The 72,089-nt window shown below is 43.1% G+C and overlaps 1 protein-coding gene across 2 annotated transcripts; it reads left to right on the top strand.

Annotated features, from left to right (window-relative positions):
- The first annotated feature begins 32,999 nt into the window (after positions 1-32,999).
- Positions 33,000-52,124, top strand: YPEL5 (yippee like 5). 2 transcript variants are annotated; one of them, XM_080685162.1, is made up of 3 exons: positions 33,000-33,295; positions 48,612-48,777; positions 50,248-52,124. In XM_080685162.1, exons 2-3 carry the CDS (start codon positions 48,637-48,639, stop codon positions 50,470-50,472), a joined length of 366 nt encoding a protein of 121 aa, XP_080541288.1. In that variant the 5' UTR covers positions 33,000-33,295; positions 48,612-48,636; the 3' UTR covers positions 50,473-52,124. The 2 variants fall into 2 exon arrangements, with proteins under 2 accessions (XP_080541288.1, XP_080541289.1); XM_080685163.1 differs by lacking the exon at positions 33,000-33,295 and adding an exon at positions 34,194-34,368.
- The last annotated feature ends 19,965 nt before the right edge of the window (positions 52,125-72,089 follow it).

Below are 72,089 nucleotides of genomic sequence, written 5' to 3'. Positions count from 1 at the left end.
CAGATATCCCCACACTTGCTCACTGCACACCACAACCTCTAAAAGACACTATAGTCGTTTGAGGGTAGAAGAAAGGCAAGGAGAGTGTAGGGAGGAGAGCCATTCACTCAGCAAGTAACAGGATAAGAAAAACTTTTTTTTATCAGGTACTTGGAGTTAGGATGAGCCTAAGAGAAGAGCGTTTTCTATCTAGATTTCTGCCTCTATTCCCATTTCCTTTATCCCTTCACTTCCTAAAGTTAAGCTACCTAGGGATTATCCAATCAATTAGCATATGCTTTAATTAATGGCATTGCTCAAGTTACTCTGTGTTCTTTCAAGTCTCCAAAGACAACCTTATGCATAAAGTGGGGGATTGAGGACTCAGGGATTGCAGTCTCCTTCCTGTCAGTCAACTCCGGGTCCTTGTGGCTTAGGACATCATCTGGGACACAATGTCAAGACAGGCTTTCAAGGCTGGCTTTAGCCCCAGAGACCACCTGGTCCAGCAGCAACAAACTCAAAACTTCAAAAGAACTGTGGCAGGGTATTAGGCAGTAGATATTCAGTGGCTTGTATAAGAATCAAACATAACAAACACTGCCTAGTAACTTTGCTTTCTTAACTTCATGTGGAACTTCTGGTTAAACATGGCATATTAAGCTCATGCATTCCTTCAACCCTAGTAAAATGACAGTTAAAGGATTTTTTTTTTTTTTTTTAGTGTGAATCCATAAGGACAAAAAGGAGAGAGAGAGGATAAAGCAGACAATGATATCAACAAGACTTTGGAAAATAGGAGTGATAGCCAACTTAATACAGAGAGAGCTAAAAACTAAACATGGAGAGAAGTTATCAAGAAGCAAGCCAATCTGTACCTCAGAAACACAGAAAAGCTCTGAATTTGGAAAAATCAGAAAACTCAAGCATGTGAGGTAAAGGATAGGGCTGAAAAGGAAAGGACTTGAAAGCAGCTACCAGCCCCACTCTTAGGTAACCACGTGACTACACCTCCCTACTTTGGGAGAAAACTGAAGGTATTACCATTAGTGTAACAGAACTAGAGAGGCTCTCTCTTACCAGAAAACAAGGGTCAGGTACCTCAGTGAAAACAGTGATAATAAATGAAATTCTACATACTGAAGAGGTAGATCAAACATAAAGGTTTTGCATGTCTTTCTTTAAACTTATACAAAGTATATATTTGATGTTTTTTATATTATTCCAAATAGTATTTTTAATTTCCACTTTCTAATTGTTTGTTTCTATTGACCACAGACCTTGTATCCAATGACCTTACCAATTTCACCTAATTCTGGAATCACATATCTATGGAAACTTATGAACTTTTTGAGTTTACAGTTGTGTCATCTGCAAATAATGAGAGTTTTATTTCTTTCCATTCATTTTGCCTTTTTTTCCCCCTTGACTTATTTCCCGGTTAGGATTTCCATTACAACGTTAGAGAGAAGTGGCATTAGGAGTATCATTGGTCTCCTTCCTGATTTTATCAGGAAATTTTTCAAAATTTCACATATGTTTATTGTAAATTTTTATTAATTTTTGCAAATTCTTATTATCTGAATAAGAAAGTTTCCTTTTATTCCTAGGTAGCTGAGAGGTGCGTGTGTGTGTTTTTTTAATCATGAATGGATATAAACCCTTATCAAATGCTGTACTTCATCTAATGAGCTGATCATATGACTTTTCTCCATTATTGTGTTAATTTGGTCAAAATTGCATGTTAAACCAACTTAATTTCCTACATAAATCCAATTTGGTCATGATATAATATATTTTCTATATATTTCTGGACCAATTTGCTAATATTTTGTTATTATTGAAGAGAGATTTACCTGTAATTTCTTGTGATGGTCCTTAATAGGTTTGGGTACGTTACTCAGTATCTGTGAGCTTCTACTTCCTTTTATTTTTTAATCTTTATTGTTCAGATTATTACAGATGTTCCTCTTTTTTCCCCCCATAGCTCCCCTCCACCCGGTTCCCACCCCACTCCAGGCCGTCCCACACCACCCCCCACCCCCCGACCTCATCCATAGGTGTAAGCTCTTTGTCCAATCTCTTCCCACACCCCACACATCCCCTTCCCCACAAGAATTGTCAGTCTGCTCCCTTTCCATGCCCCTGATTCTATTACATTCACCAGTTTGTTCTGTTCATCAGGTTTTTTATTCATTTGATTTTTAGATTCATTTGTTGATAGATATGTATTTGTTGTTTTTTATCTTTACCTTTTTCTTCTTCTTCCTCTTCTTAGAGAATACACTTCAGCATTTCATATAATACTGGTTTGATGGTGATGAACTCCTTTAGCTTTTTCTTGTCTGTGGAGCCCTTTATCTGATCTTCAGTTCTAAATGATAGCTTTGCTGGGTAGAGTAATCTTGGTTGTAGGTTCTTACTATTCATCACTTTGTATATTTCTTGCCACTCCCTTCTGGCCTGCATAGTTTCTGTTGAGAAATCAGCTGACAGTTGTATGGGTGCTCCCTTGTAGGTAACTAACTGTTTTTCTCTTGCTGCTTTTAAGATTCTCTTTGTCTTTTGCCCTTGGCATTTTAATTATGATGTGTCTTGGTGTGGTGTGGTCCTCTTTGGATTCCTTTTGTTTGGGGTTCTGTGTGCTTCCTGGACTTGTAAGTCTATTTCTTTCACCAGGTAGAAGTTTTCGGTCATTATTTCTTCAAATAGGTTTTCAATATCTTGCTCTCTCTCTTCTTCTGGCACCCCTATAATTCAGATGCTGGTATGCTTTAGGTTGTCCCAGGGGCTCCTTACACTATCTTCATATTTTTGGATTCTTTTTTCTTTTTGCTTTTCCGACTGGGTGTTTTTTGCTTCTTCATATTTCAAATCTTTGACTTGATTCTTGGGATCCTCTAGTCTGCTGTTGAATCTCTGTAAATTATTCTTTATTTCAGTCAGTGTATGCTTAATTTGTGATCGGTCCTTTTCCATATCCTTGAAGGTCTCACTAAATTTCTCGGAGGTTTCTAGAAGATTCTTGAGTAACCTTATAACCGTGGTTTTGAACTCTATATCCAGTAGTTTGCTTTCCTCCATTTCTTTCATTTGTGACTTGTTTCTTTGTCTCCGCATTTTGGCTGCTTCCCTGTGTTGATAGAGTGGCTTTGTGTGCTAGGTGTCCTATAGGGCCCAGTGGCTCAGCCTCCCTAATTACCTGAGGTGGACACTCTTGTTGCACCCCTTTGTGGGCTTTGTGCACAGTCTTGTAGTTAACCCTTGATTGCTGTTGGTACACTGGGAGGAATTGACCTCCAGGCCAATTGGCTGTGAGGACCAGCTGTGTCTACACTGGAAGATCTGTTGTGCAGGAGACACCCTTATGGGGTAGGACTTGCTTCAGTGGGGCCTTGGTGCTCACTGATCTGCCCCCTGAGTGTGTCTCTTATGGATGTAAAGAGTTATAATTCGGTATGGTCTCACACTGACCACTGAGTACACTGGCTCTTGGATCTCCAAGGAGGTGCAAGGTCAGCCACCGTCTGGGGCCACCCAGCAGGAGCTACAGAGGGATCTTCAGATTCCTCCTCTTTGTATAGGGTTTGGAAGTGCCTAGATGAGGCCCAGCTGTGAAGCAAGGCCAGCTGCCGGGCCTTGGGCCTTCTTTTGGAAGCTCTGGGGCTCTCTGACCCAGTTGCAGTTTGACAGGTTTTAGGTGGAGAAAGGACAGGCCATTCATATGCAAAAGCCAATGTGTACAGCTTGGATGAGGTTGTAAATTGGGTGGGGCGGGGTCTCTGGGAATCACCAGGGCAGAGCAAACAGCAATGGCTGCCCATCAGCCCTGCCCCAAAGAGGCCCCTGGGTCTCTGTGTCCCGCGCCCCTGTGCAGGAATAATGATCACTGCAAGCGCCTCTGAGAGAGAGCCACCCTCGTGTTCCTGCCCCGATGCCAGACAGTCCAGTTTCTCCCCGTATGTGTCTGGGTCCCCCAGAGTCTTGCCCGGAACTGGAGTTCAGAGAAAGCAGGAGCTTGTATCTCCCTCCCAATTAAAAGAGCAGCACATCCAGGTGCCAGCACTTTCTGCGCCTCCACACCTCCTACCAGTCTCAATGCACTTTCTTCACCTCTCTAGTTGCGGAACTTCCAGTCAGCCAGCTTTCCCGCGGTTCTGAGTGGTAGTTGTTCCGCCTTTCAGTTGTAATTTTGATGTGGTTGTGAGAGGCAACAAGTATAGGTGTTTACCTATGATGCCATCTTGGTTCTTCTACTTCCATTTTTGTATAATGGAGACAATTTGCCATAATATATAGGGTTGTTTGGTGGGTTAAATAAGAAAAAATATATGAAATCACTTAGTGCATTTCCTGGTACATACTAAAATACTAGACTGGACTCTAGCTCTACTCAGTTAAAATTTGAGAATAAAATTGTATACAAAACAACCCCAATAAGAAATCAATGAAAATAAAACATGTTTCATTTCTAAAATTAGTGAGTAGGATTTGACACCCAACAATCTAATTTGTAGAGCCTCAGATGATGTTCAGACCCTTACTTAATATCTAGAGCAAACTCCAGACCAGGAAGAATAGGAGGGAATAAGATCCCCACCATGCCCAATTTTTCACTCCCCAGCAATAATCCCCAATTGCACCATTTCTGTTAAAAGCCTGAGCTGGTATCCAGGAGACTGTCCTTTATTAGTGCTATGACCTTTCACAAATCACCTAACCTTTCTTGGCTGCAGTTTCCTCCTCCATCAAAAGAGCAACAATAATTCCCATACTGCCTATTTCATAGTGTTGTTATAAGAATGAAATGGAAGCACTGTTAAAAAGTTGAAAACCAGCTACATGCAAATATAAGCTGTTATTACTACCTTATCATTACTAATAATAGGCTAAGTGCTTTCTATTGATATCAGTTAATACTTAAGTAAGCCCATGAGGTAGGAACAGACCTAAGACACAGGATGATTAAGCAAATTGCCCAAGGTCCTAGCTTTTAAATGGTACAGCCAAGATTTGAATCCAGTGTAAGGCCAGGGCCTGTGCTCTTAACCTCTAGGCTTTATAGACTAAGAAAAAGCTGATCTTCCACTCAAAACAAAAACTTTCCTGTTTCATATTGTGATAGGTTCATAATCTATATACATAAAAGGCTAATATGCTAAGTGTCCCTCCACCCGTCTGACCAGTTGCTATGATATGTGATATGCACTGACCACCAGGGGGCAGACACTCAGCACAGGTGCTGCTGAGCCGCAGTTACTTGGCAGCGGTGGTTCTCAGGTGACCCACCCTGAAACCAAAGAGGAGGGAGCCCAATTCCTTGCGGGGCCGTGCCATTCCACCTTCGGCCGTGGGTTATATTGTTGCTGGGGCACTGTTGGCCCGAATCTGGTTTACTGCACATTTGCATTTGCATCCCACACCCTGTATGACAGCAACTACCCCTCAGAGGATGTTGGAGAGCTGGTTTTGGCCTAGCCGAGGGACCCCACTTGCAAGAGGGATCCCACTCACTCCGCCGCAGCGCTACCCCAGGTGCGGCTGGCTGGGGAGGGACTCTGGGAGGTTGGCTCCAGGGTGTGTCTGGCCCATCTCACCCAGTCACGCCCCACTGGGCACCTTTTATTTTCCTTTCAATGTGCACGAATCCGTGCACCATGTCACTAGTATAAAGATTCAACATGATTTAACATAACATCTATTAAAGAGGGGAAAGAAAAAATTCCTCCTTTTATACTATCCCTCACCCCTTTGAGAATCATTTCTTCTCTCTTTCATTAAAAAGATAAAAAGCACTGTCACAGGAAATGTTTCATCTCATAAAGCTCGGCTAATCAAAAGTTTCCTTGGCCAATTGCCCCAGATGTGCAACTGGAAGACATTAAGACTTTAGGGAACTCGCAGTTCTCCTCTTAATCTTGTATTAAATTGTTCTAACATTTCATTGACTCAAAGATTGCTCTCCAACCTACAGTAGCTTCTGCCTCTCGACATTCTTTGTCAGGTCTCTCTTGTCTCATTGGACTTTGCAAATAGCCACAGGTCTTCTCAGGCACATCATTTCTAAACACACCTGATATTGGCAACTCAGCTGAAAGTCTCAGCTTAGAAACAGAAGCTGTAAAAGAAAGTTCCAGTTCTGTGGCATGAGTAAGCCTCCCATTCCTCATTGGTTCAATGGGATTCATCACATCAACTCCATCTTCCTGGGGTTAGTGTACAGATTTAATGAGACAATGCTTGAAAAAGTAATGTGAAAACTGAAAAACACAATTCACAGTAAGAAAATACATTTGTGACCTATCCACTTGTGTGAGGTTGTCAAAAGGACACTGGGACTCCATAGTGTTACTCTCATGCGGAAATTTTTAAATGTATACTTCTCTCAGTTTCACTTTTGCCATAGTTTAGGCTCTTTTTCCCTCTTAACGTTTCCTCACTTAAAATCTTTTTTAACTTATTTATTTATACATGGAAAAGTTGACCCCTCTCCCCAGACCTTTCACTGCCAGAACCTGAGATCCAGACATTTGAATGTGCTTTCCCATACTCAGTCCCCTTGGATTCTCCTCCAGGATTTCCACCCTTATTCTTCTTCTCCTTTCACAACAGGCAGATATACCTATGATGTGGGCCAGATAAAACAGGGTATTTGTTTTCCACACCGGTCTTTCTGATCCTCACCCCTACCTCCTCATGAAATTCTAGATCTCTCTATTCTCCCTTAATCATTCAGCATACATTCATTAGATGCCACCTGTGTGCCTGGCCCTGTTCTAGGAACAGAGGATACAAAGTCAAACAGAACAAAAACCCTCAAGGAACACAGAGTCTAGTGGGAGAGACAGATTACTAACTTAACAAATAGACTGCTACAATCTGATATGATTTATGATAACTGTGATGATGGAGAGGACACTTTGGAGGAACACCTAACCCAGGACAGGGCTGTGGCTAGGGAAGACACTGCAGAAAAAGAGTCCCTAAGTGTTAGCCCTTAAAGAATGAGTTCCACTTAGCTAGGTGAAGAAGAAAAGAACATCCTACATCAAGGGAACAGCAGGTGCAAAGGCATGAAGGCATGAGCGAGCATAGCCCTTGTAAGAAAATCACAAATAACAGCTGAGCACAGGCTTAATTTGATAAAGTACTGGAAAGTAAAATATAGAGATTTAGGCAGAAATATATCAAAGCATGGAGGGTGGCATTTGCTAAGCTAAGAAGCCATGGGAAGCCAATGAAGTAAAAAGGTGGTAAAATAAGATTTCTGTTTTAGAAGTTCACACTGGTGGTTGCGAGATGAACAGATTGAAAGATCCTGGATGGAGGCATGATGACCAGTTAGGAGAGGAAATAAGTAAATAAATGAAACCTCAATTAAGTCAGCACCCTTGAAAATAAAGGGAAGGGTGCTGTCAGAGATATAGAAGAAAAAGAAGCTCTAGAACTTCCTGATGGGGATGGGGGAAGAGGTGAATGAGAGGAGAGGGCCTCAGTAGGATGACACCCAGGTTTCTGGCTTTGCTATCAGGATGTATAGAGCAGCTATCACAAGAGCAGCTTAAAACAAGAGATGAGCTTGGTTTTTGCACATGTCACAAGTGATGATTAGATTAGGTCAGGGGTCGGCAAACTGCGGCTCGCGAGCCACATGCGGCTCTTTGGCCCCTTGAGTGTGGCTCTTCCACAAAATACCATGTGCGGATGTGCACATACAGTGTGATTGAAACTTCGTGGCCCATGCGCAGAAGTCGGTTTTCGGCTCTCAAAAGAAATTTCAATCATTGTACTGTTGATATTTGGCTCTGTTGACTAATGAGTTTGCTGACCACTGGTAAGTGAAAGATGTCAAACACAATAGACTATATACCATTTGATTCTATTTTCATAATTTCTTGAGCAGGCAAAGCAACATAGTGACAGAAAGCAGAGCAGTGGTTGTCAGGAGCTAATGGTCAAGGCAGGTGGCCACTGCAAAGGGCCAAAGGGAAACTTTTTAGGGTGGAGGGATACTGAGAACCAAGACTAAAATGTGAAAAGAAATTTTACAGAATGGGAAATAGTACACTTTTCTAAGACCATCTTCATTGAGGTGGCAGTCACTGAAATTTATGAAACTATACACCTAGAATGAATTAATTTTAGTGTATAAAAATTACTCGATTAAAGCTACTTTTTTTGTTAATCCTCACCTAAGAATATTTTTTCAATTGATTTCTAGAGAGATGGAAGAGAGAGATTAAGATTGACTGGTTGTCTCCCACAAGGGCCCCAAATTGGGCTGGGTATCGAACTTGCAGCCCAGGTATGTGACTGGGAATTGAACCCACACAGACCGACACCCTAACTACTGGCCAGGGCTCCAGTCAAGCTACTTTTTAAAGTAATGGCCTTCAAGACACCCCGATGGAGATGACAATAGTCAGAAGTCTGCCTTTGAAACCAAAGAGTGGATAAAGTAGAAAACAAAAGCCAAAGACAGTCCACACACACACCTCCCCCCTCCTTCCCCTACCCCTCCCGAAACAGGGAGAAGGAAGAGAAGCCCAGAAAGACAGGTGAGAAGAAACAACTAGAAAATCAGAAAGTATATAAGGAGAAAATTGTGAACAATAGTTGAGGGAGAGTTTTTAAAGGGGGAGAGTAATCAACAGAGAGCTCCAGAAAGATAAAAGCTAAACTAGAGAGTCCTTTGGCTTTGTTCATCTGGAAGACCTCGGTGAAGGTAAAATCAGAGGTTTCCCTCCCTTGTCCTGCCTTTACAATACTTAGCACTGAGGCAGCAGACTTTTAACATGTTTTTAACAGCAATAACCTGAGGAAGAAAACAGTATAATGTGTTGACTTATAAAAATTTAGTAATTTTTAGCCTTGAAATCTAATTTATGAACATTTTGGCCATAGGTATACCTTTTTTGATCATGTGTTGTAGGTAAAAATTAAAAATAATTTGGAATTGCACACTCTTTTTTTCAAATATATTTTATTGATTTTTTACAGAGAGGAAGGGAGAGGGATAGAGAGAAACATCGATGAGATGAGAGAGAAACCTCGATCAGCTGCCTCCTGCACACTCCCCACTGGGGATGTGCCCGCAACCAAGGTACACGCCCTTGACCGGAATCAAACCTGGGACCCTTCAGTCCGCAGGCCAACGCTCTATCCACTGAGCCAAACTGGTTAGGGCGGAATTGCACACTCTTTACCTGAAAGCAAAGACCTAAATGTGGTGGTGAGGGCTCGACATGTTGATGCCAGGAATTTAAAAACTGTAAGGAACACATACTGGAAATATACGACACATTTGAGCCTTGCCATGCTCAATGCCCAGAACCAAAGGGGACGGACAGGAAGAGGAAAATTTACAGGATAGGAGATGATAATACATTATTTTAGGGCCAAGAGTGACACCCAGTGGTCATAGAGATCACTCCAGGCTCTCAACAACTTCCCCCTTTTGTTCAGGGCACAGAAGACAACATCCAGCCAGAGCTGCCTCTGGCTTCCCAGGTCAGGAGGGCAAATCAGGCTGAGAGGTGGTTAGAGTTAAGTGATAGTAGGTGAATTAGCTATTCCCTGAGAACACAAAGTGACCATCTTTTCCTTTCCCATGATGAGACCCGTAAAGAGAGAGCTTGACAGTCTCTAAAGCACTTTTGCATTTATTGTCTCATTTGATTCTCACTCAACTTTATGAGGCAGATAAAGCAAGTTGTCACAACCCCATTTTATGAAAAGAAGACTAAACCACATTTATCTACAAACATAGGTCTTCTGGTCCTAAGGCAAGTGCTCCTTCCTTAATACCACAGCATCAGGACTTAGCCAGGAGTAATGCCCACTGGGCCAAGTCAAGGGCAGAAGCAGAGCATGGCCCTGGCAGTGCACAGTTCTGGAAAAGTCTGCACACATCACAAAAGGAAACCAGCAAACATTAACTTGAGTAAGGAAGGGATGTGACATCTCAGAACTCATTAGGCACCACCAAGGAACAGGAGAAGCAGGAAAACATTTTTACACAAAACTAGCTGTCTAGGTAAGGGCAGGTAGTAAACAGCTCTGCCACATCTGATCCAAAACAGCCAAAAAGAAGTAAATGCCAAAATTCTACCCAAAGAAACCTGTGACAATGCAGGATTTTATGATAAGTAAGCAAACCTGCTGCTCACTCCAAAAATTGGAATATGGAAAATGGAAAACATGATATATACTGTCTGCAGAAAGGCAGAACATGGTCTGTGATAAAGTATTTTGAGGACTTGTGCTTCAGCTAAAAAGATGACCAGATACTGCAGAGAAGCAACTAGGAGGTAGGGATGTGGAGTTCATGCTATAAATATCTAAAAGTGAAATGGATATGTTTTAATGTATAGCTAAGCTCATAGGAAAGGAAGGGAATCCTCAAAGTCAAAAAACGAAGGGGGGACTGAAAGGAGATTGATGAGAGAGCCTCAGGCTGCCCTGGCTTCTGTCCACAACCTCAAAGCCGTGTTTTAAGAGTCCCATGGAAGATCCAAGAGCAAGCACTGTGGAGGCTGAAAGTGAGACATCTTCGGAATCCAGGATCTTTGAAGGGCTACACCCTTGGAAAGGGGTGAACTAGAGGAAAATGTCAAATGGGAGCTGACAGGCAAATTTGTGTGTCTCGGGCCCAGCTTAAGGTTGAAAAAAAAAAGACTTAGGAATTTATAAGCATAAGCCTTCCCTCCCATAGGAGGAGTCTGAAAATACAGTATCTATGTGGAGGAAACACCAAAGGGGAAATTAATTTCAAGTGCCACTCAGTCAAAATCACCCTGGGTACCAGACAGATACAAATGTAAAATTGTTCAAACCCCTCAAGATTCCCAAAGTCAGCAAAATATGATCAAATCAAAATTTACCAAAAACACAAAAGCAAAACAACAGGAAAGATGAACAAAAAAAACAAAAAAGAAAGCAAAGATTCCAAATGACTCAGATATTAAAATTATCAGATAGAGAATATAAAATAAATGAAAATAGAAGAAGACATATTTCAACAAAAACACTTGTCCAAGGATTTTCACGGCAGCTCTATTTATAATGGCCAGGTTAGAGGAAGGTAAGGATTAAAGTCCTACAATCACAATTAAGCACACCTTATTAAAAACATAGAAATTTCTAAATGAACCAAATATCCTAGATCAAAATTATATAGTTTTGAGAATTTGCTGCCAAAACACAGTATTTTAAAAAGTTTGAGCACAAACCAAGAATTTTGTATCCTTGTACATATCAACCAATGGCATTCTAAAAATGAATGAATACTTTTGGTAAGAACTTGCCTAGAAAATGTTTGCAAAATCTAATCTTACTATCTGCAACTATCTTACTATTAATTTTGTGGAAGGCTTTGCATTTGTGCCATGTCTCCACTTTAGTGATTTGTAAACAGTTCTAAATTTACTGAATTGCCCTTAATCCTCTCATGCATGGTTTCTCCCTTGAGTCTTTTCTATTTTGGGTTGTTATATAAAACTTGATTTTATTTACTATTGATGTCAGTAATTCAATTGCTGCAAAATCATGATTTTTATACTATACTCTAGTAGCTCATTTCTTTGCTCTCTGATTGTTCCAGTTAGTAAGCTAAAGTTTCTATACTTTTCTCTGTGAAGCTATCGGCTGAGACTCCCTAAAACCACATTTCTGCCCTACCAGATGGTTCCCTCTGCAAACAGGTGGTGTCAGAGGCAGAGTGCAAGGATGGAGGAGGAAAAGACTTTCTCCTGTTGACAACCTGTCTGCTTCCTATTTCCGTGAATATCTTCTTCAACCAAGCAGGAGTGCTTGCTTTCCCATGGCAGCAGCTGAATTCAACTTTAGCAGAACAAGCCTCATTTCATACCCTCAGAGATACCAGCATAGCCAGCTGGGACCCCTCCTCAGAGAGCTGGATCCCAGACCCATAGGCCCTTCCTCTCAGCTTACTAACACCAGCACCAGATAAGCAGTACCCCTCCCTAAAGGTCTACATTTCAGCTTCCTGAGGCTCTCCCAGCTTTAGGAATGGTATCTGCACTTCCTGCCTCTCTAACACTTGAGGGTCCTTTGTGTTGGTCTGTTTTCAGAAACCTACTCAACAAATTTATATCTGGTTAACAATTTTGCATATTAAATTATCTCTGTTAAAATAACTGGTATATCTCTCCAATCAATTATATCTTCTTTGATTTCTCTCTTCACTGTTTTGTAGTTTATAGTATAGAACTCTGGCACATACTTTAATTTAGGTCTAATCTTTTCATTTATGCTATTTTAAATGGTACTTTTAAAATGAGTTAAAGGATTGAAAGACTCATTATGTTAAGATGTCAATTCTTCCCAAATTCACCAATAGATTCAATACAATCCAAACAAAATCCTACTAGGTGTTGTTTTTTTTCAGATATTGATAAACTAATCCTAAAATTATATAGAAAGGCAAAGGGAATCAAATTAACCAAAACAATTTTTAAGCAGAAGAACAAAGTTGGAGGACCCACACTACCGTATTTCAAAATTTAATATAAAGCTTAATAATCAAAATAGTTTGTTACATCTTAGTGAAAGGACAGACATACAGATGAGTGGAACAGAACAGAGACATAACAGACCCTCACATATATGATCAATTGATTTTTAACAAAGCTGTCAAAGAAAAAAGATATCCTTTTCAATAAATGGTGCTAAAGCAATTAGACATCCATATACAAAAACAAACACACAAAATAAACCCAACCCATATTTCATATCGTATATACTTTCAGATAAATAAATACTAAGAGTTTTTATCATCAGCTGTCTTCACCTAAAATATGACATAGACTATAAAAGATTGAGAATATACCATGCCTACATTAACTGACAGAATTGATAGCTCTACTATATCATCCTATATAATAAAAGCCTAATATGCAAATTGTCCCCTCGACCGGGAGTTCAACCACTCGCTATGATATGCACTGACCACCAGGGAGTGGCACCGAAACATGGCGAGCGCCAGCAACCTGGCGCTGGCAGCGGGCAGCAGTGGAGGCATTGCCGGCCCCGATGGGCCCCAATGAGAGTGGGACCATGGTGGGATGGTGGAGCAGGTGAGCAGACGGCACCAGGCCAAGGCGGGTGCGAGTGGGGCCTGATCACCCCCAATCACCCCTCAGATAGCAACCAGCATCCATTACAGAAAAAGGGCAAATAGCAATATTAAAATATTTCTTCTAATTATTTTCCTTTCAATGTGCACGAAACTGTGCACCAGGCCACTAGTACAAAATGTAATTTAACAGAAAACATTATTATAAACTAGAGGCCCAGTGCATGAAAATTCATGCACTGAAGGGGGGGGGTCCCTCAGCCCAGCCTGCCCCCTCTCACAGTCCAGGAGCCCTCAGGGGCAGGAGGCAACCCAGCAATCAGGGGAAGGCAACACCCCCATCACACCTCTGCTGCTGCCACTGCCAGCAGCACAAGCCTCAGCCGGCCCTGGTTACCTGAGCCTTGGGTGGCCCTGGGCAGCTGGGCAGCCACCATCCGAGGCTTGCCTGTGCCTCAGGCCAACCCTGGGCAGCTGGGGGGCTGAGGGCGGGTCCGGCCGCACCACACGCCTGCCGCCCCCCGCCCTCCCCCCCCCGGCTGGGCTGAAAGGACTGGGGGACTCTGGTGGGGCTGAGGGGACTGGGCACTACCATCTTTGTGATGGCATGATGGTCAATTTGCATATTCCCTCTTTATTAGATAGACTAATGGAGGTCACTGTCTAGTGATAAAAGTTTCAATCCTTGAGAAGATATAACAATTCTATATTTGTATGCAACTAATAATCTATCTTGAAAGTATACCAAGCAAAAATTGACTGAATTAATAAATTTGACATCATAGTGAAATCTTTTAACCCACCTTTCTCAGTTATCGAAAAAAATCAAATACTCAAATAATAGTAAAGTTACAGAAGATTTGAGAAATATCTTAACAAGCTTGATCTAACAGTTATAGAACCCTTCCTCCAACAATTAGAGAATATGCATTCTTCTCAACTCCATGTTGAGGTATTACAAAAATTGACCACATATAAGGAAGGCCATAAAGCAAGAACCTATAAAGTTCAAAGAATATACTATACTAGAGGCCCAATGCAGGAAATTCACGTAAGGGGCTCGGCCCTCGCAACCCGCCCCCGCCCCACCCGCCACTGGTCCTTCTGGAAGGTGGTTCTGGAAGGTCGTTCAATTAGTTCAATTAGGATATTAGCTCTTTATTAGACAGGATATGAAATAGTTCACCTTTTCTGGTCACAATACAATTAATTCAAAAACACCCAAAGCAAACAAACAAAAACACTTTTTAAATGCACATTACCAAATAGAGTAGCTGATATTCCCAGTGGAACTAAAGCTTAGAGGCAAAAATAACTAGACACCTGAGAGTTATAACCACCTCAAAAGAAAATCAACAAACTGAAGACACATATGCCCAGCTGAAGTAGGAATATTTTTAAAAGTTTGAGCACAAGTCAATAATTTTGTATCCTTGTACATATCAACCAATGGCATCCTAAAAAGGAATGAATACTTTTGGTAAGAACTTGCCTAGAAAATGTTTGCAAAATCTAATCTTACTAAAATATTGAAGCTGTCATTAATTGAGATACAGAAGACTGAAAGTAAAGCAGGTTTTAGGGCAGGAGAATTATTTGCGGCATGTTAAATATAAAATGTCTATTAGAAATCCAAGAAGAGATACTTTGTCCCCGTTTAGATATATCAATATGCAGTTCAGGGGACATGTCCCCATTGCTGGCCCGAGCCCCGGAGGCAGCCCATCAATGATTCTCTCCCATCATTGATGTTTCTGTCTCTCTCTCTCCCCCTCTCCTTTCCTCTCTGAAATAAAAATATTTTAAAAAAATAAACTGAGACTAACATGGAGGATGAGGGAGCACAAGGAGGATGCATGAGGTGATGGGTATTGATGGAAGTTCTCTTCTGCTTGTTTCAATTGTCTCCTAGGCATAGGCAGCAAGGGCTTCAGAGGAGTGTACAAATGGCCTATGGCCGGTTACCAAAGAACTAAAGATAATAGGAGAGGTCGCCGGCTGAGCAGAGCGCTATGGCCGTCTCCAGGCCCAGCCCCAACCCAGGTCCAGCCCAGGCCCAGCCCTGGTGGACCTGGAGCTGCGTGAAGGTAGCATCACTCTTGAGCAGGCTGTCCTAAACTACGGCTCGCGGGCCACATGCGGCCCGCCAAGGACATTTACCCAGCCTGCTGGGTGCCGCCGCCTGTCCTGCTTAGCAGCCAACTCAACCCGGGCCGCAGTGCGCATAGGAATTTGTTCATAGTTGGTTTTTTTTAAACTATAGTCCGGCCCTCCAACGGTCTGAGGGACAGTGAACTGGCCTCCTGTTTAAAAAGTTTGAGGACCGGGAGAGAAACCAAGATGGCGGCATAGGTAAACACCTAAACTGCTGCCTCACACAACAATTTCAAAACTACAACTAAAAGTCAGAACGGACACCGTCCAGAACCACAGGAAAGCAGGCTGAGTGAAAATTCTACAACTAGAAGGAAGGAGAAAAGCTCACAGAGAATTGGAGGTACGGCAAAGGGGCTTTGTGCGCGCAGAGAGGAAGGGCGGCTGAGAGCTTGGCTGACTTCCTCTGGCGGAAGGGGGAAGGAAGCCACGGACCGCGAGCTGGGAAAGGCAGAAGTCTGAAGGCGCACACGGGCCAGTGCGCACAAAGGCTGCGGAGGTAGCCATAGGCTTTCCCTAGTGAAAGGGAGTCAGAGGATCCTGACTGCACCGAGCCCCAGTTCTGACTGCAGTGAACCCCAGTTCCAGGCGAGCCCCTGGGGACCCACGCTCTTGTGGGGGGAGTCTGGACTCTCAGGCGGAGACTCGAGCTGGGGAAGGCGGAGGACTGAAAGCGCACATGCGCACAGGGGCGGGGCTGACAGGAAGCCAAGGCTGAGACTCCACCCCATCCAAGCTGAGCACAGAGGCTATTGCAATTTGGCAAGTCTAATCCTATAAGGCTGTCTCCAGCACCGAACTTCTCCCAGCATAGACACAGCTGATCCTTACAGCCAACTGGCCCGGAGGTCAATTCTTCCCAGTGATACCAACAACAATAAAGACTTAATTACAACAAGGCTGTACACACAGTCCACAAAGGGGTGCACCAAGAGTGTCCACCTCAGGTTAACTGGGGAAGCAGACCCACTGGGCCATATTGGAAACCTAGCACAAATATCTACCTTACCAACTCAGGGATTCAGTGAAAATGCGGGGTCAAAGAATCAGATCACAAACGAAAGAAATGGAGGAAAACAAACGACTGGATATAGAATTCAAAACCACCGTTATAAGACTTTTTAAGAATATCCTAGAAAAGGCCGATAAATATAACGAGACCCTTGAAGATATGAAAAAGGACCAACTAGAAATTAAACATACACTGACTGAAATAAAAAATATTATACAGAGACCCAGAAACAGAATAGAGGAACACAAGAATCAAGTCAAAGAAGTGAAATACAAAGAAGCAAAAAACACTCAACCGAAAAAGCAAAAAGCAAAAAAAAAATCCAAAAAGTTGAAGATAATGTGAGAAGACTCTGGGACAACTTCAAGCGTACCAACATCAGAATTATGGGGGTGCCAGAAGAAGAGAGAGAGCAAGATACTGAAAACCTATTTGAAGAAATAATGACCGAAAACTTCCCCCACCTGGTGAAAGAAATAGACTTACAAGTCCAGGAAGCACACAGAACCCCAAACAAAAGGAATCCAAAGAGGACCACACCAAGACACATCATAATTAAAATGCCAAGGGCAAAAGACAAAGAGAGAATATTAAAAGCAGCAAGAGAAAAACAGTTAATTACCTACAAAGGAGCACCCATACAACTGTCAGCTGACTTCTCAACAGAAACTATGCAGGCCAGACGGGAATGGCAAGAAATTTTCAATGTGATGAATAGCAAGAACCTACAACCAAGATTACTCTACCCAGCAAAGCTATCATTCAGAATTGAAGGGCAGATAAAGAGCTTCACAGATAAGAAAAAGCTGAAGGAGTTCATCACCACCAAACCAGTATTATATGAAATGCTGAAAGGTATTCTTAAAGAAGAGGAAGAAGAAAAAAGTAAAGAGAAAAAATTATGAACAACAAATACATATCTATCAACAAGCCAACCTAAAAATCAAGTGAATTAAAAACCTGAGGAACAGAATAATCTGGTGAATATAATAGAATCAGGGGCATAGAAAGGGAGTGGGCTGATAATTCTCAGGGGGAAAGGGGTATGGGGGGTTCATGAAGAGAATGGACAAAAATCATACACCTATGGATGAGGACAGTGGGGGGGAGGTAAGGGCAGACGGTGGGGTGGGAAAGGGGTGGAGGGGAGCTATGGGGGGAAAAAGGAGAAATAATTGTAATAATCTGAATAAAGATTTATTTAAAAAAAAAATTAAAAAAAAAATAAAAAGTTTGAGGACCGGCCAAAACCGGTTTGGCTCAGTGGATAGAGAGTCGGTGGTGGACTGAAAGGTCCCAGGTTCGGTTCAGGTCAAGGGCATGTAACTTGGTTGCGGGCACATCCCCAGTAGAGGGTGTGCAGGGGCCAGCTGATCGATGTTTCTCTCTCATCAATGTTTCTAGCTCTCTATCCCTCTCCCTTCCTCTCTGTGAAAAATCAATAAAATATATTTAAAAAAAAAAAAAAGAGTCCCCTGGGCAGGGGCGGCCACACTCTTAAAAAAAAAAAAGTTTGAGGACCCCTGCTCTTGAGGATGTGAAAAGGAAAAGGCGGAGCTGCTGGCACGCTGCCTACCACTTCTCCAAGGCGTAGACCCACCCCTGCGAGCCCGGAACAGGGCCGCGGGCCTGGCCTCCCAAACCGCGGCCTCGGCGCCCAGACCGTAGAAGAACCACGGCTTTGCGTCAAAAGTTCACCGCGAACCGCGCAGGCACCATTGGCCAAATACAAACAGAGGAAGACGCTCTGCCTTCGAAAGTCCTCGCACATTCATCTGAGGAAACCGGGGCTCCTTCGACACATCGGCCACCAAGAGGCTGAGGGCTCTGTGTGCTGCGCCAGGGACCCACCTGTGCTTGGCTCCCAGCCTCCCACGTCGTCGTCGAAGGGTCACTCAGGTTCCACCAGCGGGTCCCTCGGGGGTGGTGCACCTCATCCCCAGACCTTGGAGGAGTGCGCCCGGCCTTCCCCTCCGGCCTGTCTGGGACCTGGGGCCGTTCGCACCGTGCGCACACGCAGCGCCTGCGTGAGAGGCGTTCCGGACGCCAGCCGCGCATCCCGGCTCACTACGTCCAAGAGTGAGCATACCCAGCACGCAGGTAGTGAGCAGTCTCCCTGCCCTTTTCAAACAAAGGTCTCTCCTCAGATATTGGACATCGCTTTAGGGTATTGGCACACCTGAGCCAGTCACCACTTATAATCCTTCACTGTGCACCGTGAACGTCATTACAGAAAGCATCGTGGGCAGAAATCATCAGAACTATCTCTGGCATTGGTCAAATGGGGAACCGGGAGAGTACCGAGGAGAAAACCTCCGAGTTTTAATTGAATGCAAAGGAGTTTGGACCTAGGAAATGGTAGAAAAATTAGAAACCATGGGAAGTTTATTTGGACTCGATGGGGCCTAAAGGAGCAGGTCTTACTGTAGAGTGCACATCCGCGCCTGTGACACAGCAGTCCCCAGCCCTTTCCATCCTCAGCAGGCTGTAAAATGGGTGCAATAGCAATCATGGTTTCCCAAGTGCAGGCCCAGAGATGTTAGCATGGCTTTCATAGTGTCTTCGTTTATGCCATTTCCTTTTGAAACAGTTTTTAGTGTCTCTAGTCAAAATCATGTCAAGTTTTCTTTCCAATGTACTGGATTTACTAGTAAACTACAGAAAATTTCAGAGGACCTCAGAGCTAAGACTTAAATGTGTATTTTGATTCTCCTAAGGCTAAGCAATAGGTCAAATTTTGTGGAGGTCTTTCAGCTGTTTGTCCAGATTCAAAAGAAAGATACTGAGTCAACATGAAACAGGTTTTATATTGGTTAGACAGATTTTTAAAATTTGATTGATTATTCTCTGTTTTCGGAAAAAAAAATAGTAAGAGCTTAGTTGAGGTATAATTGACATGTAACCAATCAACTTCACATATTTAAAGAGTATACGTTTATAAATTTAAAGATCTGTGCACACTCATGAAATAGTGAGCATATCCAGCACTCATGTAAAATATGAATGAAAATGTTACATATATCACCTCTAGGTGGCAGCATTAAACAATCGGTGCAAAATTCTTCCTACTTCCCTTGCCCCTGGCAACCAGGGCTGCTCTGAAAGGTCAAACCTCCATTCACCTTGGCCCTGAGTGAGGTCACATGAAACAGAAGCCCCACCAACCTCAATGCACAAGTAGCAAAAACAAGAAATAAACAGATTTATTTATTTTTACCAAGGCACAACCCACCCTATCCAAGCAGGTATTGAGATGGCTGAGAGCACTCATGTCTTGTTAGCAATTTGGGGTGTGATGCTTTCTGGTTAAATTCAGCATTGCATATGAGGCAGTAGTGCTTTCATGTGATCGCCCATACAGGTACAGAATAATGGCACCTCTGGGAAAGCAGTGCTCTCTTAGCAATACTCGGGCTTCTTAGAACTTGACAGGATGGTAAGCTTCCCCTCTGAGAGTTAAAGTATAAACCAACACATAATAAATAGGAGCAGAAATAAGCAGTCACCTTAAAGACAGAATGGCTCTTGAAACAGAAAAACTAGGATTATTATTTGTTTTATTCCATTAACATGTCTAAGGAAAGAATGTAAATTGAAAAGGCAATATTCAGAAAGGGGAGCATAGAAAGGAGAGTCAGAGGCAAACTCATTCCACAAACATTTATTAAGCACTTGGGAACAGAAATGACACAGGGCACAGCAAAGCTTTAAGTCCTTTCACAGTCTCTCTTGACTCCTGCTGGGTGCCACTGGCAGAATAATCTTTCCCAGGGATCATTTTCATCACGGGCACTTGCTCTCCCATTTCCTGTGGTCCCATATGACTTTCAGGGACAAATAATAGCCATCTTTTCTCCTCTCCAACTTTTCTCCTCTATAGTCTGGTCTCACTGGCCCACTGGCTGCTCTCCCAGATGTCTCTAGCTCTGCTCAGGTTATATGGTTCCTTTCCACCCCAGGCTGTCCTTGCCCCCTCTCCCCCAGCATCCAAGCCCTGCCCTCCCTTAAAATTAGTCCCAGTTTAATTTTACATCCTCTGCAAATCTTTTCTTGGCTTCACCACCAGATGATCATTTATCTTTCCTTTCATTAAAAACCTATCTATAGAGATTATATTTCTGAAGCCAAAATTGGGACATGTGGATACAGAATTTTGTACTTTTGACAGATGTGAAAAACAGCCTGGGAAATGTTGCTAAATGCTCAAAAAATTGGACTTTGGAGGACATCTTGATAGTGCATGGAGCCTGGGAACAAAATATTTGAAATGGTGATGATAGAGGGCACCCAGAATGCATGGGCCTGTCCTGGCTTTTAGTATGAGCCACACACACTGCATTATTAAGTTTTTTTATTAATAGCATTTTCCCAAAGCTAAACTTTAATACTTGTGGACAGGAATGGTGTCAATACCTAGATATACTCCCAACACCTAAGCAGGGTCCAGAAAATACTATATAGAAATGCTTGTGAATGAACAATTTCAAATCCATAACCTCTGTGGGGAAATGACTCCCATACAGTGTCCTCATCATCCACACATCCTTATTCATCCCCCTTTTAACAGCACCCCACACCTGGGATGCAACTCATATGTGTGATCCAGTAGATGAGGCAGAGTCAGAAGTTGACCTTCAGAATCTTGTGTCATTGCCTCATCCTCTAGACTCTTAAGTATAATAATCAAGAAGTGTTCATAGAGTTCAGATGTATAAATGGCTACAAAACATCTGGAAGGGACTTTCTCAGAAATATATATGTGTTATGGAATGAATGTTTGTGTCCCCCCCCAAATTCATATCCTATATAATAAAGAGGTAATATGCAAATTGACCCTCACACCCTCGCATCACAAGATGGCCGTCCCCACGTCATCACAAGATGGCCACTCCTATGTCGTCACAAGATGGCCACCCCCACGTCATCACAAGATAGCCACTACAAGATGGCCTCCCCCATGTTGTCACAAGATGGCCATCCCCACGTCACCACAAGATGGCCGCCCCCACATTGTCACAAGATGGCTGGCAGGGGAGGACAGTTGGGGGCGACCAGGCCTGCAGGGGAGGGCAGTTGGGGAGGACCAGGCCTGCACGGGAAGGCAGTTGGGGGTGATCAGGCCGTCAAGGGAGGGCAGTTGGGGGGACCAGGCCTTCCGGGGGGGACAGTTGGGGGGACCAGGCCTGCAGGGGAGGGCAGTTGGGGGTGATCGGGCCAGCAGGGGAGCAGTTAGGTATCAATCAGGCAGGTAGGGGAGTAGTTAGGGGGCTATCAGGCTGGCAGGCAGAGAGGTTAGGGGCAATCAGGCAGCCAGGCAAGTGAGTGGTTAGGAGCCAGCAGTTCCGGATTGTGAGAGGGATGTCCGACTGCCGGTTTAGGCCCAATCCCTAAACCGGCAGTCGGACATCCCCCAAGGGGGGATTGGAGAGGGTCCCAGATTGGAGAGGGTGCAGGCTGGGCTGAGGGACACCCCCCCCCAGTACGAATTTCGTGCACTGGGCCTTTAGTGTTGACATCTAATCCCTAATGTGATGGTATTAGGAGGTGGGGCCTTTGTGAATAATTAGATCATGAGAGAAGAACCCTCATGAATGGGATTAGTGCCCTTATAAGAAGAGACCAAAGAGCTAGCTCCCTCTCTTTCCACCATGCAAAGATACAATGAAAAGTCAGCAGTCTGCAACCCAGAAGAGGGTTCACACCAAAACTCAACCCTCATCTGAGACTTCCAGCCTTCAGGACTATGAGAAATAAAAGTTTGTTGTAAGCCATCCTGTCTATGTTATAGCAGCTGAACTGACGATGAGACAATTGCAACAAAAAAGACCAATCAAAGAGAAAGTATGGTTAGGTGTTGGGCCAGTGAGAAGAGTTCTGGTGGGCCTGGTCTTCAAACTTGTATTTTTAATAAGGAATTTTTTTCAAAACAATTTTTCCCAGAACCCATAACAAAAGAGATAAAAGTGGTAACAGTTTTCTTGGATATTTTTAAATTATTCTCTATGCAGCACCAAATGCATCGCTGTTTAAGGATATCCTAGATCCATGGTCGGCAAACTGTGGCTCGCGAGCCACATGCGGCTCTTTGGCCCCTTGAGTGTGGCTCTTCCACAAAATACCACGGCCTAGGCGAGTCTATTTTGAAAAAGTGGCGTTAGAAGAAGTTTAAAAAATTTGGCTCTCAAAAGAAATTTCAATCGTTGTACTGTTGATATTTGGCTCTGGTGACTAATGAGTTTGCCGACCACTGTCCTAGAGTAACTCTGGATAACTAGGGTTCTCCAGCAGTTTGAGAAGCCCTTGGACCACTGGGCTGCTGAGAGCCCATCCAGCTCCACCATTCTCCGGGTTAATGAGTATAGTTTGTGACAGGCAGTATGTTAATCTTTACTTCAAGTTTTTCAAAGAGGGTGGTCAATAGTATAATTTGTGGGCTTTGTACATTCAATGTTAATTTTTACTGAGATTTAAGAAGGGGGCAGGTGCTTAAAGAGAAAACTAGAGTTGATCATATACTACTTTCTCCATGAAAAATCCTTTGGGCTTCCTCACAAAACCTGTATAATGTGAATTCATTTAAAACGAAATGGGACCCACCCCTTCCCCATCTCCTCCCTGCTCCCTCCTGCCAGCTTCCGCACCATGGGATTCTTTTCTCAGAATATAAATTTAGCTCCTCAAGGAGGTTGAGCAAAGCTCATGGCAACTGTGCTCCCTGCAGGTGGTATGAGTCATTCAGCCTCCAGAGGGACCTGTCCTCCCAAGCTTGTCAGCCTGTCTTCAGCCAGTCAGCAGGGCCTGGTTAAACACACCTGAACGGATGCATTGCACTATTCACTCACCCAGGGAACCAAAGCTGTAATTAAATCACTCCGCAAGGTATTCTGTTCCCTGCATTGGGCTTCTCTGACTCCAGTTAGCTTTTTTCCTCCTTTATATAATTTATTCACAATGGACATGTTATTTGGATGAGATGGTGAAAGTAGACAGACTGCAGTGAAATAACACACCTTTCTTCCCACCCTAAATTCGAAATGCTTGAAGGGTTTTAAGCTGAATATAATTCTTTTTGCTTTGCCCTTGCCACTTCACATTAATATTCTTATTCCTGTCTTTCCCATAAACTTATATGTTCCACTTCTCTCCCTCTCAATCTGCTGGCTCATGGTTTTCCCAAAAGGCCCCTTAAGTGATATTCCCAGTTTTATTTAAACAGGGGGTCAGAGGCTGCCATCTAGTGTCCAAAAGGGGACTTGCAGGAATAAAAGAATCAACTGCAAAAGCATTGTTCCTAATCTGTCCATTTCTGGGAATGATAATGAAAGTTTGTCACACAGACAGGCTGTATACATTAAGAGCTAAAGAGAAAAAATATTCCCCTACCCTCTTCTGGTGTAGTTTACTTGGGACTCAATGGGGACCTAGGACAGAGGACTTTCAGTACTAAAACCAGGAAGGTCCTGGAGAAAGAGCCGATCAAGCAAGAGAGTACATTTCTTCCCAGCAACTCAGTCTAGTGAGGGAGAGGATTGGAGGATGGGGCCCTGCCTGCCCCCAACCCCCAGATGGTGAGGGCTAGTGGGAGCTAGCAGCAAGCCAGCTGTAGTGCCTACACATGCCTCCTTTTTAAGAAATAGCTAAATTTATTGCTAGGTTTTACTATTGGCCAACATGTCCAGCTTATTCTAACCCTGTGTTTTTCTTAAATCCATTATCTTCTGCATCAGTTGATCTGTCATGGTTTATGGGAAATGGCCTCAGTGCTTTAGGGTGTGGGTGGATGGAAGGGTTGGAGGTGTGGAGAAGTTAGATATAAAACAGAGTCTTCATTCCAGTCTTCCCAGAGCCTAAAATCTTGTAAAGAGGAGGGGGGAATGAACTCAGTAGGAGGGAAGGACAATGACAACCTCTGTTGTTCATGAGTGGGGAAACTGAGGCTGGGAACACAGGAAGCTGTTTGCTCAAGATTGGGATGGAATTAGTGCCCGGCCAAGGCTGGAACCCACTAGATCACCCTGGCTGTTGCTCACACTAAAGCCTCTGGGAAGAGCCCACTCTCTGGGAGGCCAAAATCAAGTTAGGGGCCAAACTTTTAGCTGCCACTGTCCTTACAACAGCCCCCACTCCAGTCATATAGACCTTCTTTTGGTTCCTCAAATAAACCAAGTCCATTCCTGCTATTTCAGGAAGTTTGCTCTGATGGTTCCCTCTCACTAGAATGTTCTATTCATGCCCCAGTCATTACTGGCTTCCTCCTCCAGGTACAGTGCAAATACCACCTTCTCAGAAAGGACCCTGGGAAGACCCCTACAGAAGTAAATCCACACCCACACACCAGTGAGTCTCTCTGCCCTAGCATCGTGCTTGTCATCTTTATTGTACTTAGCCACCATCTGACAATATCCTGTTCAGTTCTCTCTCCTACACCTCAGCCCCTGGCCACAGTCTGTAAACTCCAAGGGACTAGGATCATGTCTGTTTCATTCACTGCTGTGTTCCCCCAACTCGAGGGATGAGGCCTGGCACATAGTAAAGGCTTAATAGCTTTGGAATGAATTAATAAAGTACTTTATAAACACACTTACTTCAAATAGACATGGAAATTATTTGTAAGTAACTAAATTCAAAGCTGGTACAATGGAAAGAAGACCAGGTTGAGCAGTCATAAGACATGAATTTAAGCCCTAGATGGATTTTTTTTTTTCTCTCCCTAGCATTTGATGGTCATTGTACTGAAAATTCTGGATTTTGGGCTGGTTCAATGCTTGGAAAAGAAATAAAGCAATGCCTTGAACATTGATTATGGGAGGGTCAAACTAGAGAGTACATATTAAAATGCTTGGTATACTGTAAAGTGCAAATAAATGTATTATTATAACTTTACATGGGGAATTAATACAATATTTATTGATGTCAGTATTTTTCTTAACCTATTCAGAAACTCATCTAATACATAAACGGACCCATTTCTACAAATGAGGGCAGCGTATATAAATTCTGTCTATTCTTGGACTCTGTTGTGTGTGTTTTTTTCACACTTTGCCCACTGATCGCTGACTTCACTTTTGAACAATGTTTTTGTCTATTTTCTTTTTAAAAATATTTTCTTTTTGTCTGACTGTTTCTTTTTTAAAATATCTTCTTTTTTCCTATTTATACATGTGATATGTGTTCTTGTAACATTTTAGTAAATGCTGAAAAGTATGGGGAAAAAACAAAATTACCTGTAACACTAACAAATCTAGAAATAACCAAAGTAAGTATTTTGAAAAATTTTCTCCCAAATTCTTTTTCAAAACTGAAATTGCATGTGAGTCTCATTTTGTGCACAGCATAGAGTGAATGTGCTACATAACAATGGCTCCGGGAAGCTGCCTGAGACGCTAGAGGACAGGAGGCAGACGGCACAGTACGATGGTGAGAGCACAGGAGTTCGCTTCTGACTCTGCTTCTTGGAATCTTGGGCAACTTAGTTAATTTCTCTGGGCCTCAGTTTCCTCCTCTGTACAATGAGAAATAGTAATTCCTACGACATAGAATGGTTGTGAGCACTCAATAAAATAAAATACGTAAACTGACAGAAACATAGTGGTGTGCAATAAATCATAGTCATTACTAGAACTGTTAACTCATGTATTTAAAGGTGGTGGCTCAGTCTTGAAGCAACAGAGTTAAAACTGATGCAAAGTTGGCTGGATCTAGACACCATGGAATAAGACAGAATAAGAATCCTGCTCTCATTGCTAGAATCTAGCCTTGTGTCGCCAGAGAATACATCCCATATCCAAAGCTTACTCCTTCCTTGAAAATAGTAATCAAGAACATGGAAAATCAATGGAAACCAAACAACCCCCCAGGTCAGGCGACAACTTACAGATAGCAATCAGAGCACTCTATCATCAGCCCACTACAGAAAGTTAAGTGTGACAAAAGCTGTGATGTGTCACCCAGAGCACCCTCAGGATGATAGCCTTCTTCCCCAACTGCTAGAAGCACCACTGGCAGACCACCCCATGACCTCAGTGAAGAAAACTGCCTTGCCAAAGGTCGCATCCCTTTACTGGGTGACCCACATCTTATGACTAATGATGAGGGAGTGTATAAAGTCAGAGGAATTGTCTTAAAATGCAAAATGAAGTTTAAACAACTGCACAGACTTTCCATTATACTTGGAATCAAATCCACCCCCTTTGGCCCTTTGTGATCTCCCCATTTTAAACCCCTTCCTTTCACTCCCTATGCCCCAGGCTCACTAGCCTCTCTAGGCTACTTGGAGCGCCTTCCATGCAGAAACCTTTAATTTCCTGTCCCTTCTGTCTGGGACACTCTTCTCCAGCATCTGCACATGATGCTCCTTCTCAAGTAGCCCCTCCTACGCAACCTCAAATACCATCCCTACCCTAGATGCTGCTTAGTTTCTTTCCAGGTGCTCCCAATAATTACAAGTATTTAATTGTTCACTTTTTCTTTCACTAGAGTCCATCACCCATGAGTGATGGATTTGCTCTTACTCAGCTCTGCATCCTCCTTTCTAAAACAGTGCTTGGTACATAGTAAGTGCTCGGTCTATATTTATTGAATGAAAGAATAAAAACATACAGACACAGCCAGGATTTTTAAAATAATGGTTTCATGATATATATATTCTTTTCAACTTGTTCATTTCACTTAAATATTACATAGACAACAGTCTATGTCAATACATCTAAACACTATGTCAATACTTCCCAACACAAGGTAATTAGGTCATGAGGGTGGAGCCCTTATGAATGGGATTAGTGCCTTTAAAAGAAGAGGCCAGAGAGCTAGCTCACTCTCTGCCATGTGAGGATACAAGATGTTGGCAGTCTGCAAGTCACAGAGGGCTGTCACCAGCACCTGACCATGGTGGCACTCCAATCTTGGACTTCCAGCCTCCAGAGCTGTGAGAAACAAGTTTCCGTTTATAAGCCACCTAGACTATGGGACTTTATTATAGTGGCCCATATTGACTAAGACAGCCATTTTCCTAATTCCAACCTTTTGGTACTGAAAAGGTCTGGGGGCTGTCAATCATAAGACTCCACACATCTGGCCATGGTGACTGGTCAAGGAAGTGTAAGAAGTCAACTTGCAAAGAAAAACAGAAGCGGAAACAGAATTGGCCAATCTTGGCTGCTTCTAAGTTCCCTAAGGCCAGATCAAACCTCTCATCTTGTTCCGTGGTGATGTGAGCTACTGGATTTCTGCTACTCACAATCTATCCATGTTGACTGATACTAGTAGTTTTGCAGAAGATTCTTCACATGAACATTTTTTTTGTATCAGTCCTCAATAAAAGATGAGAACTAAACTTTAAAATGCTTGTGGTACTAAAGTTTATCTTTATCAGTTTCCTTACAGCTAAAGTTAAATGTATGCATTGTAAAATATGTTTATAAAAACTAGAACAGTGTAAAAAATGAGTATTTCAGATTTTTGTCAATACATATAATGATCTTATTTTACAAAAACTAGATCAGATTATGCATAGAATCCTACAGCTTGCATTTTCCACTTAATAATATATTTTGGATATCATGATATATCAGTTCATATAGATCTGCTTGGTAGTGTTTTAAATGTTTATTTTATGTTCAAAGTGTGTCCTCCTAAAAGCTTATCCTTAGTAATGGTGGGAGTGTATTATCTCATTGATAAGAATCTAGCTTAGTGCCCAGAGATCATTACTATTGACTTTTTGTGTGCAGACAGGTTTTGAAAGAAGTTGACTGGCTCATCTTTCACCTCCATGATATAAATCATGTCCAAGTATTGACAGTATTTCAAGTTCTCTCCCTATTCATGGTTGAATCACACAAAAGAGCTATCCGTCATTTGTCTGACAGCCTGTGAGGTGACCTTAACATTCTGTAATGTGGACAGTTAGGAGAAACAGCAGAACTGCTCACTTTTGACTCAGCTTCATAATCAAGAGCCATGGAAATAATAACAAGAACTAATACAACAGTAACTTTTATTGAGCACTTGATAAGTGCCCGGGATATGGGCTAAGCACTTGACATCAGTTATTTATTTTTTTTTTTATTTAAAATATATTTTTATTGATTTCATAGAGGAAGGGAGAGGGAGAGATAGAAGCATCAATGATGAAAGAGAATCATTGATCAGCTGCCTCCTGCATGCCCCCTACTGGGGATCGAGCCCACAACCCGGGCATGTGCCCTTGACCAGAAACGAGCCTAGGACCCTTCAGTCCACAGGTTGACGCACTATCCACTGAGCCAAACCAGCAAGGGCATCAGTTATATTATTTAATCCCATAATAACCCTAAGATCATCACTATTTTTAGTAATTAAATTGAAGCTCTCAATCATGATCAGTCAGATGGCTAAGAAGTAGCAGTGCTGGAATTTGACCACAGACTAAACAACTCTAAAGCCCATGCTCCTTACCACCATTTATTCTGCTCTCCAACTTGCCCCCCCTGACTTGGGACATTTATCTATCCTCACCTCAGGACTCAGATTTTGAGATACAAAAGTTTTTATTGTTGGGGAAGTTTGTGGAAAATATTACTAAAGCTTTTGCTGTTGGTTTTAAAATAAGTTTAGGGTAGGATATTACAAAATCTTGGTTGGTGTCCTTGATGCAGGTAACGGTTAGGGGTTTGTGGGCTGAGGATCTGTTCCCTGGCCACTTTAATATTTGCTGAGTCAGACATGTAAAAATAATATCATTAGAAAGAATGTAGTTATGCGTGGTAACAAAATTAAAATTATATACAGCACCAAGTAATTAATAAGAAAACCCAATATACAATATGACTTTAGGAAAATGTACAATTTTCTGTTGATACTGTAACTGTTAATTACCATGGTTTAAAACAAAAAATAAAAAAATTGTCATCTTACAAATCTGGAGGTCGCAAGTCCAAAATGGGTGTTATGAGGCTAAAACCAAGGTGTTGGCAGGGTCGCATTCCTTTTGGAGGCTCTAGGGGAGATTCTGTGTCCTTGTCTTTCCCAGCTCCCAGAGGCTGCCTGCATTCCTGGCTCGTGGCCCTGCATCACTCCAGTCTCTGCTTCCATCATCACATCTTCTCTCTGACTTTGACTCTCCTACCTCTTTTTATTTGTTGTTGTTAGAAAACCTAGTTTATTTTTAATTGTGGTAAAATATACAAAAAAATTACCATCTTAGCCATTTTGGAGGGTACAGTTCAATATTAAATATATTTATTGCTCTGCAAGTCAATTTCCAGAACTTTTGCATCTTGCAGAACTGTGTGTTGGTTTATTATGTTTCTAACTTTATACACTTAAAGAATGTCAGAGTTAGTACATGTCAAGGGATGAAGGAGTTTTTATCCCCAAAATTCAAAGCTGATTTAATGTAGAATACCTATTATTTATAAAGAAAGAGAAACCCTACCAAATATAATAAAGTCTGGGAACTTTTTGACGGGAATTTTTTGACAGAAATTAGTCACACGTGTACTCAAAGATATACATACAAGGATACGTAAGCAGAAATAAAAGGCAAATAACTGGGAAGAAGTAGGCAAACTTATGATCATTTTCAGACAGAAGAATTTCATAGCCAATAAATAAATTACATAATTATTATCATACCTACAAAATAACAAGTAACCAACTAGCTTTATAATAGACTAGAGGCCCAGTGCATGAAATTCGTGCACTGGAGGGGTGTCCCTCAGCCCAGAGGCAGTTGGACATCCCTCTCACAATCTGAGACTGCTGGCTCCTAACCACTCACCTGCCTGCCTGCCTGATTGCCCCAACCGCTTCTGCCTGCCAGCCTGATCGCCCCCTAACCGCTCCCCTGCCGGCATGATTGACACCTAACTGCTTCCCTGCTGGTCCGATTGTCCCCAACTGCCCTCCCCTGCCGGCCATCTTGTGACAACGTGGGGGCAGCCATCTTGTGATGACATAGGGGTGGCCATCTTGCAGCAGCCATCTTGTGATGACATAGGGCAGCCATCTTGTGATGACATGGGGGTGGCCATCTTGTGACATGAGGGCATGAGGGTCAATTTGCATATTACCTCTTTATTACATAGGATAGTGGGAGAAGTTCTCATTTACTAATACAGTAATCCCTGTATTAGTTTCCAGAGGCTGACAGAACAAATTGATACCACAGATTGAGTGGCTTAACCAACACATTTATTTTTCAATTCTAGGAACTAGAAGTCCAAGATCAAGATGTCAGCAGGTTTGGTTTCTACTGAGGCCTCACTTCTTGGCTTGCAGGTGTCCTCACATGGTCTTTTTAAGTGCACACACATTCCTAGTGTTCCTTTGTGTGTTCTAACCTCTTCTGTTTATAAGGACACCAGTCTGATTGTTTTAGGGCCCACTCTAATGACCTCACTTTAATTTAATCACCTCTTTAAAGGACCTGTCTTAAAATACAGTCACATTCTGAAGTACTGGGTTATGATTACAACATATGAATTTGGGTCGCGGGGGACACAATTCAGCCCATAATATTCCCAGAAAATCTACATTACCTAAATATGATTCTAAAAAGATATGTGAACAACCTAAAGGAAGGAGCTGTACCATGAAATTTTACTGAAAGACATAAAAGAACACTTGAACAAATGGGAAAATAAACCACATTCTTGGTGGGGAAGTGTCAGTATTATAAAGTGCCAATTTGTTCCTAATTAAGCTAATAGATATAACACAACTATAACCAAAAGCCCAACAAGATATTTTTCTAATCTCTCACCCTTTTTCATTTCTTTTTCATGTCTGTTATATTCTTTACTAGAGGCCCAATGCACAAAATCATGCCAGGGGCTTGACCCTCACAGCCCCGGCTTCCTCCAGAAGGTCATCCGATGGTCTTTCTGCTGTTCAGTCTAATTAGCAGATTAGCTCTTTATTATATAGGATTTCTGCTGGGTATGTCACCATCAGCTCATATCCGCCATCTTGCAGCCAAAATCAATCTTCTCAGCCACCCTATATCTAGCAATGGGTAATCATCACCCTACCAATCATCTAGGATAGTCTCTGGTTTATCTTTGAAAATACTATCTTCTTTGTCTACCTATGCAGCCATTCTTGGCAAAGTTAAACCTGCCTCTTCAGTTCCATTCCTATCTGCCCTCCTTACCTCATATTTGGATTCTAACTCTGCACATTATCACATTGTCATCATTTAGGTTAATCTTTCTAAAATATGATTTTCATCACTCTCTTCCAAGTGTACAAATTTTGTGTTCAATAACTCTACTGTGTGACCTTGGACAATTTAATCAGTTTGCCTCAGTTTACTCATCTATAAAATGCGGGTAATAGTGTAAGCAAAGGACAAATGTCTCTGTTTAGAATGAGGCTGAGTGACCTTCCTACAATGAACAAGTGTTACTTTTATAATTAAAGCTAAATAAAAAGGATAATGACATCAGTAGTCTTATTTGTCCAAAAAAGGACCACATCCATGGCCGACTGACAAACTTTTAAAAGTTTAAAAGTTCCTTTTCTCTTGGAAAGTTCACTTATCAAAAAATAGTCCTTTTGCCTTTGATGTTCAGGTGAAAATAATGGTAAATTAGGGTTTGATGAGGAGCAAATGCTGGGATTTGCTTCAAAACCTCTATCCCACGGCCTACACTGAAGAGTCCTGGGTTCTATTCTGGTCAAGGGCATGTACCTTGGTTGTGGGCTGATCCCCAGTGAGGGCGAGCAGGAGCCAGCTGATCAGTGTTTCTCTCTGATCTACGTTTCTAACTCTCTATCCCTCTCCCTTACTCTCTGTAAAAAATCAATAAAAATATATTTTAAAAAAACATTAATGATGATGGAGAATCATTGATTGGCTGCCTCCTGTAGGGCTTGATCCTACCCTGGGGATCAAGTCCTGCAACCGATAGGGAATTGAACCGTGACCTCCTGGTTCATAGGTCCACGTTCAACTGCTGAGTCACTCCAGCTGGGCTCAAATGTTAGTTTTTTTTTTTTAACCTGAGAAATATACACCATCAACTATTTATGCTTTATCCTGAAAGTCAGCCAAAGATCATTAAGGAAATTACCTGAGAAATTCTAACGGAATGGAGAAGGAAAACATTCCATCTTAAGCATTGATTAGGGTTAAGGGAACAGCTACCCTTTTCAATAAACAAATTTCAGACTCTAAAAAAATCCATACAGAGACTCAATAGTCTCATCTTTTTTATAATCACGTTCACCACAAAGCAAAAACTCAAGGAGTTGTAAATAAATCTGTGCACACTTGAAAAATAATTTTTCCCCATATTTACTCTTCAGGAATTCCTCAAAGAGATTGGGGTTTGTATATTTAAAAAATGGCCCTCCATAAGGAGTGGCAAGAGTAAACAATCTCAAAGAAATTACATATGGTGCATGTTAACTACCTAGGTACCTCCTTTGCCTAGAAAACAGCCTGTTTTCATTCGTCATCACTGGACCTCAGGAAGCCAGGCCTCAGCCAGCACCTGGTGACGCTGATGACACCCCAGGTCTCACAGCTGCGGCAATTAGAAAGCCTGAGCCTTCTCCTTTAAGGAGCTGACTCACGTGGACGCTGTGTTGTGTGCTCTCAGCTGGGAAGGGGAGGTGGATCCTAAATCTCTTCACATTGGACACCTCTGGAGAGGGGGCAGAGTTATCCTCTTTGATTGGCTGTACCAGTCCAAGGTGTCGGGTCAGGGGCGGGGCGAGCTGCCCGGAGCTTGCCCTGAGTCTGCAGCTTCTAGGAGGGGTTGGCATCGACGCGGAGGGGAGCTGGAGAAGGGTGTTGGGTGAACCAGAGAAGGGGCGTGGCCCAGCGGAAGAGGCAGGGTACTAGGGAGGAGGCGGCGCCTATAAATGAAGGACGTTCTGGGCCAATCGAAACAACTGACTGCTTAAGGGGCGGAGTTACTCCGGGTGATTGACACCGAGGCCCAACCAGGGAGAGGCGGGGCCAAGGCCCGGGCCTGACTAAACCTAGAGACTAGGGAGGCCGAGGGGCTTCATCCCAGCTGAAGAGGAAGAGCCGCAGGCAGCCGCGGATCTCACAGCCGCTCGGGGTAAGACGGGCGGGGGCTGGGCTCGGAACCCTCTGGGGAACCACCTAGGTCGGCGGCTTCGAATCAGTCCGGGACGGGGGCCCAGGCAGGAAGTGCCTCTTCCTCGTCGCGCTACCCCCAGGGTCCCAGCGAGCCGCCCCCGGCCCCTTAAGGGCGGACCCCGGCCAACGGGACTGCGGGCCGGCGAACTGAGCTGTTTCTTCTTTGTGAGGCCCGGGCGCGGCAGCTGCCGTCGGCCCGCCCCCGCCGCGCAGCCGGGACGACCAGCGCGACCGCCACGGCCGCGACCCTCAGCTCGGCGTCCGCCCTCCCGTTCCAGGCATTTCCCCCTCCCACCCCCCCAGCGCCGCCTCGGAGTCCCCGCCAGTTGAGGCCTAGGCCTCCCGCGTCTCCTCCTGGGCAGTTTAGCTGGCGATTTCTGCCCCCCTCGGCTGCCCCGCCCCCACGGGCCGCGACCCCGCCGCAGTATCGGGGGCGCGCCCCGAGCTCAGCGCCGCGGTGGTAGGCAGGAGGCCTGCTGCCTCGCCGCGCCCCTGTTCCCGAAGTGAAGTGCGAACTCGGCTCCGAGTTGTGGGGCCGTGATTACGCCAGGCGAGGCCTGTCCTTAGAAAGGACCACATCCGTGGCCGACTGGTATTGCCGCGGGCTGAGGGCGGCGTTGGCTTTTGTTTCCTGCCCCGCGGGGTGAACGTTTGCCACCTAGCGAGCCCAGGGGAGAAGCCCCCGCAGGCGCGGTGTGGCTGTGGGATAGCCGAGGGGCGCGACTGGGGTCCCGCGCCGCTGCCGCCCGCTCAGCTGTTTGCATCGGTGTTTGTTGTTCCGCGCAAGGCCCCACTGCGCCGCGCCCGGCCCCTCCCTATTGGCCGGCGGCGTCACGTGCCCGCAATCAGCTGGGCCCAGCCGGGGCTGCGGGCTTCGGGCTGCGGGCTTCGCTGGCGGGGCCTGGGCGACTACGGGCCTTAAGAACTCGGCGTCCGCGTCCAGGTCCCGCGGCCGCCCCGCGCGTCCTTCCTCCTCGCTGGTAGGAGGTCGGTGCGCTCTTGCAACCCCTCTGTTCTACACTCCTGTGTTAGGTAGGTGGGACAAGGAGGATTATGAGCAGAAGGAGTAGGAAACTGAACTACTACAAAGATCTGTCTAAGCCTGACGCCACCTATTAATCCTCCCTACGAGGGAGAGGCTGGAAAGTGTACAGCTCATTTATTTTTAATTTGTTTTCTGTTTACACAACCCTGTTGGTAATCTGAGGATTTTTATTCCAGGTCTCCTTGACAGATGGAAAACCTGAAGTAACCTCAGGCTAACCTTGGTGTTTTTAGAAAATTAGACTTGCTGTTGAAGTAACGGGGTAATAGGATATTGGCTATTTTTGCACAACCACATATGAAGTGTTTTAGCTGCTTTCCAACACAGACGGGTCAAAATGCATGAAGTGTTTCCAGGGTACATATTTATGCCAGATGTGAAGTGTCTTGGTGTATTCTTTTCCTAAAAGTTTATTGCATACTTGTACTATGTTAGGTAAGAAGGAAATTGCAAAAAATTTGGAATTGTTTCTCTTAAAGCTAGCAGTTGAGTGAAGAGTCGTAAGCAAATGACAGTAACAATGCAAAGTTAAATATTAGTAAGTTAAGAAATGATTGTTATGAGAGATCAAAAATAGGGCAGTGAGAGTTGAAGTAAGGTGAATTTGGAAGCATTCTGAAATGGATTGGTATTGATTAGGCCTAGAAGATGAAGAGGCTTTGGGTTGCTATTAGGCAAACAGAGGCCTAGGAGCAAAAACAAAGGCTTAGAGCATGTACAAAGCGCGAGAAGGTGGAGCTTGTGCAATTTGGCACACAAAATATTTTCCAAATATCCCATTATCTTAATGGGTATACACTGGAACATCAGGTAGACTATAGCTCCTTGGAAACGATTGATGTCTACCTTTTTAGAGGGTGTCCTCACCCAGCTCAGTGCCCAATACAGGCCTACTAGTTGACTTTTTGTTTTTTAATGATTATCTCTAGGAACCATCTTATCTATAGGATGGGAGATGACAAAATGTGCTCAAGTAAATTATTTAACTCTATACAAGGGAACTGAAGTGAATTAGATTTTAACAACTTTCCTAAAAAGATTAGTAAAATCTATGTGGGTTTTACTAAAATAATACCTGGTTAGATCATTGAGGACTTATCCCTAGACTTATTTGCCTTTTCTTTTGCTCTGCTTAAGTGGTAGAAGAGAAAAAAACAAAAACGTTTAGAAGCAATAAAAGGGAAAAGGAAATAAGGCCAAAATTAAAACGAAAAGAAGAGCTTTAGCTATCAGCCTCCAAAAAACGAGTCCATGAGACATGAAGCTAGTCCTAAATGTAATCATGAGTTGTGAAGATAGTCCTAAGTATATTTGTGCCCAGAATGCCATTTCCAGTTATAAAGTATCTAAGTGACTATGTAAATCAATTCCAGTTTCTCTGGTAATCCTGTGTAGTAATGTCTGGGTAAAGTAGGAACTGATCTTAGCTATGACATGAACTTGCTACTTGACACCTGTATCAGGAAACCAGGTAGTTAAATTATACTCCAGTCTATTCAGTTTGAGACTGTTTTGACTCATGGTATTGCATCTCAACAAATGAGAGATTCTGAATTTGTCTTGGCAAAAGACTGAGGAGGTTACCAACTTGGATTGTTTAGATGACTCACTGAGTTACATGACTAGTCTTATTTTCTAGTGATGACTAAACAAAGTGTTATAGAAATACAGTAAACTTGAAAAACATTTAACAACAACAAATACATTATTTGAGGATACAGAACAAAAATATAAAAGTTACAGTTAAATGGAGACCTGATTCCACAACCAGAAAATCATTTGACATAGCAAAAGAAACTGGTCAGGTATTGCAAAAGAATTAACAAAAAAGAAAGCACAGCTTTCTTGTGTAACTGAAACCTTGGCTTGGTGAATATTTTGTACAAAAATTGGTTTTGTGGATAAAACTGAATTTGTCATTTTCCTTTGTAGCTTTTCAATAGAATTCAGTCACAAATCACTATGAAAATAATTAATGAGATTACAATAACATTAAATGTTAATTATAGTAATCAACCCAACACTGTTAAAAGTTCCTTGGGTTTTGTTCCTTTCTTTGTTTTGGAGAGACTCAAAACCAGAAATACAAGCATGCTTCTTCATGTTACCATTTTAGCTGAACCATTTGCAAAACAAGCTCCCCTGAATGGCAGATTCCTTTAACTCTTTCTGTACTAGGTTTCCTGCTGGTGAGGCTTGTATCCTGCATTTGCCCACCACCACCTTCTGGCGCAGTGGAAAAGCCCCTCTCAGTTCTGGTGGTTTTGTGTTTTCTGTGGTCTTTGAAAAGTCTATCTGTGAAGTAGGTCCTTAGAGATGCAAATCAACACCTACTATTCTTCCTGGTATTTTTAGGGCTGGTATGTGCTGCCTCCCTTAGGGTATTCTACTTGCCAGAGTTGAATCCGAATTTGATTATTAATTACAGGGAGGGCAAGTACCTATTTTAAAATCTAGCACTGTGACACTAATAATTTGAGATGCTTCAGAAGGTTTCTAACTTTCCTCCTTATAATTTCTGTCACCTGGTCACTTAGCTTTTCAGTAATTAACAGGAGGTGAAGCCAGTCAATTGTTATTTGTTTTATATCCTTTCTGAGCCTTGCTTTCTTCATCTGTAATAGGAGAGGGAAGTTGGGGTGTGGAATGGTGAAGAAGGTAATCTATTTTACTAGATTAACCTTTCTTTAACATTTACTTTTTGCCAGGCACTGTTCTAAGAGTGCATTACTCTCCAATTCTCACAACACAGGTGGATACTGCTGTTCCATTTTACAGGCGAGGAAGGGGAAGATACATTCCCCAAAGTTTACACAGCTTTAAGGGACAGAACTGAGATTTGAACTTGGGCAGTCTAACTCAAGAGTTCAACAATCTGAGCTATATTGTTTAAATCCTGGGAGTGAGGAGAGAAGAAGGGAGAAGCTGGGTATATATTATCTATTTTTATAATCTTTTTTTTTTTAAATATATTTTATTGATTTTTTACAGAGAGGAAGGGAGAGGGATAGAGAGCTAGAAACATCAATGAGAGAGAAACATCGATCAGCTGCCTCCTGCACACTCCTACTGGGGATGTGCCCGCAACCAAGGTACATGCCCTTGACCGGAATCGAACCCGGGACCCTTCAGTCCGCAGGCCGACGCTCTATCCACTGAGCCAAACCGGTTTCGGCTATAATCTTTTTATAGTTGATCTTAACATGTTGAACTGATTACAGAAAGTTAAAGATTTTAGCTAGTAAAAACCATTAAAAAAAAAAGGGAGCAGGATTAAATTGACCCCCTCAAATACTTCTGTTGATTCTTGAACCTGAATGCCAACCAAATTTACTTTTGTCTGGGAAAGGCTGCCTGCTTTCTAAATGAAAGGCTCTTTCCCTGTCTGAACAGAGTTTTAAGCAGGGGTTGTTGGTATACTTTCTGTCAATGGCTAGGTAGTGAATATTGTAATCTTTGTAAACCATAAGGTTTCAGTTGCACTACTCAAACTCTGCCATTGTAGTGAGAGAGCAGCCAATTATAAATAAATATGTGTGTGTTTGTGTCCCAATAAAACTTTGTTTAAGACACTGGAAATTAAATTTCATGTATTTTTCATGTGTCACAGAACAGTCTTCTTTTGATTCCCCCCCCCCCCCCCCCGCCCCACCATTTAAAAGTGTAAAATTCTTAGCTTGTGGGCAATACAGAAACAAGTGGTGAACTGCATTTTTGCCCACAGGCCTTAATTTGCTGGCCCCTGCTTTTAAGGAAATGATTTAGCAATGAGCCAGACTGAAGAACAAGCTACTATAATATTTAATTTGTTTGTGTGTGTGTGTTAATACCACTAATGAAAGTGGAATTTGCAATTAAAAGACATAAAATTTATACTAGCGTCCAAAAATATGAAATACTTAAGTATAAATATCACAAAATGTGTACAAGATCTATATGAGGAAAAATATAAAACTAAAGAAGTCAAGAATAAATAAATGGAGAGAGATTTCATGTTCATGGATAGGAAGAATCAATGTTGTTGAGATGTTAGTTTTTCTAACTTGATCTGTAGATTCAATGTAGTCCTAACCAAAATCCCAACAAGTTACCTTGTGAATATCAACAAACTGCTTCTAAAATTTCTATAGAGAAGCAAAAGACTCAAGAGTAGCCAACACAGTATTGAAGGAAAGAATAAAATAGGAAGACTTGACACTACCTGACTTCTAGACTTGCTATAAAGTGATAGTGATCAAGATTGTATGGTTTTAGCAAAAGAATAAGACAAATAGATCAGTGGAACAGAATAGAGAGCCCAGAAATAGACCCACAGAAATATAGTAATCTGATCTTTGACAGAGAAGCAGGGCAATACAATGGAGCAAAGATGGCCTTTTTACTAAATGGTGTGGGACAACTGTACATCCACATGCAAAAAAAAATGAATCTAGACACAGACCTTACACCCACTTCAAAAAAATTAACTCAAAATGGATCACAGGACTAAATGAAAAAAAAAAAAAACACTAAAAAACTAGAACATAAGAGAAAACCTACATGGTCATGGGCACAGCAGTGACTTTAAATGTAACGCCAGTGGCATGATCCATGAAAGAAATAATTGGTAAGCTTGACTTTATTAAAATTTTTTTTAAATATATTTTATTGATTTTTTACAGAGAGGAAGGAAGAGTGATAGATAGTCAGAAACATCGATGAGAGAGAAACATCGACCAGCTGCCTCCTGCACACCTCCCACTGGGGATGTGCCCGCAACCAAGTTACATGCCCTTGACCGGAATCGAACCTGGGACCTTTCAGTCCGCAGGCTGACGCTCTATCCACTGAGCCAAACCGGTTTTGGCGACTTTATTAAAATTTAAAACTGCTCTGTGAAAGACAATGTCAAGAGAATGAGAAGACAGGCCACAGACTGGGAGAAAATATTTGCAAAAGGCATACCTTATAAAGGACTACAATCTAAAACATAAAAAAAAACAACTAAAAATAAGAAAACCTGTTTAAAAAATGGGCCAAAAGACCTTGACAGACATCTCACCAAACAGCATGTGAAACGATGCCCCACGTTTATATGTAATCAGGGAAATGTGAATTAAAACAAAAATGAGATACCACTACACACCTAATAGAATGGTCAAAATCCAGACACTGACAACACCAAATGCTGATGATGTAGAGCAAGCAGGTCAAAGTCGAGGGCCACAACGAATATTTTTGCGGCCCAGCCAATAAAACAGTATGTAAGAAACACCGTTTCAATTAAAATTTCATAACTTAATTTTTACAATATCCTGTTATATATAATTATTAATAAGAAACTACAAAGTTCGCACCATTTCTCTCCACTAATACTAGCAGCGAGTATTTTATCAGCCGATGGCCACATCACTAGTCTTGTACTGACTTGTTTGTTGTGCGCAACAGGAAATATTTCGCTTTCAGAGAATGAGAAAAAAAGGGTTTGTGTTCCACTTTGTGCAGTTATTCAATGGCTGGTAAGTTAATGTTCAAGAAAAAATATTAATTTTTATTAAAATGTAATATTATTTTATGTGAACAATTACTCATTTATTTAAGTCCTTTGTATTCAGCATGTCTTATTGAAATAAACCTACGTTTCTATGAAAATTGAAGGTTTTGTTTTTTTGCGGCCCACCCTTGTTTATTTGGCCTGTGTTATCCTTTGAGTTTGACATGCTTGGTGGAGGTTCATTAATTGTAACAGATGGACCATTCTGGTGGGGGATATTGATAATGAGGGAGACTATGCATGTGTGGAGCAGGGGATATATAGGAACCTACCCTAATTTGCTATGAACCTATAACTGCTCTAAAAATTTAAATCTCAATTTAAAAAATAGTCTTTTAGATAATTGTTTTATTGTATTGGATTCAAACTAGGAGGCTATATAGTCCATACATATTTTAATAATACATTCCTGGACACACTGTCTTTCGTGGATTTCTAAACATACTTTTTATTTTTTATTTTATTTATATATTTTTATTGATTTCAGAGAGGAAGGGAGAGGGAGACAGAAATTGAAACAGCAATGATAAGAGAGATTCATGGATTGATTGCCTCGAGCCTGCAACCTGGGCATGTGCCCTTGACTGGAATCGAACCTGGGACCCTTCAGTCCACAAGCCTGACACTCTATCCACTGAGCCAAACCAGCTAGGGCTCTGTGGATTTCTGAAAGAGAAATCCCCTCCCCCTTTTTAAAAAATAGATTACAAATCCTGTAAATTTCTAAAAAGTTTATATAAAAAGGGAGAGGTCCTAAAATGTGATCACTTCCCCAGAGTCTCCTATTAAAATAGAAATTGAAAAGTCTAGATTGTTAAATGTGCTATTTGTTGAAGGGGGAGGAAATTAAAAATAATCCTATATACTAGTAATAAACGGCTAATATGCAAATCAACTGAATGGCGGAGCGACCAGTCACTATGACACGCACTGACCACCACTGGGCAGACGCTCAATGCAGGAGCTGCTCCCTGGTGGTCAGTGCGCTCCCACAGGGAGAGTGCTGCTCAGCCAGAAGCCGGGCTCATAGTTGGCGAGCGCAGTAGTGGTGGTGGGAGCCTCTCCCACCTCCCAGGCAGCACTCCAAGGACCCCTCGGGGGGTGCTAGAGGGTGCAGGCCAGGCTGAGGGACCCCCTCCCCCTCCAGTGCACTAATGTCATGCACTGGGCCTCTAGTTACTAAAATAATGATCTATATATCATTATGCATTTCACTTATATTTGGCCCCTCACTGTTTCCAGTAATTTCAAATAAACTGGTAATAGGCTCCCAGTTAAACAATCAAGTTTGGTACTTCTCTTATTTCAACCTTTTAAGGATTTTAGTAACCTGGAACTAAGAAAAGCTAATATCAAAGAGGCCTTATTTATAAAATTATCTGGGAATGGTACTTATACAAATTCAGATTAAATTACTGTTTTTTCTTGAAAGTTGAAAAGAAAGAAAACATCTTAAAGCTTTAACTTTGGTTAAAAACTTGAACTTGAACACTGACAGATATCAAAGCACACATTTTATTACTTAAGAACACACTAAGATGGCCCCCAGAATCAACACAGAGAGGCAGGTCACTTTTAAGATGTTTTAGAAACATGTGGCTGAAGAGATTTGGAAATCTTCTGAGTACAAGCAAGGTGACTAGCATATTTGGGAAATGTTTTAAATGTAAAACAATCAGAAAGTAGATCAGTGGCTGACTGTGGCTAGAGGTGGGAAGAGGAATTGACTGCAGAAGGGTTTGTGGGAATTTGGGGAGGTGATGGAAATAATTCTAAAGCTGGTTTGTGGTGCTGGTGGCACAACTTTATAAATATACTAAAACCCATTCAATTTTACACATACAGTGGCTAATTTTATGGTATGCAAGAATTCCTTTAAAAATATGGTATTTTGTTTTGTTTTAACAAATCAGCTATATTCTGTCTGTCAGAAAAAAAGTTTCAAAGTTTGTAATCTTTATGAGCCCATGTTTTTTGTAGCACTAATTTAGCACAAATGCAAGTGGTACCTGTGATTATATGGTGAATTTAATAATATACTCCACATTTATCTAGAAGTGATGAGAATTTGAATTAAGACATTGATGAGGGAGGTAAGATCTCTAAAAGTAATTTAGGAGGTATTGTTGATTTTGCAATTTCTTCTAAGAATTTGCCAGGGTTTCTAATTTAGGAGAGTGTGTGATTGGAATTGCCACCAACCAAGATAGGGAATACAGGATCAGCATGGAGGCAGGAGAAGTACATGATAAATCTGAGGGAGAAAGATTATGAATCTGGCAGTCCTCGCGGATCAGTAGTGAGTGGAGTGAAAGAACTGGAGCAAGATGTAGTTCAGATATCAGCCATACAATCTTTATTCCTCTACAAAAGTGAGGTAATAAATACCTACTTTAGAAATTGTTGAGATTAAGTGTGTAAAGTACCAGAGGCAGTGTCCCATACAGTGTAGACACTAAATAATTAGGCCCAAGGAAGAGTTCAGCATATCATCCAGGTTCAGAGAAGTCTGATTCAGGTATTATGTCTTAAATAGTCAAGTGGCATACTGATTGATGGCAGCCTCTTGAGAGTTTGGGTGGTGTAAGTCAGTGGTAAGTTGTGTTTCTAGCCCTGCAAAGCTAAGGCTTGAGGAGAGAAACCAAGATGGCGGCATAGGTAAGCACCTAAACTGCTGCCTCGCACAACAATTTCAAAACTACAACTAAAAGACAGAACGGGCACCATCCAGAACCACAGGAAAGCTGGCTGAGTGGAAATTCTACAACTAGAAGGAAAGAGAAAAGCTCACAGAGAATTGGAGGTACGGCAAAGGGTCTTTGTGCGCGCAGAGAGGAAGGGCGGCTGAGAGCCTGGCTGACTTTCTCTGGCAGAAGGGGGAAGGAAGCCCCCGACGGCACTGAACCCCAGTTCCGGGCGAGCCCCTGGGGACCCACGCTCTTGTGGGGGGAATCTGGACTCTCGGGCGGAGACTCGGGAGCCGGGGAAGGCGGAGGTCTGAAGGCGCGCACGTGCGCGCAAGGGTAAGGCTGACAGGAAGCCAAGACTGAGACTCCACTCCATCCAAGCTGAGCACAGAGGCTATTGCAATTTGGCAAGTCTAATCCTATAAGGCTGTCTCCAGCACCGAACTTCTCCCAGCATAGACACAGCTGATCCTTACAGCCAACTGGCCTGGAGGTCAATTCTTCTCAGTGATACCAACAACAATCAAGACTTAACTACAACAAGGCTGTACACACAGTCCACAAAGGGGTGCACCAAGAGTGTCCACCTCAGGTTAACTGGGGAGGCAGACCCACTGGGCCATATTGGAAACCTAGCACACAAATCTACCTTACCAACTCAGGGAAGCAGTGAAAATGCGGCGTCAAAGAATCAGATCACAAACGAAAGAAATGGAGGAAAACAAACGACTGGATATAGAATTGAAAACCACGGTTATAAGGCTTTTTAAGAATATCCTAGAAAAGGCCGATAAATATAACGAGACCCTCGAAGATATGAAAAAGGACCAACTAGAAATTAAACATACACTGACGGAAATAAAAAATATTATACAGAGACCCAAAAACAGACAAGAGGAACACAAAAATCAAGTCAAAGAATTGAAATACAAAGAAGCAAAAAACACTCAACCGAAAAAGCAAAAAGCAAAAAAAAAAATCCAAAAAGTTGAAGATAGACTCTGGGACAACTTCAAGCGTACCAACATCAGAATTATGGGGGTGCCAGAAGAAGAGAGAGAGCAAGATACTGAAAACCTATTTGAAGAAATAATGACTGAAAACTTCCCCCACCTGGTGAAAGAAATAGACTTACAAGTCCAGGAAGTGCACAGAACCCCAAACAAAAGGAATCCAAAGAGGACCACACCAAGACACATCATAATTAAAATGCCAAGAGCAAAAGACAAAGAGAGAATATTAAAAGCAGCAAGAGAAAAACAGTTAATTACCTACAAGGGAGCACCCATACGACTGTCAGCTGACTTCTCAACAGAAACTATGCAGGCCAGACGGGAGTGGCAAGAAATTTTCAATGTGATGAATAGCAAGAACCTACAACCAAGATTACTCTACCCAGCAAAGCTATCATTCAGAATTGAAGGGCAGATAAAGAGCTTCACAGATAAGAAAAAGCTAAAGGAGTGCATCACCACCAAACCAGTATTATATGAAATGCTGAAAGGTATTCTTAAAGAAGAGGAAGAAGAAAAAAGTAAAGAGAAAAATTATGAACAACAAATACATATCTATGAACAAGTGAACCTAAAAATCAAGTGAATTAAAAACCTGAGGAACAGAATAATCTGGTGAATATAATAGAATCAGGGGCACAGAAAGGGAGTGGACTGATAATTCTCAGGGGGAAAGGGGTATGGGGGGGTTCATGAAGTGACTGGACAAAAATCATACACCTATGGATGAGGACAGTGGGGGGGAGGTAAGGGCAGAAGGTGGGGTGGGAACTGGGTGGAGGGGAGCTATGGGGGGGAAAAGGAGAAATAATTGTAATAATCTGAATAAAGATTTATTTAAAAAAAAAAAAAAAAAGCTAAGGCTTAACACTTGAAATCTAATGACCCTACAGAGGTTTTCCTACTTCTCAAGAGCTTTGACAGCAAGTGTTGTTTGCTTGCTTTTGCTAGATTCCATGGCATTCTAGCTTATCTCTTTTGGCAAATAAGAACAGTATTCTTATGAAAACTAAATTTTACAGTTTTATCCAATTAATAGAATAAAAACTACATCTTACATATATGTATGTTTTATATATATATATGTGTGTGTGTATATATGTGTGTGTGTGTGTGTGTGTGTGTGTGTATATATATATATATATATATATATATATATATATATATATATATGACTATAAATGGCGACCACAATTAGGAGTGGTGATTCTGCACTGATATTTTTGGTCTTGGTAATGAGTCATATAATTGAATACTGTAAAAATACTTGGGTAAAAGAGTAAAAAATAGACGGAATTTGTAGCAGGGAGAAGAAAGCATGTTAAATCTGTTTACCCCACTTACGAATAAAGAGTTTGTCTGTATCCAGTAGCAAATGGTCACAGCTATATTGTAATTTTGAACCAAAGGTAGAATGTTGTAGGCAGAAGGCATAGGGAAAGTTCATTTTGAAATCCAGTACCTTTTCCACAATAGCATTGTATTAGCCATGGTCAGTTCAAAAACATCTAGTTTCTCCTGCATTATGGTTGAAATAAATCACAACATTATTTTATTTTATTTTTTAGTTTGAAGGAAAATTGGCTTTAAAGTAATAAGTTCCAGAAACCCAAGCTGGAAGCTAAATCATGTACAAATACTAGTGTTCAGAGAAATATGGAATCTGAGTGCTCTCAGTGGAAGTGGAGTTCTTGAGTGACAGAAAAAGAATTTCCTGAGTCCTCCCCTCCCCCCCTCCAAGGGAGGATGGCAGCTCTTAGAAATCTTTATTGATGATGAAAAACTAAGAGGTTTCCCCTCCAAGGTCCCATCTTTGTCCATCTTGTCATGGAAAAAGTCCAATTTTGTCTTCATTGGGGCTAGAATAAAGGCCACTGCCCAGAATTTCTGCTCTTACATTAAAGTACTAGTATAGTCCAGTCTAGCATTTGGCTAGCTTAGCTTGTGTTTCCAACTGCAGTCCATTGTGTGTGAGGTCCACATTGCTATGGAGAGAGAGAACAGGTGAGTACAGGTCACAGAGCAAGAGAGAACAAGAGCAACATCCAGGGAACTTGAGGGATTTTTTTTTTTTTTTAACCGGGAGCTTCTTCAAACGAACCAATTAACTCTCCAAGATCTCGAAGGCTTCTGATGGGGTCCACTCCCTAGCCAATCCATTATTCCCCAGGCTAGACTGACAGGCAAGCGCCTTCCCTACATCATCCTGACTTCTACTGTGCATGTGGCTATCTCCCCTATCTTCCCCCAACAATCCAGTACCGGATGGGGGAAGGGAGGGGTGTTAATCCCTTTGGAGGAATGATACTTTGTGAAGCTGTAGCTTCTTGGTGAAAGTTCCCAGGTAACCATGCTTATAAAGTCTGGCCTCCCCTCACTTCCCTTTATTAATATTAACTTGCTGATTATGATGATAACATGAAGACTATGTCCTAAAAGGTGAGACTGTAAAACCTTGCTGTTGATTATTTTCTGTAAAGGACCAGTAGTAAGAAACATGACCAAAATCAACTGCTCACAGGATTCATGAATGATTTATTTATATCAAGACTAGGGGCCCAGTGCTCAGTGCACAAATTGGTGCACCTTGAAAGGAACTGTGGGCCATGAGGCTGTGGTGGGCACAGGGGCGGGTCTCGGCCCATCCTCCATGCTCCCGCCCGACCCCTCCCGCCACAGGCCCAGTCCCCTGTCTGCTGGCAGCCCCACTGCCGCCGCCACAGCTCCCACACGCTGATGGTGCCAGCCCCACTCGCACCTGCTGACAGTGTGAAGCGATGAGCGTGTGCGAATGGCAGCTGCTGCCCCAATCACCCATCAGGAGCAGGGGGAGGTGGAAAAGCCCACAGGGGCGATCGGGGCCAGCAGTGGGTGCGAGCGCCAGGAGGGACTGCAGGAGCAAAGAATTTTCAGTAACCACCAGAGGCTCTCCCCGATGACAGTGACCGGTGCCCCACCTTGGGCTGGCGCCCCCCGCTCACCTCCACCATCCCACCTCAGCCGAAGCCCACCATGTTCCCCACTCTGCCGCCTGCTGCCGACGCCCACCATGTTCCCTGTGCGCCCCCTGGTGGTCAGCGCACGTCACAGCGACTGGTTGTTTGGTTGTTCCACCCTTCGGTCTATTTGCATATTAGGGTTTTATATATATAGATAGATTCTTAAACTCAAATGTGTTAAAGGTGAAGTAATTATGTGATGTGGATGGAGATTGAGCAAATGCAATGAGAGGTGTAAAGTTGCAGCTACCTCTCAACGTTAGCTGGTTGTTGCTCTACATGAATACTTGCCTGTGTTGCCAGGTCTCCCCATTTAAAAAAAAAAAAAGCCCCAAAAAACAGGTTCTTTAATGAAATCTCTCAAATCTTAAGTGGCAACTCGTTTTTGTTTTTTTTTATTAAGGATAAAACTAGTGCTCGCTTCAGTAGCACATATACTAAAATTGGAATGATACAGAGATTGCATGGCCCCTACACAAGGATGACATGCAAATTAGTGAAGCATTCCATTTTTTTTTTTAAAGAATAAAACTGTGTAGGCCAAACAAAACATGGCCACATATGTTTTGTGAGAAAAGGGTTATTTTTCTGTTTTGTTCACTGCTATATCCCTACACCACCAAATGAATTCAGCCTGCAAGCCTCAAATTTGCAGTAAGTCTCAGTGTTTTTACCCAAGGTTTATTCATAGACATTATTATTTGTGGACTGGTTTTCCTTTTACCAGTTATAAATTGTAGTTCTATCCACCATTTGTTTTTCATTCCTTATTAAACTTCCATATTATAATGTTTAATGGGAGTCGTAATGATCTTTGAGATAATGGTATTTCTGATGACATTAGAACTGCCAATGGCTGAGGAAGTTCACAGATGTAAGGAGGAATGGAACTTTTTAAAATTTGTAATGGAATTTCCCCAAATTTAAGATGTCAGTGGAATCTTTTTCATAGTGGCAACTATATCAGCTCTGCATGCCATTTCAAAGACATATAATATTCAATATTTAAAACACAGGAGCTAACAACTACACCCAGGAATAAATTACTTTTTAAATGAAAGCTATAGTATAGTCTTAACTAAGTTGGATTCAGAGTTTTCTCCCCCTGCCATGTTTCATCGCGTCTGTGACTTACTGAGCCAGTATGATTTATTAACTATAAGTTATGTTATAATGGCTCATCTTTCCCTTCACTGTACTTGTTTTTTAGCCTTATACCAAGCCTAGACCATCTTGTGTGCCCTCCTCTTAGAGGTGGCAAAGTACGGTAATGGAATAGTTTGGCTTTGAGTTGGGTCATTTGCATTCCAGTTATGATTTTTCTGTTCTTGAAAATTGTGTAAACTAGGACCAGATAATATCCTTGGATAATCTATGAAATGGGGGTGATAGCCTCACAGAGTTGTGATGGTTTTTGAAATAAGTACCTAGTACAGTGCTCCATGGACTCAAATTTTGCTATAATATTGGTGCCATCGCCCCTACATGGTTGTAGATTACTTGGTGATCAGAAACCCACTTGTTTTGTGATTGCCCCTTTTTCTACTCTTATCTGATCATCTCACTCATGTTCCACAAGTCTTTTCCCGAATTACCCATACTCACAATGTATAACTAACATTTAAGCTAAACCTTTTTTCTCACCTCTCTATCTGTGCTTTTCATCATTCCATTTCTGATATTCCACATTCTTCCTATTTTTTCATACCAACCAAAAGAGAAGTGATACCATTTATTTTTCTGCCTAAGCATGCTTGATTCCTTGGCTTACTTCTTCTAAAATATTCTTTTTTCTTTAAAATATTCTTAGATTGCATGTGCCAATTCCTTGATTCAGTGCATGAACTTTGGATCCTTTTGTTCGGTCAGCTATTTCACATATTGAATATTATAAAACAGATCACATATATAAATGTTTCTCTGTGACCCCCACTAAGTAGATACTAACAATTTTTTAAAATCATAATGCATTTATTGTCCTTTTCCATTTGCTCCTAGGTTTTTTAGAACTTCAACTATAAAAATGGGCAGAATTTTCCTTGATCACATTGGTGGTACCCGTCTGTTTTCTTGTGCAAACTGCGATACAATTCTGACCAACCGCTCAGAACTCATCTCCACTCGATTCACAGGTGCCACTGGCAGAGCATTTCTTTTTAACAAGGTTTGTGGGAAAATCAGTTTCATTTCCTAAGTGGGTCAAGTGGTGGATATATTTGACAGTAGTTCCATAATACTCCTCAGAACTTGGAGATACCAGGAAGGCTTAAGAATGAGAGCTGCAATCTGTAGAAATTATTACCCACTAACTTGTCTTTGAGTGGACCTTAGGAAGTTATTAATAGAATGTGGTTTTTTAAATTGGAAGTTGAAAGACTGTTAAAATAAGAACGGTAGTCTCCATTCAGAAAACATTAGTGTAAGAATTTAGTAGGGACTTCATAGACTATGGAAGGAAGGGGCTGAGGCATCCCCATATTCCTGTCACTGATTTCTCTTTATAAGGAGATAGCTTGACAATGCAAGTGAATAAGAATCATCTAACCAACTTCCCTTGCTCTAATTTATGCTCACCAGTCATCCCTCTGATTATGATTTAGTTTATTACATAGGTTTGCCAACAGGAAGTTTCCTGATTTACAAACAAATGTCTAATCTATCTACTACTCTAATTTCTGACTTGCTTTGAAATTAGTTGATGTGATATCTGCCTCCTGAAGTCTAATGTGTACTAGTGAGGTTGGATTTCTAAGTCTTTTAGGCTAAGGAACAGAACTAGTGCAAAGGCATTGCTCTTAGAAGGTCATCTATACTTCCCCAGTGGACACCCCTTTGATCAATTCAGAAACAAGTTTTTCTCTCAAAGAATTGATAGTGTATACTCCTTGATCTTTATTTGGATATAGGGCAAGAGCTGGCACACCACGGCAAGCCAGCTTCCTGTGTTTTTTTTAAAAATAAAGTTTAATGAAGCTCAGCCATGCTCATTCATTTATGTATTATCTATGGCTACTTTGTGCTACAACAGCAGGCTAACTGGTAACAATGAAGAATGTATTGACCTCAAAGCCAAAAATATTTAGTATCTGGCCCTTTACAGGAAAGTAAAGTACAGCGTTTTCAGAATCATTGGAAATTCTTCACAGATTCTTTGAACTCACTTGAAAACGATGTGTTGCCATGTATGGTCTATAGTAAGCTTATCGTAGTCTGTTTGTATATAAAACGTAACAAATTTAGTAAACTTTTAACGAATACCTGTTGTGTACTAGGTCTTTTACATTGGTAGCCTTGTTTTGCACTCATCAATGAATAGTGAATAATAACAATTAGACACAACCCTATAATTTATGTATCCAAGTCAAGGACTCTTCACTTCAACTTAGTATTTATAGTGTGGCTTGGACTAGTACATTAATATGTGATCTCATTAGATGTCCAATACAATGAAATTCCAGATGTTTACCTGTCCCAGCAGCTTCTAAAATTAGCTCTTGGGAAGGGGTGTTGTAGGTCTGATAAAGTAACTGCTATTTGCTTTTCTGAATTTGCTGTTAACTGCACCAACCAAGTATTATGTACTTTTTGGCAAATAATTTACTTGCTTTTGCAATTTTGTTTTCACGTTTCTTAGGTAGTTAACCTGCAGTACAGTGAAGTTCAAGACCGGGTCATGCTTACTGGCCGCCACATGGTTCGAGATGTGAGCTGTAAAAACTGCAATAGCAAACTGGGATGGATCTATGAGTTTGCCACTGAAGACAGCCAGCGTTATAAGGAAGGCCGTGTGATCCTGGAACGTGCTCTAGTTCGAGAGAGTGAGGGTTTTGAGGAGCATGTACCATCTGATAACTCTTGAAGAAAAAGAGATAACTTCATCTTTTCCCAGGTCTCCTTCACTGAAAACAAAAATCTACTTACATAACACTGTCACCTTAGCACAGAGTCGGATTCATGAACTGCGGAACAAGAGGTTATGAGAATCTAAGATGGAACCTTTCTTTCTTTTTTTAATTTTCTATTTTACATCCAACAACTGTATGTAGAGAGAATATTATGCAGATGCTGTTAAATTTTTTTTCCCTACTTTTACATCTTGAGGCAGAATAATCTATCTGCAGCTACGTGGTGGGCTATGTGAGAAAAAAAAATCTGGGCTATTAGAGTGGGAAAATGTGTTTTATGTAAATTTTGAAAGGAAAATGTGTCAAGAGCATGGTTTTTAAACTTATTTGGGCTTTATTTTAAAACTTTCTTTATTTCACTTGATTTGCTAGCTTCAGAGAAGAGATCCGAATTTGTGACCAGCGCTAAAGGTTCAGTGTTTGTATGGCTTGTGCTGGCCATTGTGCCATAATCTTGTTGGAGATGAACCGTAGCACCAGAGCCCATTCTTCCTTGTCAGTCTTGACCCAAAGATGCCACCATTCCTAGTTACTTGTCACCACGTAATTGGTGTTGATTGGAAACTTTTCCTGAAATGGGGCAGAACTGCTTGGTTGTCCTTTCCATGTAACTTAAGCATAGTAATATAAATAAAGTAATAGTTGAATGTTTTTGGTCCTGTGTTGCTTTTAAAAAACATTATTTAAAAGAGAAGAGTATTTGATAATTTTCATAATACTGTTTCTTTTCATCTCTTAAGCTAAATTGACTGTGTATGAGATACTACTTTGTTTAAATTAAAGCATACTGTTTAAATCCCTACAGTATTGTATTTAGAAAACAGTTGAACAGAATGTCAATGTGCATTCATGCAGAAAGCATATCATCTGCATCTGTTCTAAAAGAGGGGGGGGGGGGGGGGAGATGAAGCAGCCTGTCTAAAAATACTACTCTGCAAAGCATTTCAGCCTGTCCTCAGTTTTGCTTTGATTTTGACAAGTCTGTAGAGCCTAATAGTTTCATCAAAGGACTAGCTCTCATAAGCATTATTTAATTAACTCTTCCCTAAGAAATTCAGCTGTTGAAATTGAAGCTGTACTTGGTCCCTTCAAGTGAAAGGGAATCAAATTTGACTCAGGGTATTAATCTTAGCCCGAAATTTACATTACGAACTATTAACCTGTAAATGTTTCTTTATTCAAACTATTTCTAGTAATCCAGTATTAGTTTCTGGTAGAGTAAATGACATTAAAATTGGCTAATTTGAATGGATGTTTGAGTGCTGGATTTATAGGTCTTTGTCTAGAGAGGAATTTTATCTCAATTAGCAAAATCATTGATATTAGAAATAACGTGTCAGTACAGTTAGGATTAAATTTTTCTTACCTTTGGGCTCTTGGTTAGAGGCATAGGAATGTGATTAAGTAGGTATATAATGCATTTGAGATAAGTGGACACAAATTCTGTGTTTCCTTCACTGTGGACTAAATCTTCAAGCATTAAGAAACAAGATTCATTCCCATTCATTTCATACTGGCCTTTGATTATATGCCGATTCCTAGTAGCATGCCTTACTTATAGCACTTTGTGCATTTGCTGTTATAATAAAGTATATTTTGACTTGCATTGGTGCAATACTGCTACTTATTTTCCACTGGTCCTTGACTAGTAATCACCTTGTCTTAGTTTTATCTATGAACACATACATCATACCTTTGAATGGCTATAGCTGGCTTCAGTTGGCACCAGGTGGCATTCTGGCTTAGTTAACTCTACCTAATTTACACCTGGGATGTTGAATTCACCAGTATTAACTTTTCTGAGATTATTTTGCCTCAGATGCTGACAACTACAAAAACAAAAAAAAAGTCATATTGCTAGGTTAACTTTTAGGTGACTGAGGCAGATAACCACAGCAAGCAATATGGAAGATACAGTCAGATTGGATTCTTTACAGAAAAGCCAACACATTTACTTAAGATAGAAAACCACTAATGAAAATGATTTAGCTTTGGGATGGGAAGATTAACCAAATACAGGTGAGTAAACTGCAAAATAAGTAGGTTACTGAATGGTGCTTTTTTCTTTGAAGACTTGAGAATCTTTCCTCTTAGTTTTAGGTGACAATGACTGTAAGTTGTTTTGATCTTAATGTGAATGCTTTTATTTAAAGAGACCCTAAGGTGAATATTGTGAGTAAAAAATATGCTAGCACCGAAACTGGTTTGGCTCAGTGGATAGAGCGTTGGCCTGAGGACTGAAGGATCCCGGGTTCGATTCCGGTCAAGGGCATGTACCTTGGTTGCGGGCACATCCCCAGTGGGAGGTGTGCAGGAGGCATCTGATGGATGTTTCTCTCGTCGATGTTTCTAGCTCTCTATCCCTCTCTGTAAAATATCAATAAAATATATTTTTTAAAAAAATATGCTAGTAATTATGCAATGATTTAAGTTACAAATGTGACAAGCTATTTTGAGATTGGAGGAGAAAAATAGTGTAGCCATGTCTGTTTTTTAAATTTACCTATTCATAAAAGTTATATGGGATGTTTAAATGTAGTGTCTGGCCACAGCGCAAGCCTAAATCCGTCCACCTATAACTTTTGGTTGGGCAGGATTAGGAAACTACTGATTCTAAAAATTCTTCAGAGACATATTTATGATAGTTCATTTCCACAATTATAAAAAAATCTCACAGTTTAAACAGATAACCACTAATTGCATGTCTGAGCAGCTACCCACCAGGAGCCATGTAAAATTTAAACTCTTATTTCTAATCTAGGGATGGTGTGAATTGGGAACAGAGCAAGATTAACCTGAAAAACTCATATTTGGCCAGCACTTTGCACTGATATGAAGATATGTTTTAGAGGTAAAGCAGAACTGAGAGGAAAAATTAAGGTAGATACTTATCCTAAAGGGTGTGAAATGTATGGCTTCTTTATTTAAAAATGCTATTTCCCAAATTAAAATTTATATATTTAGGCATAGAATAAATTCCAAAAGCTCCATGAAGGATTTTGTGACACTATACATCACTACATATTTAGGTGTTTTTTTTAAATCATCTGCAATTTGACCACTTGTGTGGCTGGTTAAATAGTAAATTATGTCCCTATTCCCTCCCCTAGTACTGAATTGGTCTCTGCGGTAGAGCCAAAAATCCAGATTTTTATTTTTTATTTTTATTTTTTAGCAAACTGCAAAGATAAACCTGTCTTCTAATTCATGAAAATCACTAATATGGTTATTCAAACTCAATGTGTGGTTGTGGTGTGTTACCACTTGGTAAAAGTCAGTATTTGTCACTAGAGGTCCACAGGCTGAGAAGTGTGAATAAGAGAAAGGAGATTAATATGATTTCCACCTGTTTAAAACTGACTTCAAAATGGTAAGTACAATAGTTAGATAAGGTAAGGTGACTTTAAGGAGAGAAAAAGTCTCTGGAAAAGAGTTTCTAGAAAGATGAATAAACTTTAAAGCTCTGTCCTCAAATGCTGATAGAGATATATTAGCTATGAGAATTTGGAAACTGTGTGACTTAACTTTGAAACTTAGTTTTCTCAAGTATAACTTATAAAAAGAAACCCTTAAATGATTCTTGTTTGGATATAGTGAAATATTTGGTCTAAAACACCTGTTTATTATGCAAAGGTAGGAGATAACTACAGGTGTGTTTTTTTGAGATTCTGGACAATCCTTCACAATTTGCTCTAACACAGAATGACCAAAATGCTTTCAAAGTTATTTAAGTTTGACTCACACGTGAAGATTGAAGGGATGTGGCCAGGAGCCCCTGGACGCTAAAGAGGCAGGAAGGACACTCCCCTGGAGCCCTTGCAGGGAGCACAACCCCAGACACCCTGATTTAGATTCTGCCCCAGAACAGGGAGACCACATGTTCCTGTTTGTTTAGGCCAGTCTAGTTACGGGAGCAACAGCCACAGGAAATCCATTCCTCCTTGCCCCTCCTTTTGGGGCTTTGACTCAAAAGGTTCTGGGGACAGAAGAGCCCTGTGCTCCGGTAGAGGAGACCCCCTAGACCTCTCAATGCAGGGCCCCACAGGGAGATTCATCCCTGTGTCTGTGCCTCGGCCCTGTCTCGGAACAAAAGCCTCAGGATATATACCCCTTCTTGCCCCTCCTTTTGGGGCTTCGACTGGGTTCTGGGGACAGCAGGGGCTCACAGGGCGATTCATCTCTGTGTCTGTGCCTTGCCCTGTCTCCCGCCCCCGCAACCCCCTCAGTTCCTCAGCAGTGACAGTGCAGTGGGCACACCAGGACTGACGGATTGGTGGGAAGCGCAGGCTACTTGGCTAAGGGATTCCTCCCCTTGTCCAGCCCCCAGCAGTAGGATGATGCAGGGTACTCACAAAGCCCTGCCCTTACCTCCCAGGCATTTCTCCCAATGAGTCCAGCCTGGAGCTCCCTTTCCTGAAGCACCTGGATTGATAGGAGCCAGCAGCTGGCTTGTGGTGCCCAGATTCTAGATGCCAAAACTGAGGCTCAGAGACGGGAGCAGAGGTCCCTAGCCTCAGGCCACCTCCTTCTCAGCTCAGCTCAAAGGAGGCTCTGCCAGCTGCCAAGAGGACGAGGCCACATGATTAGCTGGAAGTGGGCACCTCAACAAGGGAGCAGGGGCAGGTAAGCAGCTGGAAGTGGGCTCTTGAACAGGGGGTGGGACTTGTGATGAGCTGGAACTGGACACAGCTGGCAGTGGGCTTGTGATGAGCCACAACTGGACACAGCTGGCAGTGGGCATGTGAACAGCGGGGCGGAGCTTGTGATGAGCTGGAAGTGCCACAGCCTGAAGTGGGCATGTGAATAGGGGGTGGGGCTTATGTTTAGCCAGAAGTGGGCAGAGCCTGAAGTGGGCAGGTGAACAGGGGGTGGGGCTTGTGATCAGCTAGAAGTGGGGAGGTGGGGGCACATGATTATTCGAGAGATGAGAGATGTAAGGCGAGGACGGAGGAGGGCCCACATGAAGATTGAAGGGATGTGGCCACGAGCCCCCAGAAGCTGAAGAGGCAGGAAGCACCAAGTGCCCTCCCCTGAAGCCCTTGGAGGGAGCACAGCCCCGGACACCCTGATTTCAGATTCTAGCCCCAGTAGGGGTAGAGCATATGTTCCTTTTTGGTTAGGCCAGTCTGTATTCATTGGAGCAGCAGCCTTAGGAAGTATACCCCTCCTTGCCCCTCCTTTTGGGGCTTTGACTGTGTTCTGGGGTCAGCAGGGGCTCACATGGATATTCATCCCTGTGTCTGTGTCTCAGCTCTGTCTCCTGACTGCCTACTCCCCACCCTACCCCACCCCCTGGGGCTCCATGGCAGTGACAGTGCAGTGGGTACACCAGGGCAGGCTGCTTGGTGGGAAGTGCAGGCTACTTGGCTCAGGGACTCCTCCCCGTGCTGAGCCCCCAGCTGTAAGATGATGCAAGGTACTCAAAAAATGCCTTACCTCCCAGGCATTTCCCCTAATGAGTCCAGGCTGGGACTCCCCTTCCTGGAGCACCTGGTTGATAGAAGCCAGCAACTGGCTTGTGGTGCCCAGATTCTAGATGCCAAAACTGAGGCTCAGAGAGGGGGAGCAGAGGTCCCTAGCCTCAGCCCACATCCCTCTCAACTCAGCCCAGCTCACAGGGGGCTTCCCCAGCTGCTGCCTGGTTGCCCTGTATCCTGCACCCACCCCAGTCACAGCCATTTTCTTGATGAAGCTCTCCGGGCTGTGAGGTCTTGGGGATGCTAGCTTTGCCTTTGTACCCCAGCCCCTGGCACAGACCAGTGCTCAGTAAATCCGGGAGGAAGGAAAGGAGGGAGGAAGGGGAGGGAGCAAAGAAACACCTCTCATAGGTCTGGAGAGGATCCGCACTGTGAGCACCTGGCACAGGGCTGGGCACAGAGCAAAGCCCACTCCCTTCCTGCCGCCTCCATTTGAGCCTGGGCTCCAGCACCTGCCTTATCGGATTTGGACGGGCTCGGGGGCAGTCTCCATACCCGCAGGCCTGTGTCTGTTGCCCCATTTGGATGAAAGGTAACTACTCCAGGATGCAGACCTGCACTTGGCTTCATAAGGAGCTAGTGTGTTTGGAAAAAAGGCCTCCATTCTCAGAAATCCCGGACTGTGCAAACTTGCAAGGGCCTAAGAGCTGACCTTGAGCAGGGGGTTTCAAACGGGTTTCACACTGAATACTTTCTGCAAACAAAGCCTTACTTGAGGCCATTATATAAAACAGATGGGAACTAAGCTGCTTGGGGGGGAAGTGGTGGTGTTGAAGGTGCCTGTTGTAGTCCCCTTTCCTCGTAGCTATGGGTCCTGGAAAGATGGGAGTTGGGGTTGTTCCTGGTGGTGGGATGGGGCATCCAGGAGAGAGGGAGAGCCCTGGGGAGAGTCCAGTGGCTGATATTTACTAACTGGTACAGAAGGGCTTCCATATTTTCAGAACTGCGTGTTCATGCCCATGTGGCGGTGCCAAGGAACTCATCTTTCACAGCAAGAAGTCAATCTATACACACAAAAATGAAAATACATCCTTGGGAAAAATCATAATGACTTCAGCCTTTAATGTTCTCACAGTTTCCTTTTTTTAATCTTGAAGGGATATTTTAGGGGAAGTATCTCTTATATCAACTTCTCTTTCTTTTTCTTTTGTGAAATTCAAGTAAAACTCAATTTAAAATTGTATCCAAAGGAAAAAAAAAGTTCTTTAACTTCCTCCTGGTCTTAGTATGCACAGCTAAACCTGTAAGCAAGTTAGGGCATGAAATCTGTTCATCAAATGTTACTCTCGGCCTTTTGCCACAAGGAGTCTTTTATAATCGACTACAATAGACATTTGACTGCCTTCAAAAATTGTCGAAGCTCCTACTTTTGTCCTACCATGGAGCAGAAGGAAGAAATTTAAAGGTTCATTGAATACAATTTTTTTAATTGGTCAAACTTTATTCTAGTAGTTTCATTTTTATTTTTAATACAATCTTAATATAAATGAAAAATAAGATAACAAGCCTCAGTTTCCCTCTGTTAGAATCCTACAAGAAATTTCCACTCAGATATTGACTACTTTTCAAACCCAATCTTCTTTCTCCATTGACTGCTTTTCAAATCCAATTTCATTTCTCCTGTATTTATCTCAGTCTATTTCACACTATTGTTATAATAGTCCAGTTTTTAAAGAATACTAAGGTTGTGCTTGGCCAACTTGGCTCAGTGGTTGAGTGTCAGCCTATGAATCAGGAGGTAACGGTTCGATTTCCAGTCAGGGCACATGCAGGGTTGCAGGCTGGATCCCCAGTGTGGGGCATGCAGGAGGCAGCCAATTTATAATTCCCTCTCATCATTGATGTTTCTCTTTCTCTCCCTCTCCCTTCCTCTCTGAAATCAATAAAGGTAGATATTAAAAAAAAAATTATTGGCCACTGAATTCCATTAGGCTTTAAGAAAAGAATCCTAATGAAACAGGAATTTTTGTGGGTGAAAAAGACAGGTTTTAGGAAATTTTCAAAATTAAGGGGACCATGGAAGAAGCACAGGGCTGCAGAGCAGCAGAAGGTATATTTCCATAGAATAGGGGAGATGAAAAGTTGCAACAGGTATATTTCCATAGAATGAGGGAACTCGGACAGCAAAATGTCTATATTTACAAAATAAAGAGAAGGAAGCCCTTCAGAAGGAGAAAAAGAAAGCCCAAAGGGAATAGGAAAACAATAAGGAAGGGGGGGAGGGGGGAGAACCTCACATGTCCCATTGACCTTTGAGTCCAGGAGTTACTACAGTAACCAGTCTAAGGGAATAGTGACCAATCAGAGGGGATATCAAGGCACCAGGATCTGCAGCTTTTATGAGCTGTAGGGAAAGGAACTCAGGGGGACTCTTTCCCCCTTCCCATGTGGGAGTCTGTACTTGTTCTTTATTAAATTCCCACATTTGCTATACCATCTTCTGTCCGTGGATTCATTCTTCGTCTCCAGCGGACATAGAATCCGGGTTCCAGTCCAAAAATTCCGTATCACTAAGTTTGTGAGAGAAATGGTTTATATACCAAATCATCTCATTTTAATCCTCTACCGGTTTTCCCTAAAGATATGTCATTTCTTGTCTCTGGAACTAAAAGTACAAAGACAAATTTCACCTAATTCAAAGAACATATTCAGAGCAAAGCCCAGGTTTTAAAAATAAGGTATTTGTGTTTCTGAGGGTTAACCAGAGGCTTTCAGGAACAAGAACAGGTTAAGAAACCTGACTCGTGTGCCCCAGAGCCAGGAGGTTGGCTTCATCTGTTCTCCAGAATTTCCTCTTCTCCCAGCTAGTAGGCACCACGTAGTGCCTGCCTGATTACCTTCTCAGCTAATCCACTGGCAATACTGGGCCAAGGGGAAGCATTACTCTGGACACAGGATAATTCCATGGGTGTGTTCTGTCCCCAGCTAAGCCCTCTCCCTTCCCTAGGCTCTAGGTCAATGGAAAGGTGCTGGAGGCCTTTCTAAACCTATCAATATACCAGAAGGACTACGTTTTTCAGTCCCTTCTTAAGTCCTAGATCCTATTTTAGAGTAGGCTCCTTAGAAAATGAGTTTCAAAGATGGAAATGGGGTTATTTTTAAGGAATTGAGTCATAAGGAGTAAAACATTTGAGTGGTCCTGAAGTTTACACTAAAGAAAAAAAAAGTCTTTTAAAAATACGTTTTTATTGATTTTGAGAGAGAGAGAGAGAGAGAAACATTCTCTCTTATCGAATGTGGCAGAGAAACTGATTGGCTGCTTCCTGCAGGTCCCCTAATGGGGAACAAGCCTGAAACCCTGACCAGGAATGGAACCAACAACCTCCCTCTTCGTGCACAGGATGCCGCCCAACCAAATGAGCCACACCCGCCAGGGCAAGGAAATTTGTTTTTGTAATATAAAGTCAGCTGGAATCCATGTTACCAAAAAAGTACCAGCAGATGGCATGAGTATGCAAGAAATTTAGTTCTTAGCCAGTCTGACCTGTTTTGGAAAAGAATAACATTTGGGGAAGTTTGTTATTGTTCTTATTAGTTGCTAAAGTGAGGCAATTTTACTCCAATCCAGTAGAGTTGTGGGGCCAAATGAAATCACATGTGAGAAAATGCTTTGGAAACTACAAAAAGGTACTATATACAAATACTAGCACAGTTTCCAGGTTTTGTGGTGTCATTTTTCCTGCCATGTTTGTTTTAGTATCTAAAGTTCTAGCTTACATAACTTCAAAATTTTTTCAACAGTTTTTTAATATCGGCTTTTATTTTGCTAATGACAACCTGAGGTTATAGAAAATTGAACATCTTAGTATGGCTTTGAAGTTGGTTAACCTCTTGAAGCCTCATTTTCTCAACTTTAAAATGCAGGAAATAATTTTTAGGGAATGTGTGTGAGCACTTATAAATCATCCAGTATTCTGAAAGTATCTATAATAATAAAAGCATAATATGCTAATTAGACTGGACGTCCTTCCGGATGACCTTCCAGACAAAGCCGGGGCTGTGAGGGAAACCTGGGTCCTGGGTGCCTGCCTGCAGCCAGAGGGAAACCTGGGTCCCAGGTGCCGGAGGGAAGCCAGTGCCGGCAGCTGGGGGAAGGAAGGCCTACTCTTGCACAAATTTCGTGCATCGGGCCTCTAGTATTCCTATAAATTCAATGAGGTTCAATGATTTTTTAACTAGCATCAGCATCAGTTGCTAGAAAGTATGTGCTCTATCATTTATCTATTCAGCAATATTTGAGTGCCTATTATGCATGTTGGACAATATGCTAATAGTTACCAACACCTGGCACCTACTTCCCAGCAGCCATATGAGGATGTTTGCAAAGCCCAGTAAGAATCTTCAGAGCCACTATATTAATAGTGAATGTATTCCTGCCTCAGGAAATGAGAGACATTCCACATTAGGGTGCGTAAGTTCATGAAACATAATAAAAGACCTCATTCTTCAACAATGGATTAATTTCTAAGTTTGAAAAGAGGAAACCTCCTAGATTTAGTGAAAATAACAGAAATCACCTTTCCATGTGCAGTGGATTCTGAATTTGTATCAACCTTATATTCTAAAGCCACATCTCTCTTCCTCCCATAAGCAAATATAAAGCAGAATTTTGAGGGCACTTGCAATAAGAACACCAGCTCGCATCTGACATTCATGCCAAGTAGAGGACTTCCATAACAGAGGTGGGAAGCCTGGGCTCAGAGCCTTTGCACAGGAAACATCCCCGGAAAAGTGCTCTTTACGTTAGATTGGTGGGGAGGGACGGAGAAGAAAAGTGAAGGGGAAAGAAATGAATATTCACAGGGCCTGAAATTGAGGCATTGTCTGAGTAGTGATCTCAAATCCAAATGCCTTTGGATGCCAGATAATTCATTAAAATAAGAAACTATGTTATTTGACTTCTCTGAGCTTCAGTTTCCTCATCTGCCCACTTCTTCCCTTGGTTGTTAGCTTTAAATGCCTAGGGAGACATTCAAGCATAGTGAACACAAAACAAAGTCTTAAATGCTCAATCTGCCATTTAGTAGCTGTATGACCTCAGTACCTAACTGCCCTAAGCTCCAATTTTCCAACCTCTTCAATGTGCAAAACAGGACCAAGCTTGTAGGGTTGTTATGAAGGTAAATGAGATAACTCCATGGAAATTATTTAGCATCTGGACACATAATGAGCATGAAATAATTTCCAATTATATGTTATGACACTATTGTTATGGTCCATGGTAGGTGCTTATTGTAACCAGCCTCTACAATGTCCCCGGGGATCCATGAATCCATACCCTCCTGGAGTTTCCTCCCCCATCGAATCACAGCTACTACGTCTGAATACAGTGCAAGTGACAATGTGTGTCTTCCAAGGCCAAGTCATAAGAGCCATTGCAGCCCTAACCGGTTTGGCTCAGTGGATAGAGCATCGGCTTGCGAACTGAAAGGTCCCAGGTTCGATTCCGGTCAAGGGCATGTACCTTGGTTGCGGGCACATCCCCAGTAGGAGGTGTGCAGGAGGCAGCTGATCGATGTTTCTCTCTCATCGATGTTTCTAACTCTCTATCCCTCTCCCTTCCTCTCTGTAAAAAAGCAATAAAATATATTAAAAAAAAAAAAAAAGAGCCATTGCAGCTTTTACTTCAGCTGCTTGACTCACTTGCTGTGGGGGAAGTCAGTCTCCCTGCCATGAGGTCAAACAAGCAGTCTGTGGAGAGGCCCCCAAGGAGAGGCACCGAGGTTCCTTTCAACAGCCAGCACAAACTTGCCAGCCATGTGAGTGCCCCCATCCCCCTTCCCCCGCACACACACACCAAGTGGATCCTCAGGCCCAGCCAAGCCTTGAAATGACTAGGCAGGCCTGGCTGGCATTAATGGCAACCTTGTGGGAGACCCAGAGCCAGAACTGCTCAGCCAAACCAAATTCTGGACCCACAGAAACAGGGAAAGATAATAAATTAGTGTTGTTGTTTTAAGCCAATCACTTTATATGCATCAATAATTAATACAGTGCTTTAAAAAAGTCTAAGTGAAAAACGGGTTGGCATTTCCATCTGCAAATTCATCTGATCTAACATGTGAACAACAGAGGGCACCATTGGACCATTTTCTGGTCTAGCTGTGGGCATTTTCCTCCCTTAAGCAGTGGACACACCCCTGTTGGGCAAGAGGAAATGCCAGACCTGCCAGGAAAAGGCCAGCCACCCCAGGCCCCTGCTTATAGGCAGACCTGATGTGGTCCCAGGGGAATAGCTGGGTGCAAGGATGAGCTCAGAGTAGGCCCTGGCCCCTCTAGCCAGGAAGCCCAGAGGGCAACTCAGAGTCTGCTTCACAGCTCTAAGTTTGGGGCAGGCTGGAATCCTACTCCCAGTGGCCAGAGAAGCTCCTATTCTTGGGCCTGAGCAAAGACCCTGATCGGATTACTATGGCCATGAGGCGACTCATTTGTCCCTGAGAAGAGCCAGAGAGACCCTGGCAGCAATGACAAGTCTTGTACCCCCTGGTGTACCCCAGTCTCCTACCCTGTCAGTACACCCTTGTGGTTTTCTCATGATCAGCATGTGAGAGAGTCCTAAAGCGGGAAGGCAGTTGACATCTCCATCACATCCCTGAGACTTTGGGGCCCCTCATCACTTACTTGCAGACCCAGGCCCAGCTTCAGGGAGCAAGTGCCTGACAACTGTGTCTGCCTCAAACTAGAAGAGCTGGGAAACCAGAGACCATTCCTGAGGACCAGAGAGCCAGCCCTAAAGAAGTCCAGACAACAAGCTTGAGATAGCTGGAGCCAGAGTGTGGGCCCTCGTTCCTGCTGTGAGGTCAGAGAGGCGGTGGGTGAGATGCTGAGCACAATTCCTCGCTCTTGGGTGTCCTTCAGACAACAGAGAACCCTGATGGCCCTCATCTCCTCTGAGCCAGAGACACAGGGTATCAAAGGCCTTCCACATCCTCTGGATGTCTCCCTGACCTCTTCTGGGGAGGGGAGAGAGGGGAAGAACATTATTCAGGATGCTTCAACCCATTTCTTATTGGTGTATGAAGTCAGGATAGGTGGTGCGAGAAGGAGGTCATCTGAAGGGGTGCAAGGGTAAAGATCAAATCCCCGGGAGCTGGCTGATCCCCAACCCCAGCAATGATTTCCGATACCTGCTCCCCTTGCTAGTAGGACTGAATAGGAGGCAGGACCACCCTCCAGTGGGCCTGGGGAAAATGTAGGGAAGGCATGGTTTTTCTTCTGGTGTGGAGAGCTTAAGCACCAGATCTACCAGCGTCTTGGTCTTAGACCTCTCAGCCTCCCAACTATGAGAAATGAATGCCTGTTGTTTGAACCACCCCTTCTATGGTATTTTTGTTATAGCAGCCTGAATGGACTAAGATGCCAGCTTATACCTTGTTTGGGGAGGCCTCCAGTTGACGACAAGTCTGATTTTGTAGTTATTGTCACAAAGTATCCCAAAGCTATCTCTGCCCTGTGTTTTGCATTGGGACTCTCAGAGGTCGGTCCTAGCAGTGCAGTCAACTCCAGTCCCCTGTAAGATCTGTGTTAGATGGCTGGGCCTGCTCTCATTGGCCCAGCTAGTGGCTTTCCCTCTCCGGGTATGCTGTGCTGTCCCTGTAGAAGGGCATCTGTGTGAGTGACAGGGTTAATCACGCTCATTGCCTTTGTTTTCAGAATGTTCCTGTCACATAGCAGGCACTCAGCAAACATTTTTATAAATGAATGCTTCAGTAGGCTCATGGTCTAGATGGCATGTTACAACTAAATAGATAAAAGAAACAGTGTCACCGGAATATATTTACTCTATAAATGACTGAGCACCTGTTGGAAGCCACCCATTGCCTTCACTAGCAGAGAGGTGTGGACAAGGAACCCGGAAGGCTGGTCAACCTTGAAGCTCTGAAAGGTCAGAGCCAACCACCCACTGTCTCGTTGAGACAAAGGGAGCTAAGCAACTTCCACCCTTTAATCTTATGTAAATCCTTGCTGATTGGCTATTATTGGAATTGCCTGCCTAAAGGCTATGGGTGTATCCCACAATCTGAATAAAAGGGATCGCTAGGCCGCTAGGCCAGAGCAAAGTGAAGTCCTTCCCCTTGAGTTGGGCTCCCGCCTGGCCCCCAATATTTCCAAATTAACATTTTCTAGTCTCTTTCACTTGTGTGCGGCCTCCTCCAGATCCCGAACCCTGAACCTGAACGCTGAACCACGTGGGACGTGAAAGGAGTTCACTACAAGCACCTGTTACACACAAGGCACTGTGCTGAGCGCTGTGGGGGATTCTACAGTAATCCAGTAACAGATGTCCTCCATGGAAACCACGTGTAAAAGTACGTCACAAAACAGCCCTCTTTCTCGTCAGCAACTTTCAACACACAGAATGGTAGACCTGGGTCTGGTCTGCCACCTGGACGACATGTGTCGAAGCCATGATGCTCATATACAATTCTAAGTTGTTATTCAGGTGGAAATGCACAGCAGTGTGCCAAGTGGAAAGTACTCTGAAGCCACTGAGAAGTTGGGGTGGTCCCTCTGGTCCAGGGAAGAAAGTGGGGAGCAGTGAGGGTCAACATGGTAGGCTTTGGGGAGAAAGCTGGACACCTATGTTTGTTTGTTTGTTTTTAAATGATCCAAAAAGGAACTCTCAGGAATATCTAGAGGAGGTGGGTGAATGCTTCCACCGCAGGGACACTCACTTCCCAATCCCTAGTCTAGTCAGCATGTTCTTAGATAGAGCAAGGAGAATCAGGGGAGGCTCCGTCAGCCCCCAATGAAGAGGATCCCAAAAGAAAACTGTTTAGAAAATCATGGCCCCTCTCTATGTGAAAAGTCTCAGTCGGAAATGTCCTCTCCTCCTTACAAAGAAACAAGCTGCTTTCAACAGCTCAAAATAGCTCCACCCACTTCTCCACGGCAGGGAAATTGATTTTCTGTTCTCTCCTGACTCCCTCTGGACAGTGGAACTCAGTTATCAAGCTTTACTTCCTGTTCTCTCAGTAACCCTATTTGGCGAAATTAGAATTAGGAGTTTAATTCAATGTAGTGCAAAGCTCAATGAAATTAGCTTTATGGTTTCAAGACCTCTTGCTAAGAAACAGAATCCCGCGTTCTCTATTCCTCTTCCAAAAACTGACAGACAACTAAAGGGAGGTGGGGGCTGGTACAGCTCTCCTGGGTTCAGTGTGCCAACCGCCTTGTCAGTCCTGGATTTGATGAACCTATTCTGAAAAACTTGACCTACCTTAAGAAAAAAAGTGACTATTAGATTTATTTTCCATGACGTATAAAAATGTGGCAAACTGAACCAAAAACACAAATAGTGGACATTCTTCAGGCACCTCTCAGGTTGGACAAAGTTTACACATGACATTACCTTTGGCTGGTTCATGGACATATATTACCCATGTAGTTCACAGGGCCACATGCTCAGAAGGGCCCACACCTGGCTTATTCTTCTACTGTCTTGAAATTCTTAATAACTTTTGAGCAAGGGACCCTGCATTTTCATTTTGCACTGTACTCTGCAAATTATATAGCCACTTTTATCCTCACTATAACTCTGTTGCTTAGTAGGTATGTCAATTCCATTTTTTTTAATGGGAAATTGATATTTAGAGTGGGTTTGGTAACTCACCCAACATCATACAGTTGGGAAAAAGCAGATCTAGGATTTGAAGCTAGGTCTTTTCACCAACCCCAATCCACGCTGTTGACTCAGTGGTACTGCCCTCCTGACTTAGTTATCTAATTCAAGTCAGCCCATCTCTCTGAATTAGAAGAGTAATTCTGGACACTATAGGTTAAAGAGCATTATCAGGCAGATCTCTAGATAGTTCTGCATGTATAGTTTTTTTTTTTCCTAACAAATGTTTTTCAGCAAAACGTAACAAATTTTGTCTTTGAAACCGAGGCAATCTTTTTATCCACATACACTGTTATAATGGCATTACAGTCTTTGACATGAAGAATATTTGCTCTGTAACAAAATGACATTTCTTTCCAAGATGTAGTGATTTAATATTTAAAACAATATCTGTGAAATATATATACAAGGTATTCATAAATAACTTAAATTAGATTGTGGTTGCTAAGAGCCAATTATCATGTAAGATATCTCTAATGGTTGAAATAATAAGAGAACAGAATATTAATTCTGAGATTCTCTATAGGCCATGATTATAAATTGCTAAAATGGTCTAATAGGTTATGGAGTTTTATTGAGGTTTGAGATGGCCCTTAAAATATTTATTGTGTGTTAGAAATTAGTTGTCTTGATTGATTTTGTTTTTAATTCTATTATCTATTATATGTTTACAATATGGGAGGAGGAGGGGTGACGTTGAACTGAGAAGCAAAGTCCATTCTACTTATCATATATACTAGGGGCCTGGTGCACGAGATTCATGCACGGGGGGGGGGGGGGGCGAGGGGAGGGTGTCCCTCAGCCCAGCCTGCACCCTCTCCAATTTGGGACCCCAGAGGGATGTCTGACTGCCCGTTTAGGCCCAATCCCAGTTAGGGGCAACCAGGCTAGCAAGGGAGGGCAGTTAGGGGTGACCAGGCTGGCAAGGGAGGGCAGTTAGGGGTGATCGGGCCACAGGGGAGGGCAGTTGGGGGGTGATCAGGACTGCTGGTTCCCAACCGCTAGCCTGCCTGATCACCCCCTAACCACTCCCCTGCCAGTCTGATCAATGCCTAATTGTTCTCCTGCAGGCCTGATTGCCCCTAACTGCCCTCCCCTGCAGGCCTGGTCCCCCGCAACTATCCTCCCCTGCAGGCCTGGTCCTCCCCAACTGCCCTTCCCTGCAGGCCTGGTACCCCCCCCTCAAATGTCCTCCCCTGCAGGCCTGGTCACCCCTAACTGCCCTCTTCTGCTGTCTTAGTCGCCCCCAACTGCCCTCCCCTGCAGGCCTGGGTTCCCCCCAACTACCCTCCCTTGCAGGCCTGGTCGCCCCCAACAGCCCTCCTCTGCCGGCCCATTCACCCCTAACTGTCCTCCCCTGCAGGCCTGATCGCCCACAACTGCCCTCCCCTGCTGGCCATCTTGTGGCGGCCATCTTGTGTCCACATAGGGGCGGCCATCTTTGACCACATGGGGTTGGCCATCTTGTATGTTGGAGTAATGGTCAATTTGCATATTAGGCTTTTATTATTATAGGATAAAACTTTAATATGCAAATAGACTGAACAGCTGAACAACCAAACAACTAGTCACTATGACGTGTGCTGACCATCAGGGGGCGTGTGCGGAACATGGCAGGCGTCGGCAGCAGGTGGCAGAGCATGGAACATGGCAGGCGTCAGCTACAGCGGGATGGTGGAGCAGGTGAGCGGGAGCGCCAGACCAAGGAGGGGTGCCTGTCGCTGTCATTGGAGCAAGCCTCTGGTGCTTACAAAAAATTCTTTGTTCCCACATGCTGTGGTCCCACCCGGCACTCACACCTGCTGCTGGCGCCAGAGCTGCCGCTCACACCTGCTACCGGCACCTGGCACCGGCCCTGATTGCTCAGCACTGTCAGTGGGTGTGAGCAGCAGCTGCTGGCCCCGATTGCCCCTCAGGACTTTTCCACCTTCCCCTGCTCCTGAGGGGCGATGGGGGCCAGCAGCCGCCTCTCGCACCCGCTGCCAGCACCTGGCACCAGTCTTGATTGCTCGGCGCCATCAGCAGGTGTGAGCAGCAGCTGCCTGCCCCAATTGCCCCTGGCATTTGCCCTAATCGCTCTGCGCCATCAGTGGGTGCGAGTGGGGCCAGCACTGTCAGTGCATGGGAGTGGCAGAGGTGGAAGCGGGGCTGCTGGCAGACAGGGGACCAAGGACCATGGCAGGAAGGGCTGGGCGGGGGCATGGAGGATGGGCCGAGACCCAACCCTGTGCCCACCGCAGCCTTGTGGCTCACAGTTCCTTTCAAGGTGCATGATTTGTGCACTGGGCCCCTAATGAAATAATAATAGTAACCAAGATGGTGGCACCATGATTAAGAAGTTTAGACAAACCTATATTTGAATCCCAGCTTCACTTCATTCTAGCTGTGTGACCTTGAGCAATTTACTTCTCAAATCTATAGAGAAGAGTTGCGCTGAGGAGTAAATTTAAAAATGCATAAAGCACATAGCACAGAGCCTGGCACTTAGGAAGCACAAAGTAAATGTTAGTTCCCTTGGTTTCTGCTGCCACAATGGGGGAACTTGAAGGGTTTGGGAATATAGACCTTTCTTACCTTGGTTATTTTGCATCAACTGCAATCTCAAGGGCCATAGCGTCATCTTTAGCACCAGTGAGAAATTATGGGGATATTCTCAGTGGTACGGGGAGCCCAGATTTGTAGCTGATTTCTATGGTGTAAATACTCCCACCATGTCTGATTTCAAGCTACCGAGTGATCTCACTAAATGTGGACTTGGGAAGCTATGCGGCACTCCCCTTGGGAGAGCTGATAAGGTCCGGCTCCCACACACCGCTGGGAAACCATGGGTTCTAATTCTTGCTCTGCTGCTCTCTGGTTGCATGACCCCGCCAATTCCCACCCTCCTTCCCTGGGCCTCAGCTTCGTCATCTGTGAAACTGAGACTGTAGTGCCTAGCTGGTATGCCTCATAGGGCTGATGTGACAATTCAGTAAGTAGAGGACATAAAAAACGATTGAACCTGTGAAACACAGCAGAACTTTCATGGACAGTAGTGATGCACAGACTCCTCTGTAGTTACAGAGTCGGCTTTGTGTGACTTCAAGGTCCCAAGACGTGCAATTCCTTTGTCTCCTGGTTTATTTACGCTAACCTTTTTCCTCAAGTCCATTGAACTCAAAATGATTATCTGCACAATTAACATAATAAAGCAAGTTAGTTAGGCTCTTTCAGGCCCTAGGAAACAAAGACTGGCTCCTGTTACTGGAGCCTTGAGAAGCAGCTTGGGAAACCATCAAAGCTATGCCCCGTCATCCCAGGTAGCAGGGAACAAGGGTTCCTTGTCCTCAGGTGGACCATTGGCTGTCCTGGTGACCTGGTCACCTTGTTTTCCCCTCTAGACATCGGTGTCCTTAGTTCCTGACTCAAATCTCCTTGACAGTCACAAAACTCTGTTTCTGTAGGTAGTCGGTTTTTTTTTTGGAATCAATATATATATTGATTCAGAGAGGAAGGGAGAGGGAGAGAGAGAGGGAACATCAATGATGAGAGAGAATCATCAATCAGCTGCCTCCTGCACACCCCCTATTGAGGATTAAGCCCTTAACCCATGATCTCCTAGTTCATGGGTAGATGCTCAATCACTGAGACGCACCTGCCAGACTCTGTATCTAGTCCTCATTGCTTTTGCTTTGGTTATGTTTGAAAAAGCCGTTTCGTGGAGGGAGCATGAGTCAGACTGCTGGGTTCAGATCTAAGTGCCACCAGATACTTACTTTGGGCTGATTGCGTAAGTAACATTTTTGTGCTTCAGTCTCTTCATCTGTGGAATGGGGATAGTAGCACCCACATCACAGAGCTGTTAGGAGATGAAAGGAGCCAGACGTGGGTAGTGTTTAGGAGAGTGTGGCACATAGTAGTCATGGCTGACAGCTGTGCTACTTCTGTGGTCTCCCCATCGAGCCTGGTTAGGTCTTGTGTCACCGTTCAGTATAGAATAGTAAGAAGCTATTAGTAGGGTGACTTAAGCTACTTACCCTCTGGTTGGGGGGAGAAGTGCAAACCATTTACTCTTAAGTGTCCTTGGTTTAGGAAGACCAGGTTTGCTAGGTGTACACAAACTGCTATTTAAATACCTGTCTCAGTTTCCCAATTTCGCTTGTCCTGGAATTTTCCTAGCTTCTTATTATTCTACTAGAGGCCTGGTGCACGAATTCGTGCACAATGGGGTCCCTCTGCCTGGCCTGCAGGATCATGCCGAAACTGGCTCTCCAACATCCCCCAAGGGATCCCAGATTGCAAGAGGGTGCAGGCCAGGCCAAGGGACTCCACCGGTGCAGGATTGGGGCTGGGAAGAGACGCAGGAGGTTGGCCAGCTGGGGAGGGACCGCCGAAGGGCTCCAGGGCATGTCCGGTCCATCTCGCTCAGTCTCCATGGGCCGGACCCCAGCAGCAAGCTAACCTACCGGTTGGAGCATCTGCCCCTTGGTGGTCAGTGCACATCATAGCAAGCAGTTGAGCAGCCTTGGCATATCATTAGCATATTACGCTTTGATTGGTTGAACAGCCAACCGAATGATCAGACTCTTAGCATATTAGGCTTTTATTATATAGGATAATACTTCCTGGATGGAGAGTTTTCATAGGCCTCTGCCTAACCTTGGCTGCCTTTGGCTAAGAAGCGCAGTCATAAGACACAAAGCATGGCACATTCCAGGCGAGGAGCCCACCTCCATGGAGGAGGGCTGTGGTTGTGCGGACACTCCCAGTCTCTTGGCTCCTCTTGGGTATAGCAAGCAGTCCTTTCTGAACATCATAGAGGAGGACCATCAGCCACATTCATACCCAGGAAGACATTCCATGCTCGGTAAAGGAGGATTCTGAGGGTTATAATTAGAGGCAGATGTTTTTTCAGCAGTGATATCTCAGAGGTTTGCCCTTCACTCTCCTTGATTGAAAATTCATTCCTCAAAAGCCATGCTGATTGTCATCCTTTTCCCCCACCGCCAGCACCCCTGAGTTACCCACTCCATTGGTAACAACCTCTGAGGATGCCGTAGACCTCGGGTATAATCATCTCAAGGGCAGGTTTAGCATGATTTTTTTTTTTTTAATATCAGTTTCTTCATTTTCCTCAGAGGGAAAGCATTTAAGAGTGTGTTTCTAAGGTTCAGCTGCTTGTCTAATAACAATAATAATTACCTTAATGCTCTTCAATAGGGGATTAGTGAAACAAATTATGGTACAGCCATGGTACATGATGCACCCATTAAATTAAATGAAGTAGAACAATACACTGTATTACCACTCTAAAGTGGAAACATGTGGGTGGCTTTGCTAGCGTTACAACGTTGGGGAGGGGTGTTGCTGGTAAGGATTTTGGAACTAAGGGGCAATGCCCATGTCCAGCTACATCTTGAAGTAAAACCATACCCCTGGATGTGAGCCAAAGTTGTGTTTTCATCCTGGCCACCTAACAGGGGCGGGAGAGGACCCCCGCATGAACAGATTTCCTAGATGCCATTGGAAAGCCAAAGGGACATTGTAGAGAGGAGGCCATGGCTGGAATTACAATTTCTGGGAGATGGCACATTTCAGAACTGGATATTTCAAGTGGAGAACGATGATGTGAGTCACTAAATTGAGGAAGTATCTGAGACTCCCTTGCGGAATCAGTCGGCTGCTCAGGCTGGTTCAGGGCCAGCAACCTGCATGCTCCTCCCTAAACCTCCTCCCCCCTCACCACTGCCTTGGAGACTGAACATCTGGAAAGCACCAGAACATATTTGATTTGCAGGGATCCCTGTGCTGGGAGCAGAGAAAAGGTTTGGGAAGGGGCTAGAACATGTTACAGAAACAGCATGGAGGAAGAGGCCCCAGAACAGGGAGATGCTGCTGCCACATGAGCATTTCCAAGGCCCCACAAAAAGGGGAGTTGGCAGGCGGGCATGTCTGGGTGGGTCACCCCCACTGCTCTGAAATGAGCATATGGCAGGGTAGGTAGCAACTGGGATGGATATGTGAAAGTGTTGATGTCTCCAAAAATGATCATGAAGTGCTTTCTGCCTGGGACCCAAAGAACTAGGCTGGCAGGCACATGCATGCCCTCACTGAGTTCCTGCTGTGATGACAAGCAGCCAAAAATGAGCAAACCACGGGGTACTGGCTGTCATTTTTATTCTGAGGTACCATCTAATGTGGGTGCCAGATAGCTGAGGAAGAGAGAGAAATACTTTGAGCAGCCAGCGAGAAGCAGGCCTGAGAAACAGAGCTCAGACCTGAGATGTCTAGGCAGGCCTCAGTCAGAGCCGAGGGTGTCCTGGCTCCACCCCTGGGGGACAGATTCCTGGCATTCCAGGTCTCAGGGGTATAGACAAGCAGGCTTCAGGCCCAGGACTCTCAAGCATTTGGTAGGAGTCTCTAATTTGCTGTCCATGTGCCAGAGCTATCAATGCATGAGAACATTGTACTCTAGTCATTGACCCTCTGACTT

Source organism: Plecotus auritus, assembly GCF_963455305.1.
Source record: "Plecotus auritus genome assembly, chromosome: 8".
Taxonomy (NCBI): domain Eukaryota; kingdom Metazoa; phylum Chordata; class Mammalia; order Chiroptera; family Vespertilionidae; genus Plecotus; species Plecotus auritus.
Note: the sequence above shows the minus strand (reverse complement) of the source record. Positions and strands in the feature narration are given on the sequence as shown.

Coding starts and splice junctions, on each gene's coding strand:
- YPEL5 (XM_080685162.1), top strand. CDS start 48,637: ATGGGCAGAATTTTCCTTGATCACATTGGTGGTACCCGTCTGTTTTCT. Junction 48,778..50,247: donor GAGCATTTCTTTTTAACAAG/GTTTGTGGGAAA, acceptor CACGTTTCTTAG/GTAGTTAACCTGCAGTACAG.